Below are 72,089 nucleotides of genomic sequence, written 5' to 3'. Positions count from 1 at the left end.
AAAATTTTGATAGATGGAGTAGATAGACTTTACTTTTGAACACCCTGTCCAAATTTTTTGACAAATGGGGTGGATAGACTTTACTTTTGAACACCCTGTTCAAATTTTTTGACAAATGGGGTGGATAGAGTTTACTCTTGAACACCCGGTCCAAAGTTTTTAAGACCCAAATAGGGCCCAAGTTGAGCCTAAATGGGTGCAAAGGTGTGCCAACTGCATAATAGTTATTTATAATCTAGTTTAACACCCTAGACCATGAAATCAATTCTACAACCATGGAGACCAACATGATCTAGTCATGACCACCCTACATATGTAGCTTTTATAGACACTATTTGCTCTATGATTTCCACACCAACTCTTGTAGAGCCAGGGGCATCCTATCGGTTGTTGCTGACTCTAAATCAAAGTATTAATTTCCTTTCCCATTTCCTCCTATAGAAATCAACGATTGGACCATCTAGTTCCACACTTCTATTTCTTGATGTCAAAACAAACCGAAAATCTAGAAAGCAAACATCATTTTCTTTTCTTTAATCGATTTTAGATAATAGAACGCAGGTTTACTACCCATTCGATCTGTCCCTCAATTGGTGGATCGAATTCCCGATGGAGTACACATCCTATGCAATTAAATTATATCCTTGTCGTTGTTTTGGGTACATGGCAGTACCTAGCTTTACTAACAAACTTTTCAACTATGGACCTCAGAAAACCAACCGCGAAGCACATTTCCCAAGGTCCCCATGGAGGAAGGGACCACCCTCATATCAATTGTGCTCAAATGTCTTTTCTATTGAATTTTGGCTCAAATGTCTTTTCTACCAACAAGGGAACCCCGCAACCTGGAGTCATCACTATGAGTTTACTCCCTAGTCTCTATTAACATATAGCCTCTATCTTGGTATCTCCTAATCAACCATCAAAAATCCCTTCACAAGAGCACATGGGTGTGGGGTTTTGCCATCCATTGTATCACATCAGTTAAGACTTAGGGGATTATCCTCTTATAAAGTTATATCCTCTTACAAAAGACATAGGGGATTATCGTAAATCATGTGATCTATAGCAAAGTAAAGGCCATCCGTCTAGTTTCAAAAGAGTGTCATTCAAGCTGGTATTTGGTATTAGTACAATAAACCCTTTGAAATGTGGTGCAAAATTTCTATAGGATGTGTGAGCCAAAGAACAAATGACACACATGCTTGTTATGTGATTATGGATGCAAATTGCTTCAGCAAGTGAGAAGGATCAAGCCGCACAATTAGATTATATTATGCTAGAATAACTATTATGTTATTGTATGAAAATGTGATTGTTAAGTTTGGTTGTCTCATGGAAATGGTAAGTTGCGAAGGATCCCTTTTTATTAATTGGTATCGAAACTCAAGGTGGTTCATAGGAAATCAATAGCTTACCACTCTCAAGGAAATGGACAAGCTTAAGCTACAAATAAGGTTTAAATATGATTCTCACCAAGATTGTAAATGTAGAAAGATCAAATTGAGATCACAAATTCTATTTAAGTTTATAGGCTTTAATGATACCTCTTAACACTAGCACTTGTCAGGCCATTTCACTTAACTAACGAGTAATGCCAATGGTATTTATGATACCACGCACGAGGATAATTGTTAAGGAGAGAATGGATGAAGACGGATCCAACTCTTGAACATTCAAAGATCTTGAGAAGTTTGATAAAAGTAGCCCATGCTATGATGACTAAGAAGGCAAGAAGGAAGGCTTGCTTTGATTTCAAACTAAGGCAAATGATCTCAAAGATGGTGATTTTACCTTACTATACAACTCTAGAAAACATAAAGTTGAAGTACATGGGATTAAGGCCATAGGAAGTCAAACATATTACACTATTGGAAATAATGAAACTAGAGACTTACTAGTGAGAAAATATTATAACAATGATGGTAGTCTCTTTAATCTATATTACCCCCCAAAAAGGATAATATTTAAGAGGGAAAACCAACCCTTAAGGAACCTAATCTCAACTATGGAGAAACTCAATCAATTTTGAAAAAATGAACTATACCTCTAGCAAAGCCTAAAGCGGAGGAGGGGACCTTTGTGTACACATGAGAAATTGCCAAGAGTGCATTGAAGGAGAAGGCCAACTTAAGGAAAAAAATTTATATGTAACAAAACATACCTTGATGTCATAGGCATGTGATAGGTCATATGAAGGTCTCGTTGTAGATCACACGATGATGCGTAGACTTCTCACCTTGTGAAAGCCTTGTTTATTTGTGTGTGCTCATAGTGGAGAAGGTTGTCAAAATTAGTTCATAGATCTATTGACCTTAGCTTCAAAAAAGCCTCAAATTTGATAGACCATGCACTTGAAGCATCCAGATGTGTAAAGGCCTCAAATTTGATAGACCATGCACTTGAAGCATCCAGATCTGTAAAGGCCTGGCAACTGTCCGGACCGCTGTGTTTGGAACGAACGTCTCTCTCTCTCTCTCTCTCTCTCTCTCTCGTCGTCGTCGTCGTCGTCGCCTCTCTCTCACACACACACACACAATTGTACATGGATTGAAAGCTTGTAGGGCTTACTTTGATGCAAGCATGGCGAACTCGCCGCCGTGAAACCTTAAATCGTGTCCCACAGATTAAAAAGATGTGCAAAACGCAGCAGCTAGACGAAGCAGTGATGGCCATTGACACTACAGACCATTTAGAGTCTACCATGTGTTGGGACGCTGCTATGTCTCTTCTACACGACTGTACTGTAAAGAAGGACCATGCAGCAGGCAGACAACTGCATCATCTTTTTGTAAAGAATGGACTCGATTCCATCCCCTTTTGGGGAGACCACCTCATCCGCCTTTTCACCTCCTGTGAGAGCTTGCCAGAAGCAAAGCAAGCATTTTGCAGGGTTTCCAAACCTACTTTATACACATGGAATGCAATCATCTCGGCTCATGTCAAGCTCGGAGACAGTGACACTGCCTTTGCTTTGTATGATGCAATGCAGCAATGCCATATAAAACCGGACCGTGTCATGCTTTTGAGCCTGCTGAAAGCTTGCAGTGGTTCTGATGTGTGCAGAAGCAGGTTGCTGCACCATCAGATTGTCAGAAATGGGCTTGAATCAGATGCGATCATCGGGAGCATACTTGTTGACATGAATGCCAAATGTGGAGCTCTAAGGGAGGCACACAAACTGTTTAAAGAATTGCAGAACCGGGATGTTGTGTCATGGGGTGTCTTGATGACAGGATACATCCAGCATGGGTATTGCCTTCCTGCTCTTGAACTTTTTGAGAAGATGCAACTTGAAGGCATAAAGCCAGACAGAGTAACATTTTTATGCATCTTGAAAGCATGTAGTCATGTAGGAGCCATAGGGTCAGGAAGGTTGATACATGAAGAAGTGGTGAGAATTGGACTTGAAACAGACTTGGCTGTTGGAAATACACTTATTGACATGTATGCCAAATGCGGGAACGTAGAAGAGGCATACATAGTTCTCAGTCGGTTGCATAAGCGAGATGCAGTGTCATGGAGCGCCCTCATTACAGGTTATGTTCAGCATGGATATGATGCTTTGGCTTTTAGAGATTTTGAGAAAATGCAAGAAGAGGGTACCAAACCAAGCAAAGTAACATATCTTTGTGTTCTCAAAGCATGCATCAATCTAGCAGCCTTAGCTCAGGGGTGGTTGATACACGAGCAAATCATAAGAAGTGGACTTCAATCAGATTTGGAGGTCGGAAACTCCCTGGTTGACTTGTATGCCAAATGTGGGATGCCAGATGAGGCTCACAGTGTATTTGTTCAGCTGTCAAAACGAGACATAGTTTCCTGGGGTGCATTAGTGGCAGGATATGCCCAGGTTGGCAGCTGTACACTGGTATTGCATTTCCTTGAAGACATGGACAGTCAAGGATTGAAGCCAAACGATGTTGTTTTCACAAGTATACTTGCTGCCTGCAGTCGTGCCGGCCTAATACAGGAAGCACAACGATACTTCAAAGTAATGCTAGTGGATTATGGCATTACACCAAGCATTCAGCACTACAGCTGCTTGATTGATCTTTTTGGGCGCACAGGGTGCTTGGAGGAAGCTGAACGCTTTTTTGAAATCATGCCATTGCCACCAGACGCTGTTGCATGGAAGTCTCTACTGACCAGTTGCAGAACACATGGCAGCATAGACCTTGGACGTCATTGCTTTGAACAAGTTGTCCAGTTGGATCCTGAAGATGCAACCAACTATATGCTCATGTCATGCATGTATGCGGATGCTCATATGTGGGAGGATGTTAACAAACTACAAGGGATGAGGAGATTTGCACGTGCATGGAAAAAGCCTGGGAAGGCCTGGATAGAGGTCGAGAAGGAGGTGTTTGAATTTATCATGGGAGGTAGAGATCATGGGGAGAGTGATGAGATATATGGTAAGTTTCACAGATTAGGCAAGTCCTTGAAAGAGGATGGACATGTGCCACACTTGGATGCTGTAAAACAGGGAGAGGACAAGGAAGATTCCTTGTGTAACCCACATTCTCTTGGTTAGCACAATACTGAAGGTAACCTTGTTACTGTTGCACAACTTCTTTCCCGAAGTTGGGAAAGGGTCAACTGAATAGAAACCTTAGCTGGTCAATAGTTTCACATGAAGGTTTGAATGCTAAGGAAAGCGAGAAGATGCTTGCTATATCTGCACACCCTATGGCGTTTTCCATGTTGCATGTCAGTTCAGTTGCCTTTGGAATTCACTTTCTTGTATGCCAGAATCTGGTTTAACCTTCCTGTAATGCAAGGCCTCTTTGAAAGAAGTGGTGGTACTTTAGAAGATCCATTTTAAACAGGAGAAAGACAAGCTGGAGACACACAGGAAGTTTCTGGAGCACCTGGTTGCAACTGGAACAAAGAAATTAAGAGCTGCTTTGGAAAGAAGCTAAAGAAGACCAGCACTGCCAATGCAAGGAGGAATTGACCAAGTGGATTCACTGCCAAAGCAGAAGACAAGAATGGGGACCTAGCCAACTAACTCTTGAATGAATGGTTGGCTTGCTAGCTCATTTGGAGGCTCTACTAAGGTAAATTTTGAGGGGAAGCCTCACTTGTTGAGTTGTTTTTTTAGTTGAACCTGTTCGAGTATTACTTCAAGGTTGTGAAGACCAAAGAAAAGACTAGGGTGCTTCAGGTGTCCACATACTTGGATGGAAATGCAGACACCTGGTGGTGATAGTTTGAGGTGGACCCCTCACATGGGCCTGCAAATGTGATGCACAATTAACACAGATTTGCAGAGCGGCTTCAATACCATTTTTATCTGTTTCTTTAATTGAAGCAGTTAGAGACCAGAGTAGTGGAGAATCGAGATAGTTGAACAATTTTTCACAGATTTAAGTTGTTTGGAGTCCAACTATAGGAGTGAGGCTAGAAGTTTGAAGTCTCTGTCATTGGACCTGTGTGAGGGATCCAATTTTAGTGCAAGGTTTGACAAGTTATTGAACCAATTGTTTAGAAGAATGTAAGGAAGGGACAGGCTTCTCCATTCCAGCTGACCTCGTATCTGGAGTGAGGACAAACTTTGCAAACAATAGGCTAATTAAAATGACTCACTTTGTGAAAATTGTAGCACCTGTTCTCCCTGATCACAGTTTGCTTTGTGAACCAGATTCACAAAAGACGATGGCAATGGTGTATAAGATTTTGGATACTTGCATTAGCATCCTAAGGTGGAAGGACCAGCAAATGCTCAGAGGTTGTGTGTTTCATTGCGCTGGTTCCATTTTTTTCTCCGAGCATCTTGCCTTCCCTCATTCTTGCAAATGAAGATTATGTGTTTCGTGTTAGCTGGTTGAAGCTTTAAAGAACCTCTCTCCGTTGTCCATGATGAACAAGAACCAGACATAGTGGACGAAGCTGAAATTATGGTTCCAAGACAAATCCTCTTGCATCTTTTCAAGCATGGCACTGGTTGAAGAGAAAGAGAGTTCCTCATGAAGTTTCAAGACCGATGTGAATGGATGTAGCACGATGTGAATAGATGTGATTGGATATGGAATGATGTGAATAGATGTGAATGGATGTAGGACGATGTGAATGAATGGATGTGGAATGATACGATGTGAATTGATGTAGAAGAATGTGGAATAATCAGAAATAACGTGGAATAATGGGAGTTTGTTGGAAACTGTATTTGTATGTGAAATCTGTTTTCAAAGATTGTTTTATGTCAAGAATGTTAGGGAAGCATTTTGACTATCTTGTCAAATAAGGTCGTGAGTGATGAGGACCTAAGTGAAAAGGTTACAACAGTTAATGGAGAGTCAATGAAGGACGTCTCGCGTGGCAAGGTCTACCCAGGTCTTGACCAGCCTTGGTTCGATTAAAATGGTGAGCTTCTGGTATACAGTGGATGAGGGACCAAGGAAACGGCCTATGAGTGAAGCACTAGGTGACCTACGAAGAAGCCTAAAGGATGCTGACCATACGGTGTTCGGGCTGTCGGTCGCCCAGGATACCCACGCGTGCGTTGGAGAAGAAAATGAGTTGGAGTTATTTTCTGAACACGGGCATGGATCTGGTTGATTGGCCTTATTGGTCTTCAACAGAGGAGTTCATGGCTCTTTTACATGGATCTTGTTGTTTGATCTAGCTGATCCTCAATGGAGAGTTCATATAGATATTTTATGTGATTATATTCCTAGGTACTATGGGCTAGGGACTATTGAAAAGGCCTCTGTGTGAGCAGGTGGTGAGCATTCTAGTTCCCAATGATGCCATAGGTACGTCGAGGAAGAAATGATTGAAAATTGGATTGGGAAATCAAATATTGAGGATCTTGATGAGAAAAACTGTGGTTTCGTTCCAACTCTGTTTAAAGACAGCTGAATCTGTGAAAAAGGTAATTTTATATTGGGTGCGTAAGTGGTGTGTCTATTTTGTAATTTTCTTGAGTATCAGCTAGGGGGCCTGGGAACTCTTTTCCCTGGTACCCGGAACAAAACATAACCAAATTTTTATAATGGATCCTATCAATACAGTGGTTAGGCGGTTGGCTAACCCATGGGATTGGATGGGGTTAGGCTAGACTGATGGATTTCTATAATAATATTTAATTATGTTCGAGTTATGATAGTTGAAGTAAATCACAGATAATCCTTATTCTATGGAAAAGAATCAACGGGTGTGTCTCTTGACAGAGAAAAAAGTGTTGGTCTCTCTGATCCAAGTGCAAGCTCCTCCCTTGATCCGGTCATGTGACCCGCGGATTAGGTCGGAATGCAAAAGGGTAATTAAGGCTCTTGACTACGTTAGAATAAATTTTCCTGGAGGAATTACCTATGCCTTCTGGGTGAGGGAAGTTTTTTTCGGGTTCGATTTTGGAAGAACCGAGGGATTAGTCTCTTGTCCGGACATTCGTGTGACCTGATAAAGAATACCAAGCCATTTTCAATGGCTGAAGCAGTGCGGATGGCAAAGGATTTTGTCAAAGCCTTTGTTGTTAAGGTCTCCCGAAGCCAACACCATCATCTTTCAAAAGATTCCTAGCTTTGGAAGTTGATTTCAACTTTCCACCTCCTAAGAGAGACGATAAGGTTAAACTCGGGATATGAGAAATTCCAGAATGGAAAAAAGGTCTTTTTCTCACAACACAATCTCTTGGAATTCAACTTTAAAAGTTTCACCCTTGAACAAAGAAGTTAAATGCTTTAACTGCTAGGGATACGGTCATCGTAGTATGGATTGCCTAACTCCTTTTGGATCAAGGTTTTCGAGACAAAGAAGTGAGGCACCAAGATTCTAGATTCCAGCTCCTTCTGGATCAAGGTTTTCGGATCAAGGTTTTCGAGACAAGAAAGTGAGGGACCAAGATTCTAGATTCCAGCTCCTTCCTTCCAGAGTAATCAAGGTCCTTTCTGTCAAAATCAGGGAAACCCTAGAGGTAGACCTCCTAACTAACCCTCAGCTTCTTCAATGCAAAGTAATGCAAGACCTCAGTCTAAAAACTAGGGAAATCAAAGAGAGAAGTTCCCAAACCAGCTGTCCACTTCTAAGGGGCAGTAACGCTAGAAATAATAGAAGAAAGAGATAAAAGAGATAATCCTCCAATTGCGAGATGAGGACATCTCGCGTTTTTTAAGTGGGACAGAATGTAAGGTTCCTCCCTCCAGCTTTTGAGATGTAAAGGTGTAAAAACCTCCCTTTCAGCTTTTGTAATCATCTCCTATTTCAGAATGCAAGAAAATATTGTTTTCTCTTGTTTTTGGTCTAGAGAGAGAAAATTTTTTAGAGAGAGATAATATAAAAATGAGATATTTTTATCTCTCCTCTCTCTTCTTGCAAACTGGATCAAAAAGTGAGCCAAACTGATCCAAATCTTATCCAAACTGGATCAAACTGAAGCTGAAAATCTTATCCAAACTGGATCAAACTGAAGCTGGAAATCTCTAGAACTCAATTGGACTTGGTTAGTGGCCTCCCTCATCTATAAATAGACCCTCATTCCTTTGTATTTTCATCTTTGTGTATTTATATGCCAGTATTATCTTCATTTTAGTGTAATTTTATTATCCCTCTATTTTGCCTCTACTTTGGGAAGCTTTGGAGCTTCACAAATCTCCATTCTCTCTTGGAGATTACCCTCCCCATCTTGGTGACCAAGTTTGCCTTGTGGGCTTCACTTCTTTTTAAAATAATCAAGCCAAAAATCAAGGATCCATGGTGTTTTTCTAGCTTTCTCAATTGTAATCTTCTTCCCAATCCCTCTAATGCTTGGGAAGCTTTTTAATCAATGGTTTTTTCTTGAAATCAAGCTTTTTAATGATTCATAATATTTAAATGGTTTAATGCTAATCTTTATGCTTAATTATAATATTTTTTATTAGTAAATCTCTCATTTTGAAAGTTTAATCATCTTTATGGTTAGATCCTTGTTAGAAGAATGGATCTTAATGATAATCTCATTATCTTAATCAAAACTCTAGGCTTGATAAGTTAGAGAAGAAGATTAAATATTTATGATTTTAATCTAGTTAAAAATGATGATCAATTTTTTTAAGCTTGTTTATGATTAACAAAAATCATATTAATTCATTTTAAGATTAAAAGAGAGTTATGCTAATATTTTCGTAAGTATTTTCATATAGTAATGATGCATGGATATTTTAAGAATAATCAAAAGGTTTAAATATAATTATGTTTATAATTATGCTATGTATTTATAATAAAATTTCAGTTTAAAAGAGGAGTTCCTATCACATTTCAATTATGAGTATTTATTTAAGATTAAAAAATTGAACATTCTTTGAAATTGTAGCAAAGCTATGGTAAAATTTTTCAAAAAAAAAGATGAATCTTATTTTTATGCATAAATTTAATAATGTAAAAAGAGGAATTTCCATCATATTCTAGACATAAATATTTTTATGCTAAAATAATAATTTTTTGTTATATTTATGAAAATACTTTTATAGTATTTATGCATAATTGTTTAAATAGAGAAAAGAGAAATTTTTGTTATATTTATTTTTACATGCATAAAAATTTAGATGCAAAAAGAGAAATTTTCACGATATTCTAGGTACAAATATTTTGAATATTAAAAGATGAATTTTTGGCATATTTCAAAATATGGGTATTTTTATTTATTTAAAAGTAGAATTTTGAGTATTATCATTTCTTAGAAAATATGGGAAAGCTATGAAAAAATTTATATCATTAGAGAATGAATTTATGCATGATAAATTTTATGCTAAAAGTGAAGTTTTAAGCATTATTCAAAGGTTAGAAAAATAAAGAAGGTTATGCACAAATTTTCTAGAATTATTTAATTTATGAGAATTATGAAAATGATTCATTTAGATAAATGGATTAGTGTTTATACTGAAAGAGAAAATATGGGTATAATTGATTTTGTAAATCCCATGGACCTTTTATTCAAAAAGAAGAATATTGAGCATATTTTATCTTGAGAAAATTAAGAAAGAATGTGAAAATATTCATATGAATACATCAAGAAAACATGGATAATTCTTAATCAGAAAAAGGAATTTTGAACACATTTAACTTTTGGAATTTTATACGTCTAGATTCTTGAAAAAACAGAATCTTGGAGTACATTCTAAATGGAAAAAGGATTTTCCAGAAACATGCTTGGTTGGATAAACGTGAATGAATATGAATGGATGTAGGACGACGTGAATGAATATGAATGGATGTGGAATGATGCGACGTGAATTGATGTAGAAGAATGTGGAATAATCAGAAATGACGTGGAATAATGGGAGTTCGTTGGAAACTGTATTTGTATATGAAATCTATTTTTAAAGATTGTTTTATGTCAAGAATGCTGGGGAAGCATTTTGACTATCTTGTCGAATAAGGTCGTGTGTGAGGACCTTAGTGAAAACGGAGAGTCAATGAAGGACGTCTCACGTGGCAAGGTCGGTCGAGGTCTTGACCGGCCTTAGTTCGATTAAAATGGTGAGCTTCCGGTACAGTGGATGAGGGACCAAGGAAGCGGCCTATGAGTGAAGCGCTAGGTGACCTACGAAGGAGCCTAGAGGGTGCTGACCATACGCTGCTCGGGCTCTGGGTCGCCCAAGATACCCACGCATGCATTGGGGAAGAAAATGAGTTGGAGTTATTTTCTGAACACGGGCATGGATCTGGTTGATTGGCCTTGCTGGTCTTCACAGCGGAGGAGTTCATGGCTCTTTTACATGATCTTTTACATGGATCTTGTTGTTTGATCTAGCTGATCTTCAACGGAGAATCCATATAGATTTTATGTGATTATATTCCTAGGTACTATGGGCTAGGGACTATTGAAAAGGCCCCTGTGTATGCAGGTGGTGAGCGTTCTAGTTGTCAATGTGATGCCATAGGTACACCGAGGAAAACATGATTAGAAATTGGACTGGAAAATGAAATACTGAGGATCTTGATGGGAAACACTGTGGTTTCGTTCCAACTCTGTTTAAAGACAGCTGAAATCTATGAAATATTGAGGATCTTGATGGGAAACACTATGGTTTCGTTCCAACTCTGTTTAAAGACAGCTGAATCTGTGAAAAAAGCAATTTCATATTGGACTGGAAAATGAAATACTGAGGATCTTGATGGGAAACACTGTGGTTTCGTTCCAACTCCGTTTTAAAGACAGCTGAATCTGTGAAAAAAGCAATTTCATATTGGGTGCATAAGTGGTGTGTCTATTTTGTAATTTGCTTGAGTGCCGGCTAGGAGGCTTGGGAACTCTTTTCCCTGGTACTACCTGAGAAACACTGTGGTTTCGTTCCAACTCTGTTTTAAAGACAGTTGAATCTGTGAAAAAAGCAATTTCATATTGGGTGCATAAGTGGTGTGTCTATTTTGTAATTTGCTTGAGTGCCGGCTAGGGGGCTTGGGAACTCTTTTCCCTAGTACTACCTGGGACAAAACATAACCAAACTTTTATAATGGATCCTATCAATACAATGGTTGGGCGGTTGGCTAACCCATGGGATTGGATGGGGTTAGGCTGGACTAATGGATTTCTATAATAAAATTCAATTCTGTTCAAGTTACGATAGTTGAAGTAAATCATGGATAATCCTTATTCTATGGAAAAGAATCAATGCCATTGAGATTCTACCAACTTTGAATAATCTTCTAATGCAATCCTAGGCTTGTCTTTGCTAAATAGAGCTTTGGAAATTTGAAGAATCAAGTGGGGTAATAGCTAAGAAAATAAAGAACTAAAATTTAATGGAGTTAGGAGGAGGTCCTATAAGCTTTCTTGAGGATTTGGAAAGGCCCTACCTGGATATGAGGACTATTAGAGTTCTCATTTCTTGAGAGGATTAAAAAAAGATAACATTAATGCAAAAGAAGTTATCGTTTATCAATAGTTCAAAGATGTAACCCAAACCCTTCAATATACACCAAAATTAGCTACATAAAAAGGTCAAAATTAGCTACATTAAAAGAAGGGAGAGGGGCACTTGGGCGGCCCCTCTTCAAAAAGGCAAAAAAGGGGGTGGGGGAGCATATGGGCGCCCCCGCTCTTCCCAAAGGCACATTTGCCACAGCCACATTACTACATCACCTTGCCAAGTCTCTCCACCCACGTGCCACTCCATATCAAGGGCAATCCATCCCTCGTAAGCTTCGCCTCTGTCGCTGCACTCATCTAACCTCGTCTCTAAATCACACGGTGCATTTAAGAGGGGGTTCAAGTGGGATCGACGGCTGAGGGGGCCCGATTTTGGGCGGGGCCGATCCGGGCCGTCGGATCCCCGAAAGTAAACTAGGGCCGAAAAAAAACTTGGCCTGCGAAGTAAACTAGGGATCCTAGTTTACTTCGCAAGCCGAGTTTTTTTTTGTAGGATCCCTAGTTTACTTCGCAAGCCGAGTTTTTTTTTTTGTAGGATCCCTAGTTTACTTCGCAGGCCGAGTTTTTTTTGTCGGGGGCTTGCCAAATTGCCTAGTTTACTGCAGTTCCCGAGTTTGGACTTATAATTTTTTTGCCTAAGTCTCAAATTGCAAAAGAATGATTTGAACCCACGACGTGCCGCTAGAGAGGCCATAGTCTTACCATTAGGCTATAATTTTTGCTAGCTAGTGTGTTCGGCCTTTATTAATATATGTGCGCGGCAGCCCTAGTTTACTTTCGGACCCTAGTTTACTTTCGTCGGGGATCCGACGGCTCGGATCAACCCCGCCCAAAATCAGGCCCCCACAGCCATCGATCCCACTTGAACCCCCTCTTAAATGCACCGTGCCTTTTAGACACGAGGCTCATCTAAGCTGGCTCCATCGCCGTCAGTCCACAAAACACCCCCATCTCACTGGTACAAGCTGCTTCCCCTCAACAGCCCCGTCTCACTGCTTGCTATAAGCTGCTTCACCTCAACAAACAGCCGTAGCACCAGGTGAGATGGCTATATAGGATCATGATGAGGGCCTCCCAGATCGCCGTCTATAATGTCGGCAAGATGGATAGGATCATGAGGGCCTCCCACCAACTCGGCCCATGTGGAGGCCCTCATATTCCTATCCATCTCGCCTATGATGTAATAATACCATTAACTCTCTCTCCTTTTAGGCCATCTCATCGCCATTGTTAGTGAGAGTATCAAAGCCAAAACAAAAAAACCAAAAAAAACAAAACAAAACAACAAAAAAAGATCATGGCTTCCAATCTATGTCCTCCACCTATCATCGGCAAGCCAAGTATTCAAACTAGGGTCCAATCATCATTGTCTTTGAGATATTCCATAAGAACAAGCCCAATTAGCAAAGGCGAACCTAAACATCTTGCATAAAAAGAAGGTGAAGAAAATTTTAGTCATTTATCCTACGCTTACCCAAATAATCAACATATGAAGAAGAAAATGAAGTCCTTATCACAAGAAGTAGAAGGCAAAGATGTACCTAAAGAAAGTGTTGAAGCCCATTGAAGAAGGACAAGATGTAAGATAAAAATGAGGATTCAAAGTAAACTGTCTCAAACCATAAGAGACTTTTAACACATTCCTATATACCAAAAAAAAACATTTTTCTAGATAGTTTACTAGAAAAATGAACATACCTAGTAAAAGTCCGGATCTAGGAAAAGTGGAACACTTCCTCTTTCTTCATTCTAAGAAAACACTTGCTATGTCTAGCAAGAAATTGCTATATAGTAAACTATGTAGTAAAGAATTACTATATAGCAAAAGTCATGAAAGCATTCACTATATATACATAGTCCCTCAAGAAGTTTTTCCTCGTTCCTTCTCTGTCTCTCAACCCTAAACCCTCTTTCTCTCTCCCTCTCATCACTCCAACATGTCTGCCTCTAGCAGCACTATGACGAACATGAAAGAAGCCTTCACCAAGGTCTTGTCTAAACTATCAGAGAGAGAGAAGAGCCTGAACATGAAATATTTAAGCACATGCAACAAGGTCTAGAAGCGTAAAAGCTATGGAAAAAAATCAATGAAGATGGACTGTTTGAAGATGGAGATATATATCAATGGAATTTAAAATTGAGTAATACAATAGGGATTTGGATACATCACCAAGACAACAAAGAAACCATTCTTTGAGAGGAGCTTGGGAAGTTAGTGAAAGAGAAGGACACCTAGATCAGTAGTGGTGCAAGCAAACCATGTAGCGTTTCTCATTAATTAAATAAAGGAGAATAATCATGGCAACTAAAATATCTATATGTGTGGATTTGCTCTTTTTCGTTAGTTAGAGACCTCTCGTATGTATGTCTCGTTCGTATGGAGTTTTTCTTTACTAAGGAAAAATCCATTGTGTGTAAATGATTTTTTTTAAGAAAGTATGGTATCGTTTGTTGTTCTCCTTCAATATCTCTCCTCTCCTTAAATTTGTGAATTTGAATATGCATATAGAGAGGGAGATAGATAAATAGAGGAGCTTGGGAAGGTAGTGAAAGAGAAGGACACCTAGTTTAGTAGTGCTGGAAGTAGACCATGTAGTGTTGCCTATTAATTGAATAAAGGAGAGTAATCATGGCAAATAGAATATGTAAATGTGTGGATTTGCTCTTTTTGGTTAGTTAGAGAACTCTTGTTTATATGGAGTTTTTCTTAACTAAGAAATGTATTTTCCTTGGAAAACATTATTCATTGTGTACATGAATTAAATTGAACAAGTATGGTATTGTTTTTTTTTCCTTCAATATCACTCCTCTCCTTAAAGTAATGAATTAAGGAATTTTCATATAGAGAGATCGAAAGAGATAGAAAGAGATGTAGAGAGAAAGCGAGAGATAGAGAGACTAACCATAAGGAAGAGAGAGAGAGAGAGAGAGAGAGAGAGAGAGAGAGAGAGAGAGAGAGAGAGCATAAGGAAGAGGGAGAGAGTGAAAGACTTGGAAAACATTATTCATTCTGTACATGAATTTAATTGAGCAAGTATGGTATTATTTTTTTTCCTTCAATGTCACTCCTCTCCTTAAAGTAATGTATTAGGAATTTGCATATAGAGAGTCGAAAGAGATAGAACGAGATGTAGAGAGAAAGCGAGAGATAGAGAGACTAACCATAAGAGAGAGAGAGAGAGAGAGAGAGAGAGAGAGAGAGAGAGAGAGAGACTAAGCATAAGGAAGAGGGAGACAGTGAAAGATGGGGGAGGGATAAGAAAGTGGGAGAGATATTGGCAAGATTGATCCTTTTTCCCTCTCCCTCTCCCTCTCCCTCTCCCTCTCCCTCTCTCTCCCTCTCCCACTCTCTATGTACATAAATATAGAGAGGGAGAGAGGGAGGGCATAGAGAGAGAGAGAGAGAGAGAGAGAGAGAGAGAGAGAGAGAGAGAGGGAGAGGGATAGACAGAGGTGTGGAGACAGCCTCAGGGTGCGTGTTAAAGGATGAAGAGAAATAGAGATAGAGGTAGAGAGAGAGAGAGTGTGTGTGTGTGTGTGTGTGTGTGTGTGTGGAGGGAGAGGGAGAGGGAGAGGGAGAGTGTGTAGAGGGAGAGTGAGAAAGGGAGGGAGGGAGGGAGGGCATGGAGAGAGAGAGAGAGAGAGAGAGAGAGAGAGAGAGAGAGAGAGAGGGCTAGACAAGGGGAGAGAGCATATGGTGGCAATGAGAGAAAGAGGGAGTGGGATAGACAGAGGTGGAGAGAACATGAGGATGTGTGTTGAAGGAGGAAGAGAAAGAGGAGAGAGATAGTGTGTGTAGAGGGAGAAAGCGAAATAGGGAGAGAAGGAGGGAGAGGAATAGACAGAGGTGGAGAGACCATGAGGGTGCATGTTGAAGGAGGGTGAGAAAGAGAGGGAGAGAGATAGAGTGTGTAGAGGGAGAAAGAGAGAGAGGGAGAGAGGGAGGGTATGGGGAGGGACTAGGAGAGGGCTAGATAGACAGAGGTGGAGAGACCATGAGAGTGAGAAAGAGAGGGAGAGAGGGAGGGTATGGGGAGGGACTAGGAGAGGGCTAGATAGACAGAGGTGGAGAGACCATGAGAGTGAGAAAGAGAGGGAGAGAGATAGAGTGTGTAGAGGGAGAAAGAGAGAGAGGGAGAGAGGGAGGGTATGGGGAGGGACTGGGAGAGGGCTAGATAGGGGGAGAGAGAATATGGTGGCAATGAGAAAGAAAGGGATAGAGATAGATATGTTAACAATCCTAAAATGGGATTGATCATGGTGATAGACAAAGATTAAGCAGCATAATTAAGGTGAATTAAACCACACTAGAGAGAGAGAGAGATTGCACACTCAAGACACACAAGCTTTATATTACAATAAACCATACAATGATATAGGCTTTCTAGCCTTATCTCACTTTACATGTCATTATCCACCATAAGGCAACTCCTTTTCCACTCTTTTGGTCCACTCTCACACCATACAATATCACATGTGGCATTCTTATCTTACCACAACATCTTGCACCTCTAGGGTGCTTTCCCACACACACAACACCGCGATTACATCTCTCAAACAGTTCCACAACTCACCCATCACCCATATCAATGTAGCATTGCATAACCGTAATCGCTACCTCTCAACACTCCCCCCCCTCAATGATACATTGGAGTGTCCATCAAACAAGCATGTGTGCACGTGTCTACCATCTTTGACACCTAGTCCATTTTAAGCCGACTCGCTCACAGTAAAACCATTGAGTCTGATTTGAACATAGAAGTTCGGGTGGGAACCAACCCATGCGCATGCACCTCACACGTGCATCACTCATGCACACATCACAACAACCATTTTGAGCTTCTCGGAAAGCTCAAGCAAGGCAACCCTCATACCAATGGGTGATTACAAACCTTTCTTGTTTTGAGCACGCAGGCTCGGGCACGGTTGCCTATCATCAATTGTGGGTGAGAACATAAATTACAAATTATTTTGGCCAAAGTCGGTAGGGGACCGTGTGTGAACATCTTCTTGTGGGAAAAATACAACTCGGGTTTAACACCATATAAACAACTCTCAAAGATAGTGATATTTTGAGTGTAAAACCACCCTTATATATGGAGTGTGTACTAAAGGTCTTTTAGAACTTTAAGAAAATAAATTTCTACTTGGTGCGCTACAGTCTCTGCTGGGTGTTTTTATGAGCATCGAATGCTTTACGCGAGAGCCTGCTGCTTCGGACCCACCTCACACAAAGTCGCCTTCTTCATCCTTCCTCTCGACTTTTCTTTTGGTTCGACTCTCTACTATAGCTATCCGCCATAGTATGGCTTTAAGTCTTCCTCTCCACGGATCTGTACTCTTGGCCCATTTCTTGTGCTATTGCCTATTCTGCTTCATCCCTCTTCTTCTCATTCCGCTCTCACTGAGTTCTGTGCAAAAGCTCTTCTGAGCTTTTATGGGACCTTCGGCTCCACAATGTGCATGGCTCTCTCCCACTTCACCCGTCTGTGGGAGCGTTGTTTCTGCATCTCCTCTCAGGGCGGCTGTAATTCCTTGTGCTAGTTGTCTTCTGCACTCAAAGTTATCCAATTGTGCTGACTATGATGTCCACACTCATGTAGGACTATGCTCGTTCTTCTTCGCCATGGACTCCATCTGCTCAGTCACCTATTGATGCCTTGCTAAGTTGAACCATGCTGCGCACTCTAATTTTCTCAAGGCCCCTTGTCGACTATGACAAGAACTTCTTCACCCCAACCATAATGGCTTCAATACCTCTGTTGGGAGTAGTGCAGTCTACTTCTTTTGTCCCTTCACATGTCGAGAGATCTGCTCTCACAAATCTCTCCTCAAGAACCTCCGTGTGACAAGCCATCCGAGCTATAATTGCAACTCTCTTTGCTGCAAGAGGTATGGCAATCTCCAAAAATTACTACAATTACTAGCTACAATCTGCTGCACATCTTCTTCTCTAAAAATTTATATTTGTAGCCTTCTTCTTCGTTACCTTAAGCTTCAATTTTGTTGCAATTCTCGTCAACACTTCATTTGCCGATGCTTTTGCCTCATCAAACCTCTTGAATGAGCTTCACAATGACAACAATCATGGCCACATTAAGCTACCATATTGAGCGTGACCCATATGCATGCATCTACCTTGCATCTGGAAATCTTCAAGGGTGCTTTCTCTGAGTTTCTCCCTATGAGAAACCATAAGTGCATTCACATGTGAAAGTTTCCACGACTTCCACCACTCTCACTCATTTTCTATGAGTGAACACACGTGCATCCTCCTCTTGATGCACATACATGTGAACTCCATTGAGTCCACCATCTCACTTGCCATCATCTTGACAAGCATGCACCTCCACAAGAGCATTCTCTCATGCTCAATAACCAAACATTGAGATAAAACTCCACAAATTACCTCCACAAGCTTCTTGGCAGCTTCCTTGTTGACACCGAAGACTCCAAAGCCTTCATACTTGCTGAAATCTTCATTTTTAGCTTCCTTAATGATGAATAGGCTCTCCATGTTGCAAAACTCCCATTTGCAACTCTCTTGGTGGGCAGCTTCTATGCAACCTCCTTGTTGCAAATCTCCTCTCAAACTTAAGAATGGCAGCTCCAAATCTCTCTCAAATCCTCACAAATGCAAATCTAAATGATAATATGAGTGTGCCTATGAGAGAGAGAGAGAGAGAGAGAGAGATTGCACTCTCAAGACACAAGCTCTATATTGCATTCACAATGAACCATATAATGATATAGGCTTTCTAGCCTTATCCCACTTTACATGTCATCATCCATGTGGCAACTCCTTTTCCACTCTTTTAGTCAACACTCTCACACCATACAATATCACATGTGGCATTCTTATCTTACCACAATATCTTGCACCTCTAGGGTGCTTTCCCACATACACACAACACCACGATTACATCTCTCAACACCCCCTCTTAATCGAGGTGTTCCACAACTCACCCATCACCCATATCAATATAGCATTTCATAACCGCAAATCGCTACCTCTCAACAAGATAGATGTGGAGAGAGCATGAGGGTGCGTGTTGAAGGAGGAAGAGGAAGAGAGGAAGAGAGATAGAGATAGAGTGTGTAGACGGAGAGCGTGTTGGTTGCAGTGGGTTGGAGGAGGGGAGAGAGCATAAGGGTGTGTATTAAAGGAAGAAGACAAAGAGAGGGAGAGAGATAGAGATAGAGTGTGTAGAGGGAGAGCGTGTTGGTGCAGTGGGTTGGAGGGGGAGAGAGAGAGCATGAGGGGGGGGAGGGAGGAGGAGTTGGGCTGGGCTTGGGAGGTGGGGGGAGGAGGTGGGCTGGGAGTAAGCAGAAGGGGAGAAGAAAGAGAAGACATGGGTAGAGAGAGAGAGTGGTTGTTAAAAAAACCCGCTCGATGAAACCCACTCTGTGCACATCTCCCCAAAATTCCCTTCCTTATTTTCTACAAGTCTTATTATTCATATCAACTCAATCTCATAGGCAAAGCATTGATTCCTTCCATTTCATGGAATGCCTCACTAAAAACACTCACTAACTTTATCTCGTTATAACTTAGGGCCCACCCCAACATGGTCTATAACCTACCTTACACATGGCCTTTCTTGCCACAATACATGCATGTAAGAGCAATGTTACATTATATAAGACATTGATATTTGAAGTCAACTTGCAATTTTATTTCCAAGAGTCTTATAATTTTGCCCATGAAATTCAAATCTTCTATAATTAATGCATGCCCTCTTGAAACCCTACCCCTTCCCTCCTCATTCACAAGTTTTGGGAGCTCCAGCCTATTGCTGTTCATATTGTTTTCAAGAAATAACCATGATGATAATTTACTACATAACCTAATTTTCTGGAGAGATACTATGAGACACTTGTTTAGCTTGAAAGCTTTTGAGAACATAAGAGAAATTGATACCAAGAATTATATGCTACAATTACAACAAATGTTTGGTGAAAAGGGACTGCTCGCATATAGACTAGGACATTGGAATCTAAGTGTAATATCCTTACAATGCCCTTGTATTATTGTGGAGATGAATGAGCATCCAAGAAGCAGTTGCAAGGCACCCAAACAATTGGAAGATAGTGGTATAAGCCCATGGAGGAGTTGTGCTAGTCTTGCCCAAGGGCAAGCAATGAGAGTGGCATTGTACACTCGAGAAGGAAAACAACAAAATATATATGTGTACATGTAGAAATATATATATTCATGTATATAATATATAACCACACTTTAATGTGGGTGGAGAGTTGGGCACATTTCCTCTTCAAAAATCAGAAGACCTAAGAAACGTGCCCTTCCGTGGAAGAGTACAATGCTCGTGTGAAATCGAAGGCATTTACAACCTTGGCATCATAAACTAAGTACATAGCACTTTTTTCTCTCACAAATTATACTATATTTTTTCCAAGCCATGCTTAAATTAATGTATGCATGTGGTGAGCACTTAAGCTAGCGTATACATACCACTTTTTTTCTCTCACAAGCTGTACTATTTTTACCAAGCCGTGTTTAAATTAAGCTATACACATATGGCACAACCAAAGGCAATCATTTAAACTAATGTATGTATGTGTTTCGACCAAAACTCCCTCGCATGAAAATAATTTAGCACCAATTATTGAACATCATTCAAAATTTCATCAATTTTCTAGAACTTGAAAACAATACAATGATTGTTAAGAGCTAGTACCATGCAAAATGACATTTTAAATGTTGTTTTTTTCATATTTTATGTGTTGAAAATTAAAAAAGGCCAAACACAGAATATTGCAAAGAGGTGGTAGAGACCTTAAATAAATAATGTGTGTGAATTTGGGCATGTTCTTGGATTCATCTAGGTACATCCTTTTTAGAATTCTTTGAGTGTTAAAAAATTTTAAAAAATGACCATACACTAGGTATGGCAAAGAGGTGGTAGAGTCATTCATTTAAATAAATAATCATAGAGGAATGTGTCCTTCACCCAAGAGCAAAGTGGAGCTGATGAGAATTCTACATAGTAATAGAGTATGTACACTTTGAACATTTTGAAATGTTTAAGATGCTTGGTTATGACCAATTCCTTGTGAATCTCACAAGTGATCTCGTTTTAAACCTTCAAGAACAAAGCAAAATGCATAACTCACAACAAGGCCTCCCACTACAGATCCCGTGGGAAATCACTAAAATGTGGGGGATATTGAGGCTACGTGAACCTTAGTGTTTATGTACCTTTTAGTGCCCTTAATCCACTAATCGTTCCAAGCTTTCGTGCAAGGAAGACCTCATGGCGACCCAGCTTCCAACAATTATTTAATGATTATTGTGTTGATATTATAAAACACTATATTGAGATAACTATTTGATGTGTATTAATTAATGACGTTGACATGGCATTAATTAATACACATTAATATTATAACCTCTCCTCCCAATCTCTCTCTTCTCTCGCCCACCGTGGGGGGTAGAAATGGCTAGTAGAATTGCCCTTGGGTTGACATGAACCCGCCTGGGTTCAAGTCTCTCCATCGATTGGTCTCTCTAGATCAAAAAAGTCGACGTAAAGCGACTCTGTCTCTGGGTGTGTGTGTAAAAGAGGACCTTCTCACTACCTTTCTGCCACCCACTGTGGGGTAAAAATGGCTAGTAGAATTGCCCTTGGGATCACATGAACCCAACTAGGTTCAAGTCTCTCCGTCGTCGATTCGTCTCTCTAGATCAAAAAAGTCGACGTAAAACGACTCGGGGTGTGTGTAAAAAAGGACATTCTCACTACCTTTTTGCCACTCACTGGGGGGTAGAAATGGCTAGTGGAATTGCCCTTGGGATGACATGAACCCACTTGTTCAAGTCTCTCCGTCTCTCTTTTCTCGGTGCGCGTGCCTCTGTCTCTCTCTCTTCGCGTCCCACACAGTCGACGTAAAACGACTCAGTCTCCGTCTCTCTTTTCCCAGTGCGCGTGCCTCTGTCTCTCTCTCTTCGCGTCCCACACAGCTCTTCCCTACCTCTCTGCCTTGCGCACGTGCACCTCTCTCCTTACCCTTTTACTCCATCGCTAGGTGTTGAAGCCTTACAGCTACCCTGCCATTTTCAACACAGAACTACTCCCCTCCGCCGCTCCCCCTCTGCGTTTCGGGACCCTCAGCAGCGTTCTCTCGGGCGAGCTTGGATGATTTGCACGAAGGTCAAAAACAAAGAGACGTGCAGGGTTCTTTCTGTAAACGAGCTTAGACGATCTCCAATTTTTTTCGATGGAGAAGCCCCTATATGCAGCGTCGAGAACCATGCAGCAGAAGAGGGGAGAGAGACAAACACTTGTCCAACACAGGCATCAAAATCTACACGTTGCTAAATTAAAACCTTAATTTGATGCTCAAGTGAATACTTTGATTTTGACGTTGATATTTGAGGTTCTTCACTCGCAATTGTTTAATTAATAGACAAGAACGTTTTGGTGCCTTACTTATTTCACATAAAGTATTAATGTAGAGATGGACGTTTTCTTTTCGAAATATTTGTGCTAAGCAATATAATACATTGGACGTTTTCTTTGTCAAATATTTGATGGAGGAATATAAACAAAAGGATATGTAAGGACATTTTAAATTGAGACGTATTACACCAAGGAAAAAGGTAGGGTGTTCATGTAGAAGTGAAGGTGATTATGGGGTTGGAATGCGAGACTCCTCCAAAGCCTCTTTTCAAGTCAGCGTTCTCATCTGTATCATCTACATGGGTGTGATAATTTTCCTTTCATGGTCCTTAGCAATTTTATTTTTCTAGAGAAGCACTTCATTATGCATGATAATTATGAAATCTTCATTACCGCTTTTCACAATATTTATAAATTCACAATTCTTACTTTAAATGAAAATTAATTAATTATATATACATATTCAAATTTACTTGGGTCGAGTAGCCTGTAGGATAATAGTTGTTTAAGATGTAAGCTACCTTTGCCTACCACACCTACAAGGTGCAAAGTCTATATGGCATTTCTTTCAGTACCCTCTTAAAAGATGTGAGATGTGAGCTGAGGGTGTACGCTTCTTTCTTGCGAATAACATTGTTGTGCGTCATCCTGCATCGAACCTTCGGCAAAAGAGAAACTCTTACCGATCATGCCGCCCAAAAACCAACACGCACCAATGAATGGAGAATCTCTTGAGCACACCAATCAGGGCTCTCCCTAGCCCTTACCCTATAAGTCCTTGGCACTTCCTCTTCAAGCTTCGTCAAGCACTAAATGCTACCCATGGCAACCACACATGCCTTATGAACATAGACAAAGCAACTACATGCCCCTTGAATATAGACAAAGCAGATAAATCTATGAGGAATTGGATCTGCGGGCACCTTTTGTAAGGGTGCACATACAAGGTTTGTTGCCCTAGCTCCTCACATGGCTCAGGCTTGCCTACGTCAACAATGCCCTTTGGAGTGCTCCTCTAACAAGATTAATAGAATCTCTCAAATAGTGAGGAACCGTACCTTGGAACAATTCAGGGGGTCTTGGGTGTGATTAGCACCATGTGCATCCTCGCGTCCCAAATCATTGCCAACACTGCAAGCCGCTACGTATGCTCCTACCCACCCAGGCACGCCTTGCTTCTTGTGGTCATTATAAGATTATTATTTTTTCGCCATCCTCGCGTCCTGTCACGTGCAAAGAGCTCCACCCCTTTCTCTCTCGCAGTGCAAAGAGATGCCACCTCCTTCACCACCTCTCTCACATGCTCACCTTACCTAATCCCTCACACCCATTTTTCTCCGTAACTATTTGTACCCACCTACCCCCTCAAAAGTAGCCAACCACCCCATGACAAAACCTTTTAACTTGTAAAATTGTGTTTTTTTATGAAACGGAAGGTGCGTCTTGTAGAGACAATCAGGTGCGAAAGTTCCAATTTTTAATCAATGTATTACTATGGTGATAAATATCAAGGTTCATGTATAATTGTGTGAAGTACCATCCAATATTTCAAAATTGAGTCACAAAACTAGACCAATTGGCACATGTTTTTCAACTCAAAGTTTCTTGAAGAACCTAGCATAGAGCAACGTATATTTTTCTAACTCTAGCCTAAGTAATATTGATCGTACATCTAGAAAGGAGCCATTGGGAAGCCGTGATAATAGGGGGCATAACGAGTAAAAAATCGAAATCATTAATTAGGAAGATTCCAAAATTTTAAAAAAATACTAATGGTGGCTAATAATGGCTTTGATTGAAATATTAAACGATAGAATCCAATCGATGCAAAGATGGAAACTTGTCTGACGTCGGGCAATTATCTTCTCGTTATGGAGAAGGTTGAAAGAAGGGGTAATACGATTTTACCCCGGTTGGGCCTGAAAACCCCATTGGCATCGACATCGTTGTGATGATTAGAATCACTCTGCCCATCATACTCGGATCCCCTATTCGCTCTCTGTAAACGTGGATCCCCTCGGTGCCTACTTCATCGTCTCTAAAAGGGGGGTCTTCTCCATCGACTCCCTCATCGAGGGGTCTTCTCCATCGACTCCCTCATCCCCTGGACGCTTATTTATGCAAAACCTTCATTTACATGAGTAGCTAAGGCATAGCTCTCAATATCTGATAGCTATGAAAAATCTACAACCATAGGAAATTTTCTCGCATTGAGAAAAAAATACCTATGGAAGCAGATTATCAGTAGCACTAACGAATCGAAAGCTATGATTTTTTGCTAGTAGTAGAGGCATTAGTGGTAGGATAACTATAAACCAAACCAAAGGCATTCAGTCATGTTTTCTCCATATTTACAATAATTCAAAACCATGGGAGTTTTACCATGACATAGGTCCATCCATATCTACTGGGCCTATGACACAAATCTTTAGACGAAACATTCAACTTTAGGCATAAACCTGCTTACACTTCAAGTTACAAATCCTTTTCTACAAGCTTGACAGTAACAATGTCACAAAACCACGTTTGGCCTGTGTTGCCCAAAAGTCAAGAAGGCCATACGCCCCTAAAATGCCAGGAGAGCGCTAAGACCTACCTTCTTAGCAAATATTCTAAGCTTCCCAAGATAAGAAACTGGCATATTTTAAGAGTGTAAGCAGCAACAAGGGATCTCAGTTCAGATGTTAGTACTCTAACAAAAATCAACCACCACAAGCCTTGCAAAAGATTATTTACTTGATTACTTGAAATTACAGTGAGGGATCAAAGTGCCAGTGTTGCTCACATGACCCATGTCCCTGTTAGTATTTCTACTTCCTACCATACAATCTTCCCTAGTCAAAGGCACAGCTCTTGCTTTTCCATGCACAACTTAGATCTTCTCGTGATTAGCTACGATCTTCTCGTGATTAGCTACCATACTGAGCTGCTACAAATCAGACGCCTGCTTTTCCAGCACAACTTGATCTTACCTTGTGGTTAGCTACCATAGGATAACCCACCCACTTCTCGTGTGATTAGCGGCTACCATACTGAGCTGCTACAAATCTAACGACTGCTTTTCCAGCACAACTTGATCTTATCTTGTGGTTAGCTACCATAGGATAACCCTCAGCTGCTACTTTCATTGGCAAATCTGACGACATGCGTCTCTCTCTCTCTCTCTCTCTCTCTCTCTCTCTCTCAACATTAAGAGCTGCATAAAAAAAAGATGTTTACAGAAAAGAAGAGATTCCCACACTTTTGCAGGCACATCAATCCTCATCTTCACAGTCGTAGTCCTCTTCTGGCTGAAACACATTCTGATCCTGGTGTAGTTTTATGGGGACGACATCAGGGTCGAATCCTTGGAATCCAGTCCCCAACCATTGAGAATGATCTTCAGCCTCTTTCCCCACAGCTGCCACTTCACCATTCTCATCCAACTCCATGTTGAGATCGAAATCTTTTGGACACGGCATGCTTGCCACAGTATCCTTGATTGTGCAACTGGTTTCACCTTCATATATGTTTGTGTCATCAGCCGGCGACCTGGGACTAGCCTCACAGTCATCACTAAACTGCGGAGATGATGCCGCTTCATTGTCTCCAGGTTTGTCAGGCTCAGCAATCCTCATTTTTTCACTGTTGCTCTTCCTTCCTCGACCACGCCCTCGGCCCCGCCCCCTGCTAGGGACAGCCTGCATATCCTGGTAGCACAAAACCAATTAAGATAAAATATCCTAAAAGAAAAAATGCACAAATTAGTTTTTTATAAGTAACAAAACCTGTGTGGATGTGCATACGAATAATACTGTGAAAGCAAAGCATACAAATTAGTAATTGAGCAAATTGGAAACTTAGTTGATATGAACTATACCGATCTTGATCGTTTAGCATCCTCTTCACAGCTATCATCATTGTCACCTTCCACCGCTTTCCTGTGCATTAAAAAAAGGGGGTAAAAGATACAAGAGTGATCACAAAGTAAAAAACCAAAAACAGATATTCTGACTGTTATTACCTTCGACGCCCAGTGTCACCACTGGCAGCTTCTGCATCAAGATCAGGAACTCGAGAGACAGTCTCTCGCAAAAAATCAAAAACACTATGGCTACGAACGCACTCCTTTCTGTAAAAAATCAATAAAATCAAGTGCCATGAAGCAATTAAAAACAACTTCAAAATATTTAGAAACAACCATGGAAAAGCCAAAAAGAGGGAAAAGCGCCATGCTCACAGATGATGTGAATTCATAGTCTTTGCCCCCCTCTTCAATGTGATGCCATAGGTTCTATCGCACAAGTCTTGCAAGAATAGCTCCAATGCCTTGGCTAAAAGTCAACCAGAAAAACACCACAAAAAAAAGAAACAATGATCTATCTCTCTCTCTCTCTCTCTCTCTCTCTCTCTCTCCATTGTATGACCCTCTGGCACTACGCACCCAAGGGGTCTCTACAGAGAGGGGGCAGTCTCTCCAGACAGTCATACATCCCTATCCCAATCCCCGGAGACCTAGACCCTCCACCTACCAGCTGCAGATCCAGGAGATTCTTAAACGCCATAGAGATTTATAGCCACAGGAGGTGGACATCAATGCACTATATACCATTGAGGAGGGATGACACTGGATGAGCTTTGTAGTAAGTGGGCCGTTTTCTATGTAGATGTTTCATTTTCATGTTTCTGACATCCCGTTACTCATGAATCATATGTACTCATTCTTAGTCTCATAGACCCCTTGGGTCTTTCTTAGACATTTAATACAATCTTTCTTTCTCCCTCTCCCTCCCTCTCTCTCCCCACATCAGAGCCCATTGCCCACAAGGTCCGATCCTCCACCCTACAGTGGTCCTTGGGCACCAGCCAGGCGCGAACCCTGGAGTGGAATAGGAGCCTGTCGGCTGCAGCTACAGAGCTGGCCAACATGATATTCAGGTCGGGTGGAATATTTCTGCTGGCGACAGGTCGGCCAGCTGTCAAAACCCCAAGGTCACACCATAGAGCAATCCTACAAAACAAAGCCATAAACTGTGAAGGGGATGCAGGCCTGACTCACCACCCAACCATGACAAGCGTGGGCTTTGCCCACAAGTCCTGGCTGTCCCCACCGAGCCACGAGCGGAGCTAACTAGCTAGACACACTAACCAGCCTCTACCCCATGACGTCCCATACCGCCATGAGGCTACCCTCTTCCTCTAAAAGCTCACTCCTGAGCTCAGTAAAAACTCAAGATAATCCCTCTGAAGGGTAGGCAATGTCTCCCATGTAGCATCCTCCTCAACACAATCCTTCCACTTGATCTTGTATTCCGTGAGTAGCATATGCCGCAATCATCTTTCACGAAATCCAAGAATCTTTTCCGGTTCGTGTGGCACAAATGTCATGTCCTTGACATCTATGATTTCTTGAGGAGTAACTAGTTGGTCTACTCCACCCAGTACTTCCTTAAGTCTACTGACATGAAATACGGGATGAACTTTCACATGAGAAGACCAATCCAGCATTTAACCCAAAATGGTCCGCAGTATCTAGGGGATCATTTTGGAGATCGGCCCGTCCGTAAAGTCTCGGAATCTTTCAGAACTCGCAAATACATCATAGTTCCTTCAGAGAACTCTCTTGGTGAACGATGTCTATTAGAATAAAAATAAAATCTCTCTGTCTTGAGCGCTTCTAATAGATTCTTTCGCAACTTGTAACATTTCTTGCATGTCTTGCCAAAAAGTAAGCCCTGCATCATGCTGAAGTCCTAAAAATCCCACGCTAACGGGTGATCTAGGTTGAAACCCGAACATAAGCATAAAAGGACTAAAACCTGAACTTGTATGCTTAGTATTGTTGTATGCAAATTCTAACATAGGAAAATAATCCTCCCATGAACCCTGTCTTTTGGAGACATATGTACGAAGCATGTCCTCTAAAGTCTGATTCACCCTTTCAGTCTGGCCATCAGATTGAGGATGATCTGAGGAACTGAGATTCAAAGTTATTTCCAACTTCTCAAAAACAAGCCTCCAAAAGTCACTTGTAAACTTGAGTCCCTATCACTGACTATGAAAAAGACAAGAGAGAGAGTAGAAAGAGCTTGTGGACAAGATCACCTTTTCTATTACCTTGAAGCTTTACAATGGCAATAGGCCAGGAAGAGATTTTGAACTTGTGCAAGGGAAGTGGATAATTTAATGAATAATGGGAGAACTCCTTATATAGTCCATGTGTGAGTTGGCCGATTGGCACAAGACAAATAAATACGAGAAAATTACATAAAATACTCAATAATAGGTACAACCCCAAAACACTAAGATGCATAAATTCTAACACCCCCTCTGCAGCTCATAGTGTGTAAGAGTCGGAAGAACATAAGTCGATGAAGATGCAACCATGGACCCTCAAGCATCGCAAATACTGGAATCACCTCGAAGAGAGCATCCACCAACCTGTTTCCTCGAAACAAAATATCACCACGAACAACAAGGAACTTTGCTTGGCCACGAATTCCCACACAAGTGTGCAGTGAACTCCAGGAATAGATGATGAGCTGTTGGACATACCGCGCCCATAATCCCCAAGAGTGGACGGAACACATCACATTCCAAAAGCCTCGAACAATGAACTCGGAACAAATCCAGTTCATAATCTCTGCTACACAAAAGATAACCATGTCTTGCCATATGTCTACTGCTTGGAACTCCAAATCACGGTCCCCATGCATCAATAAGTGGAGTTGTAATCAGCCCCCTCTCCCGCCCACAAGCCTCCTCTGGCTAGAAGTACATGGAGGGAACTACATGTGTACTAGAGAAGTACACCATCTGGGTTCTCCTGAGCCGAGGAGCCCTAGAAGTGGTACTAGAATCTATATCACTATCCTGTGTTGTGTCTTTGCCTTTTCTCTGAGATGAAGCCTTGCCCTTGGTCTTGTCCTTCTTCTTGGACAAACAATCCTTGGACAAATGTCCTCTCTTCTCACAAGAGAAGCAGCGACTCCGACCTTTCTTCTGAACTGAGGAAAGTGCCTAGTCAGAACTGTTGACTGACACCTTCAACTTACCCTGTGAGATGAGAACGGACTCCTCCTCCAAAAGTAGGGAGCTAAGATCATCAAAATCCAACTGAGTGGAAGTGACCTGGCACCGCAAAGATCGAGAAATCACATCATAGTTCCGAGGAAGCTTGGTGAGGATAAGTGCAGCCAGCTGAGAAGAGGACAAAGCAGCACCCATGGCCAGTAACATGGATAACCTTGGCATTCATGAGGAACAACTGCATGAAACTGCCTTCAGGGAATAACAAACCGTAGAGCTGCCTTTGCAAGGTAACTGCTCTCATCGACGAATCTTGAGCAAAGAGATTCTCCAATTTAGACCATACATGATGAGGACTGGTGAGAGTTTGCACTACTGGTAAGACCTCCTCTGTGATGGCCTGCACAAGCACAGAATGCGCCTTCGAGTCCCAATTCTCCTAGTCTTGTAAAATCGGCAACAAATTCATCCTCCTAATCCTAAGTCCACATACTAGAGTTTTGAGGACGCTCGGGCTTCCTTTCAGTGCCCTGTGTGGATGAACCGGATCCACATCTGAAGCTTCCAATGGGCATAGTTGGGTCCTTTCAGCTTGTCATCCTTGTTCGTACAGGGGGGAGAGATATCCACAGCAACAAGAAACAAAGATCTCAGCTCTCAAAGACTTCTCTCAAGTGCTTTCCAATGAAGCGAGGCTCCAAAACCAATCAACCCCCTCTCAAACCTAAGAGAGGAGGAGGCTGGACAGCAGCAAAACAGTCCAAGAAACACCGGGAACCTCCTACCGGAAGGGCAGTGACCCGTGGAAAAAGGAGATGTACAGCCACTTGTTTGGCAACTCCACATGCAAGAAACTCACCAACAACTAATGCTAGAGCAGAATTTGCAGCCGAAAACTCCAACGCTTGTCTCTGTAGAAGAAAACGCAGCCAATAACTGGCCAGCTTGCCTCTGTAGCAAAAAACGCAGCCACCAAACTAGCCGACGGCAAGGGAAGGGCTGGCTGGACCAAAAAACGCGGTAGTGTAAGAAAATGCAGCCATTGTACGGGACTGATCTGTAGCCAGGAGGAACTAACGCAAGGTACAGATGAGAAGATGGACAGATTTGCAAAAGATGGAGCAGCCTAAACCTAAGCGAGTGATACCATGTTGGAGAATGCACAGGCGGAAGCATAAACAAGACGAGAGAGAGTAGAGAGAGCTTGCAGACAAGATCACCTTTTATATTAGCTTGAAGCTTTACAATGGCAATAGGCCAGCAAGAGATGTTGAACTTGTGCAAGGAAAGTGGATGACTTAGTGAATAATGGGGGAACATGTGTGAGCTAGCCGACTGCCTCTAGGGCTGGCCGACTGGCACGACAAATAAATATGAGAAAATTACATAAAATACCCAATAATAGGTACAACCACAAAACACTAAGATGCACAAATTCTAACAATCTTGCGGTAAACCGTACAGTCTAAACAATTGCTCGATAAACTGCCTTGTTAATTGCGTAGTTGTAACAGTCTTCTATGTAGGTAAAAATCTAGCCATCTTTGTCAAGCAATCTACCACAACCCAAATAGAATCGTGGCCTTGACATGTTCTTGGCAAGCCAATAATAAAATCCATGGAAATACTTTCCCACTTATTACCTGGGATTTGCAAAGGATGCAACATCCCAGCCTTTCTAAGCGTTCAGCTTTATTCACTTAACAAATCTGACACTTGAGGACATAATCTTCTACATATTCTTTCATCTTTGGCCAATAGAAAGTGTCTCTCACTAAAGCTCATGTCCTGTGTGCCCCGGGGGTCCAGCAAAAGGGGCGTCGTGACACTCCTTAAGAATCTTGGACCGAATGTCCAAGACCTGCGGTACACAAATTGTCATTATGGAACAGTAAACCATTCTAAATCATCCACTGGCCTCCTACAGCCTAAATCATAGACTACTCAGTCACCGAGTCTTAGTCAATCAATGAGCTCCCGTCCTAGATCCTCTGTCCATATGGACCAAACTAACTATCAGTCCTGCAAAGCCCTCACAATGACTGAAATAAGTCAGTGGAAATCTTGGTGAACGACAAAGTATTCACCTCTCTGATCCGACTAAGCGCATCTGCTACACTAGTCATGGACCCCTTGCGATAGCGCATTTCAAAATCAAAATCTTGCATTAACTCTGCCCATCTAGCTTTGTCCTCTCAAATCATCCGCATCACACACATACAATACCACAAACTTGGAGCCATATAAATAATGCCTCCAAACCTTGAGAGCATAAATGACAGCGTAAAGCTCCTTCTCAAGGGTTGACCAACAAGATTGAGTGTCGTCCAGCTTTCGACTCTCGAAAAAGCAACAGGTCTACCATCTTGGAATAGGGCAACCTTGATCGCATACTCACTCGTGTCGGTCTCAAGAACATAAGGCCGACTAGGATCGGGCAGTGCTAAGGTAGGTGCTTCCTTGACTTTATCTTTCAAAAGTCTAAAGGCCGTATCCAAATCGTTATTCCAAGGGATAGGCTGATTTGACTTACCTCCACGACCTTTCAACAAGTCGGTCATCGGTAGTGTGAGCTGAGAGTACTCTTGTACAGATTTCCGAAGAAAAACAACAAAACCAAGAAAAGAACAAAGTTGTCTCACCGTCTGCGGTATTGGCAAAGCCAAAGCCTTCTACACTCGGTCATAGTCAATGCTCAACCCGTCTTGTGTGATTTTGTGTCCCAAGTAAATGATTTCTGTCATTAAAAACTCACATTTACTAAGTTTATCAATCGTGAGGTGTCTAACATGATCCTCGAGATTACGACTGTAAACCAAAATATCGTCCAGGAATACCACAAACTTTCCCAAATGTTCACGAAAAAGAGATCGTTCATCATTTGTTGAAAAGTGGCTGGAGCATTGGTCAACCCAAAAGGTAATACATGTCACCATTTGGTCCATCTCCATTTCTGGAGCCACTTCTATGGGACTATCACTCCATAGAGCGTCCAGATTTGTACCATGTTCACATGTGACCACGCCAATGCTCCATGTGAAAGAGTCTGTCATTTTGTGTCACATGGACAGGAACCAGTTTTGTGCCACCCGTGTGACCAGTATTGTGCCATATGGACGGGAGCATGTTTGTTGCCACCCGTGTATGACCAGGATTGCGTCTTACCCATGGGAGTGTCACTCCATGGTAGGACTACTCCATAGGAAGGCCCGTGCCAGGATATGTGTTTTGCCTATGGGACTGTCACTCCATAGGAAAACTAGCACTTCCCATTTCTGTCGCGCCAGTTTTGTGCCCAACAAGAAATCCTTGTAGAAGTTTCATGAAAGGGAGATTTCATCCATTACATGTACACATTCATTCATGTTTGCATGCATAAACTTGTTTTCGCATGACTTGTTTTCGTGTGTTTGCCTGCTATGACGTGCTAGTGCACTGGACGGGGACGCCTCCCAGTGTACCATGGGTGTGCTGTTTGCTAACGAGTTGGTGTGGCGTGTGAACAGGTGGTAAGTATTGCCCTTTTTGGCCTTTTCCAATGTAAAATCCATAAAGTAATGTAAACCTTGATGTTTATAAGGTTGGGTGTTCACACACATTTAAAACATTAGCTAGACACTTTTATTGTGGGTGCCTAAGAATTAACTTTTGATTAAGACCCAATCCCAATTAAGATTAAGGATTGCATGTGAAGCCTCATCCCCTCCACACGTGGGTGGTGTGGGGTGGTTGATGGAAAAAGAAGTCGACTGTCTGGCTACTGCCCTGGAACCTGCTTTCACACACTGGTTGGTTGCTTCCCTAAATTCATCTCCTCCAACCTGCCTGTGTGCTGCAATTACAGTACCCGCCTTCAGCTCAATACCCGATTGGCTGCTCCTGGTACCCGCCTCCAACTGAACTGGTGCTGCTGCTCAGTATCCGATTGGCAGCTCTGTACCCGCCTGCAACCCTGTACTTGTTGTCTTGTACCCACCTATACCTACTAGAGCACCCGCCTGTACCTGCTGGAGTACTTGCATGTACTTGCTGGAGAATCTGCCTGTACCTGCTGTTTGCACCAACTAAGAGTATATTAAAAGGAGATGATCTTCTCTCTTGAGACCTGAATTGAAATCTTTTGTCAGGTACTTGTTTCTATATTTTTCAAATTCAGATAAAATTAAAATTAAATGTTGTTTTACAAGTTTTGTGTAGGCAAGCAACACCCCCAGTTGCCTTCACCATGAAAGGCCACCGAGATGGTGATTTTTCCCGTAGGAATCTTGATCTACATGACGATCACCAAGCCAAATTTGAGCTATGCTGTTACCCTGACCGCGCCCTCACATTTAGAGGAGCCAGTGAAGGTCATTGGGATACGAGAAAAAACTAGGAGCAAAGCTTACTGTGAAGCACCAGGTATCACTCCCTCCGCGATGCTTCACCTTGCCAGGCATTAGTACAAGCGTCCTGTTGGTGCACGATACCGAAAGACTAGTGAGAGCACATGTTCACCCAGTGAAGGTGGGAGACTACCACAAGTTGAGCACCAAGGACTAGATCAATACGATGATCCACTGCCCTTTCAGATGGTAAACTCGATGACAGGTTCTTAGGAAATACATCTTGAAACGAGTCAAGTAACTTCTTAAATTCTTTGCTTCCAAACACACTTAATTCATTAACATCCATAGCAAGTACAATAAATGAAGAAAGTGGAATCAACACAATGGAAAGCAGTATAAAAAGAAGAATCCATTATATTTCCAAAATTAACTGTATTTACAAGAGGTTCTTCAGAGGGATGTATACAATCACCTTGAATGCAAAACTGGGTGTTCCTATGTTCAAAAGAAAAAGAATGACTAAACCAATGTATCTGGACCATAAGGATCTTAAACCACTTAATCCCCAATAGCAAGGCTACATGCTCTAGGTGCATAACATAGCACTCCATAATATCGTTGTAGTCCTGAATCCGGATTGGTAGTTTCTCCACCTTTCAATCCCACACTTGCTGACCTGCAGGTAGGCGTACCTCGTAGATATGCTCACTAGGCGTCGTGTCCAAACCCAGTTTCTACACAAGTTTGTAATTGACAACAATTACAAAGTTGTATGAGCTTCGAGGGTCCAAAAGAATGTGTATCCTATGGCAGTTCACTTCTCCATAAACTCGGAGTTGATCATACAAGCCGAAAACCTTAGAGTTGAACAGACAATCAGAACATGAACTAGGGTGAGAAAGTACATTGACTAAAGTACCTGTCAAAGACAATTGGTTGGCTCCCTTCGTCTTGGGTCCTGCGTTGGTCTTAGCACCCTTCTTCTTCAGGCACTCGTTACGCATGTGTCCTTTTTCTTCGCAGATGAAGCAACGTCTCTCCTTGAGCTCCAAAGCCTTGAGGAAACGGCCTTTTTTCGCTAGAATCGAATTAGAATTTTTCAAAGGTTGGTCCGAAGACTTTCCTTCTGTCATGCTAGTCATCAGCGCGAAGAAATTCCTTTTGTGCTTGTTCCCCTGCTCGGTTACGGTCTTGGTTTTGAAAGAGACCATCGTATCATCAATCTGATAGCCATGCTTCATACGTAACTCTTCCCACGTTGCATATTCAATATACAGCATCTCCTGCCTCAAACTCTTCAAGACGCACCGCAGATGTTTGACGTGCTCCTCTAGAGTACAATTGTATACCACCATATCGTCCAAAAAATATGGTCTGTGTCACGACCCTGTGTTTTTCTCTGGACAGTATGCAGGTGTGCACGGGGACATGGTGGACAGTGTGAATGGATTGGAGTTTAAAAAAAGTAACCCATGTGTGGACAACCCCAAGTGTGAAGGGGGCAAAGAGATTTTAACTTAAAAGGTTTTAAAAACCTTTAAAATCTTTATAATGCCCTTTATGAAAGTAAACGTCGCCCATATGCTATTTTTGGGGCCACGTGTGTGCTTTTGTCGAAAGGGGGGCTGGCGAGCAGTTTTCAGGGTCTCTCTCTGTTGGTATACATGCGCTAGGGTTTTCTCTCACACTTTTTGAAAAGGAAGCGAGCTGATGGCATGGCTGCTTACAGGCGCCTTTTGATGGGAGAAAAAGCGCATGGCTGCAGGCGCTTCTCTATATTTTTGGTGCAAAAGCGGAGGACTGGACTGCTCATGCGCTGGCTTCCTCTTGTGCACCAGCCCACGTGTGCTCCCCTGTCCAGCAGCCGGTTCTCTTTTGCAAGGACAGTAGGCTCTGCAGGCTCTTGATGGTTGCAGAAGGGAAGGTGTTAGGTCGCTGCTGGACTGGCTGCAGGTGGACTGAACAGCCACTGCAGGTACGGGTGTCAGCACGTCATGTTTTCTCTCTCTTTCTCTTGGCAAACGAGCGGCTACAGGCAGCGCTGGACAGACAGTGCGTGCTCTTCTCCTGGGTGGACAGGGGCTGGTTTCTCTGGACATAAAGGCGGACAGGGGCTGGTTTTTCATGAACATAGACATCATGTCGATGGCGTTGAACTGATGGAACTTTCAGCTTCTCTTTGCTTTGGTTCGGGACTGTTTTGAGATCAGTTCGAGGACTGTTTATGGGTTGTTTTTGGTTGGCTGCAAATTCAGCTATGTGCTTGGGTTTCCGGCTGCTGCAAGTGTTTCTTGGCATGGGAGTGATGCAAGCTCGCATGGCTGCGTGCTCATGGAGCAGATTGTTTTCTTCCTGCTAGAAAGGAACAGAGGGACCTACAGTTATGGGCATCTCTATGTTTCCAGATGTTTCATGAGGGAACAGGTAACTAGATGTATGCCGTTGTTGGCGCCATGAATGGTTTTGTATGAAAACAAGACAGAAGTTTCAAAGGGAAACAGGCCTAAGGGTTTCATGTGGAAACAGGTCATAGGTTTCTCGAGGAAACATGTATTTGGGTTTCTCCAAGAGATAGATCACATGCAGGCAGAAGGTACAGGAATGGACACATGTTTGGTACAGCCTTGCTACTGATTGGGCAGGGGACAGGGAATCCATGACAGAGATGGATAGTACCCTTGGAAGGTAGAAAGGGTTGGTACAGGTGTGTCGACTGTATGGTATGCTGTGCTGTGATACGAGTTCTCTTTTGAGAGATAGTTTGGGAGTCTGTGTTGTGATGCAGAAGCACTGGATGTGTCAGGGTGTGATGCTGTCATAGTCACAGGGGACAGAGGGGACGACAGCTTGGAACGCCGGGACGGGGACGGACGGGGACGAACGGACGTCCCCCCCCCACGTCACGTTTCTCACAGGGGACGGCGCAGAGACGACAGTGTGCGGGACGGTAGAGAGCCGTTGCTCGCCGTTTTTTGCCGTTGCGCTTGCCGTTTTTGGCCATTGCGCCTGCCCGTTTCTAGCCGTTTATGGCTGTTGGCTCTTTGAGGCTTGGCCCTCTCTCTCTCTCTCTTGCCCTTGAGGCTTTCCTCTCTCTCTCTCTCTTGCCTATCTATATAAGAACAAGCCTCTACAAGGCTACAAGAACACACAAGTTCACAACTCTCAAGGCTCAAGCTTCTTCTCTCTTCCAACTTCCAAGTTCCAAGCTCTAGGCTCTCACACAAGGCCCACGGGCCACCGCCCTACTATCTAGATTCTAGAATCTAGACTCTCTCTCTCGCTCTCTCTCTCACCTCTCCCTCAAGCCTTTTGAGTCTTGACTCTTCCAACTTCCAAGCCTCTAGGCTCTCTCTCTCTCTCTCTCTCTCTCTCTCTCTCTCTCTCATTCCTCAAGGTTCAAGAGTCAAGCCATCTTCAACCATGGCATCCTCCTCACGTGCCGGGGCTTCTCGTAGAAGGACAACGGGATGGACATGGTGGGAGGAGGTTAACTACACCACATCCGTTCATGGAGGCGGTTCTCGGCCATGGGTATGCAAGCTTTGCCCGTACCGGTGAACGGGCTTTTCCTTAGCGACGAGTTTGTCGCCATGCAAGAGTCCCATACAAACACTGGCCAAGAGTGTAGGCTACGGGCGGACGACACCTCTTGGTGGGAGCGTGTGAAGACCACAGATGCTATGGTGAGGCCCATAGTCCACCTATTGAGGATTGTAGATGCTATGCAACCATGCATAGGCAAGGTCTACGAGGCCATGGATCGCATGATAGAGAAGTTGAAAGACTTCGTGCCTGACGAAGACAGATATGAGGAGATCCATGCCTTGTGTCTAGGAAGGTGGAATTCCTACTACTCTCCATTGCATGCAGCAGCTTATGTGGTGGACCCAGAATTCCAAGGCAACAAGCAGGAGAGCGACCGGGAGGTGAGCGCTCGATGGAGGATCATCTTGGATCGTCTTGTGCCTGATGCATCGGTTAGGCGCAAGATCAGGGACCAGCTTTCGATGTACAGGTCATTTCATGGCTCCTATGGCTGTCATGATGGGGAGCCCAAGCGTGATCAGCCCGCCAGAGAGAAAGCACCCATGTGTAGTTGCAGTCCACCCCTCAAAGTTGGTGCCGCTCTATGGTGGGAGGACTTTGGTTCAGATGGACCGGAGCTGCAGCAGCTTGCCATCCGCATACTTAGCCAGGCCGTCAGCTCCTCTTGCTTGGAGCAACTTTGGAGTACCTACAGCCACATTGCCTCTAGGAAGAGAAACCGACTCGGGTTCCTTCACCGAGTGGGAGATGAGTCAACAAGAAGAGCAACAAGAGGATGAGGTGCAGGAGCAGCATGCCGGTGAGGATGAGACTGAGGATGAGCTTGATGCTTCTTTGGCACAAGCTACCCATGACCATGAGGAGAGCACTTCACGTGGATGATCATTCATGGATCATGATTCATGGGCCTTACTACTTAGCTCTAGCCTCTAGCCTCTAGTCTTCAGCACTTTTTTGTCATTGACTCATTTGAGTCCGTCCATGTATTCTGCCTCCTTAAGGCTTAGTCCTGACTCCTGAGTCCTGACTCTTGAGTCATGACTCATTTTGTATCTACTTAATTATTAATATGACTCAAAAGCTTACCATTTTAGTGTAAATTTGTGCTCATTTTGATGTACTTCCAAAGTAGAGTAAGTGTAGAGTAGAAAAATTTTTTAAAAAAAATATTTTTTGAGTACCGTTCCCTCCCCCGTCCCCGTTCCCTACTTATGGCCGTCCCCCGTCCCTTGTGACTATGGATGCTGTTCATAGGGTGAGAGGCTATGGATGGTTGTGGCAGCCCTGATCATGGGAGAAGACTTCTGTATGCATGACTCAATGTGTGTGAGTCTTTTGATGTGAACAATGGCTGGACTTGTTTGTGGATGCCGAGTGGATATGAAGCCATGACGCAGGGTATTTGCAGGCTTCAGGAGTTCTACTGTGACAGCTGAGTTCCCAGCCTTATTGTAATCAAAGCTCTTATAATCAATTAAAGAAATACCGCAAGGGACGCCATTGCGTTTTGGGGCCAATCGGTGTCCGTGTACTGTTTGCAGGAGCACTCTAGCTCCCCCTGTTTGTTTTCCTTTTCTAGGTCCTCAATGGTGTTGAAGTGTTTTGTGTGCAAGTTTGTTTTTGCACCGCCCTTTGGTTTTGTCTGAAGACCGAGGCCGGTTTACAGTCTGCATGACAAGGTCATCGACCGTCACCCCATCAACCTGATGATCGTCACCATGTTGAAAGATCTCATCCAACTGACGATCGTCGTGCTCTCTACCGGCCATGGTCAACCCCGAGAAAGTAGTTGCTGCCGAGGAAAATCTCGCATGTAAGGGTGACAAGGTCATCGACCATCACCCCATCAACCTGATGATCGTCACCATGTTGAACGATCTCATCCAACTGACGATCGTCGTGCTCTCTACCGGCCATGGTCAACCCCGAGAAAGCCGTTGCTGCCCAGGGAAATCTCGCATGTAGTGGAGTACCATGGTGTCCTATCCGTCCATGAAGAAGTAAAGACCTCTAATATCTTTAGATAACTCTCAAGCTCTGCCTGTGGAGAACTAAAGCCTAAGACCCCTTTTTATACTTAAAAAGGCCTACTGTTGAGTTCTTTAAAAAAATCAATTACTTTCAGCTTTTTTTTCAAAAAACTCATGTGCTTTGTTTTTTTTCTAATGTGTGTAAATATTTGAGTTTCCTTTTTGTTTAAAAAGACTCTCCCATGCCTTCTTTTAAAAAAACAATGTCCAGCTTTGTTCAAAAAATCATACCATGCTTTTTATATGAAAAACATCATGCTTTTTTTTTGGTGAGAAACCAACGCTCAGTTTTTTTTATAGAACATTCTGTTTTTTCTTTAAAAAAAACTGATATACGCTGTTTTTGGACTACTGCCGCCTCTTCCGCACAGCTATCCGTACACTGTACGGACTGTTCAGAGGCTGTCGTGCAGGTATGACGCTGCTTTTACTGCACTCCAGTCCATACATATGTACAGCTGCGCATGCTGTGCTCGTACGATCCCTGTACCACAAGTACGGCCTGTCCAGGCCCCTCTGCTATACCTGTGCACAGGCCCGTACAGCCTTGTACGGCTGCCATGTGGCTTGTACGGCCTGCTACGACCTCTGTAGAGCCACCTGCCCCTAGGGTAGCAAGCATGGCCTAGCATGAGACTCTTCAAAAGAGGGGTCACTCCACACACAAACCACCGTGATCTCTTCTCCCCTCTCTCACACGGCTAGACATGCTTTTTCCCTACGCCAACCACAATCTCCATGCAACATAGAGCAACGACTTGATAGCAAAAGCAACGATTCATAGGAAGAGAACGATGAGAAGCATACCCAAGTCTCTTGTTACCCGTAGAGCAATCCTGCAACAAAACCCAAAACCTGCAAAACAAAGCCATAAATTGTCAAGGAGGGGTTGCAGGCCTGAGTCACCACCCAACAATGATAGCCGTGGTTGCCCACAAGCCCTGGCTGTCCCCATTGAGCCACGAGCTGAGCTAACTAGCTAGACGTACCGACCAACCTCTACCCCATGACGTCCCATACCGCCATGAGGCTACCCTCATGGGCCTGGAGACTGTTGCCGGCCCCGGCTGCATGAAGCAGGTGCACGTCTACACTAGATCCAGGCTCCTGACCACATAACTCTCGCATAGCCTCCTGAGACACTGACTAACTCCCTTTTATAGGCTCTTGGCTAGTCACCGGGCATCCACACATGGGCGTCCGCCCGTCAATCCATCCCTAGCCCAGCTCGCCAATTTGCCTACCTAGCTCCAAGCTACCCCAAGCCTCAAAGCTAGTCTTGTGTGCGTGTTGCACACAGTAGATACACTCTGTGCACATGACACCAGCTCTCTTGTACCAAAGAGCCTATAAAAGGCTATGCCAAGGAAAAGTGTAGATCATCCAGTCCTCCATGGACTGAGTCATAGATTAGGTGTTTCCACCTTTTGAGGGACAGCCAAGAATGTACCCTTTTTGTACCATATGAACATACTGAAACTCAGCTATCTCTCTCTCTCTCTCTTCTCTATCTTCTGTATGCGTTTTGCATCAAGCATGTTCCAAGATGGTGTTCAAGGCTGAAAGAAGACTCGCATGTGACATTGGTATCAGAGCATTAGGCTCAGCAAGGCTAAACATTGATTCAATCCCAGATGAAGGTGCACAGTCCAAGGAGAGTAACACAAGTCAGGTACCACTTGGGGAATACCAAGAAAGGCTTTCAGGCAACGGTTCCAGGAGAGGATGATCCTCCCAAGGGATGGAGTGAGAGTGCCAGACTCAATACTCGGGAAAAGAAGACTAGAGAAAGTGTTCAGGAACAGGGCATGAAGGGAAAGGGGACAAGATGGAACAGATGCACATATCTTCAGCAGATTTGGAGTTGCATTTGGAGACTGGGTTTCATTGAAAAGGTTGCCAAGAAGGGAAACATGCTCCAATCGTCCAGACTGCACCCATAGTGAACCATTACAGTTCCATACTGCCATGTGTATCTCTGTCAGTGGCCTGGTCTGTGTCCCATAGGGACCAAACGGCTAATCCATGGGCCGGCCATCAATGATGACCCGAACATCTCAATAGAAGGCCTTCTTGCCTTCTCTCCTTGCGTGTAAGACTCGTGGCATGCAAGCTCTCCTATGCTCTAGTTGCATCCTTGTGAGATCATCATCCAAGAAAATAGGAGCTCCCTCTAAGCCTCGTAGTATGACCCTCTTCCTCATGAAGGTGACCCTCTCCGTCTCTCCTGCAAACTGTAAGATGAGGGCTCGCTTGCGTGTTGAGTCTTTCTCGGCTCTCCATGCTTTGGTGAAGGGGAGAGGGTCCTCTTCCCTGTAGCCTAGCTTCATGCATAGAAGTTGTCCGTCTTTCTCGCGAGTGGAGTTGGGTGTCTCGGTTATACCTGTGACTCGAATGTTGAGGCGACGGGCATGCCTCGTCTTCTCCTCCTCAATGGTGGTGTGAATGATTTGATGTTCTTCCCTTTGAGTCTCCTCCCTCACTTCTTTACGGATGTTCTTCTTCACCCATCCCGACTGCTTGGCTTCGAGTTTTCCCTCCATGTCCTTTGTGATCTCCTTGGAGATCTCTTCTTTGATAGCCGTGAGAGTGTTGTCATTGATCTCCCCTTCTTCCTTCTCGGTGTTAGGTCTATGAGACCAAATCTAGATCCTACTATGCTAGGTATAGGGTACAGTAGGTGATGATGGGATATGAAAGAGCTGAATAAAAACAGTCAATCAACCCTGTATGTCCATACAAGAAGGCTAGAGATGTCGATAGTCTACTGTGAGGATGAGGTTGCTTGACAGCGGGCCACGATCTCCTAAATCCACGGCTAATGAGCTAGGGGTGATCGGGGTCCAACAAGACAAGGGCGTCTAGCTCTCTAGAGTGTGCATGCCCGATTTGATGAGACTCTCATGAGCCTGCTACGAGGGGACACTCTGGTATAGGCTCCCATATCCACTGTGATGGGCTCTGGTGCCTCCCTATCCACCCCTCTAGGCTGGAGAAAACTGGTGATGGTAAGCTGAGAGGAGGGCTATTGGGGGCGACGATCTCTGAGTAGTCTGTGTCAGCTGAGCTCCAATAGGAAGAGTCCATGCATTCATGCACAAGTCTTTGAAAAATATAATCAGGCACTACAGGCTACTTGCTTAACGACCACTTGCAGCTTGACAAGCAACCCGGAATGTTCATTCTCTTGGGTCACAGAGCGAGAAAAATCCCAAGCAAAGTGTGGGGGCCTTTGAAAAATACAGATATCGACAACTAGTGTGACACTCGATGTAAAGTTCAAGCACCTAAAAAAAGGTGATCAGTGAGATCACATGACCATTTTTATTGCAAGGGACAAGAAAATACTTTAAGAAGAATTAAAGAAAGCTCCATGTTTGACTGCATATCCCCAAAAAAATCCTGATGAAAAACCCAAAAATGTCAACTCTCCTATTGCGTGAAGATGTACATCTCTGTCAGACACAAATCTAACATATGAAAACAACATCTAGGAAAAAGAGGATCAAGTACCCATGTGGTAAAACTCTTGAAACCCAAGTTGGACGATCAAATGCAATATTTGTAAAACATCAACAGGCTACTTTGAAAAATGGTCAGACTAAATTGACAACTTATCACACCAAAACCTGATACAGTTACCTACTCGTGATACAACTGAAAGATATTTCTCAAAGGAATAACAAACCACTTTATGGGCATGCACCACTTCATCGACACAACTTACAGATTAAAACAGGAGTTGCCATTGCAATTTTTCCCACTTCCTCATCAGCTTGCATAATCTTTTTTATCCTGGCCTGCAATGTCAAGAAGAGCTCATCATCAACAAGGATGAACACACCAAGCACAGGTAAGCATAACATATGCTCAAACAGCCACAGAAAATTTCATGTGCAAAGACAAGTCAGCATTTTCTTTTGTTTCTCCCCTTTTTTGAGTATATTTATATAATAAATAATAGGACACAGTTAATAACTTCTCAGAGTCCGAGAAAAAACCCCAGTCAGCAAGGAGTCCAGACAGAACCAAATCCAAATCTGTAAAACCTGAAACGACCGAATATACAGGTCCAATTACAAAGATGATAAGACCACATATGTTAGTATTACAAATTATCATTTTCTGTTAGTGGTGTATTATAAACACATTACGGTTTTAACCTGCTGCTGGGCAAGGAACAGTGTAAGGGACCTGTTTCCCCACTATCATTTTGCATGTCACCTCAATAGTTTGTCTTTTTCTTGTAAATCAAAACTCCTACCGAAAAGACCATTTAACTTTGAATCTTCTCGGCAAATGGTGTATTCCTAGAGTTTAGTAAACAAGTTCATATTTCAAATTCACGCCTTAAGGTCATTTCAAATTCACGCCTTAAGGTCTCACGCCCAACAAAAAAAAACGGACGTTTTACGTGTTAAGATCTCATGCCTTAAGTGAAGAGTGGAAAAGACCTCTTCAAGATGACTCAATGCTAGTTCATGTTCTGATTGTCTGTTCAACTCTAAAGTTTTTGGCTTGCATGATCTTCTCCGAGTTTATGGAGAAAGAATGGCCATAGAATCCACATTCTTCTAGACCTTGGCAGCTCACACAATTTTGTTAATTACAAACTTGTGCAGAAATTGGGTCTTGACACAACACCTAGCCATCATACCTATGAGGTACGCCTACCTGCGGGTCGGCCAGTATGGGATCGAAAGGTGGAGACGCTACCGATCCGGGTTCAGGACTACGAAGATACTCTGGAGTTGCTATATTATGCATCTAGAGCATGTAGACTTGTTATTAGAGATTGAGTGGTTTAAGACTCTTCAAGTCTAGATAGATTGGTCTAGTCATACTTTTGCTTTTGAACATAGGAACACCCAGTATAGTATCTTAGGTTATTGTATACATCCCTCTCAGGGACCTCTTGTACATCCAGTTGATTTTGAAAATATAATGGATTCTTCCTTGTATACTGCTTTCCATTATGTCTTGATTCCACTTTCTTCATTTCTCATACCTACTATAGATGTCAATGAATTAAGTGTGTTTGAAAGCAAAGAATTAAAGAAGATACTCGATTTGTTTCAAGATGTATTTCCTAAGGAACTGCCATCAGGCTTACCACCTTATAGGGCATTTGATCATCGTATTGACCTGGTCCTTGGTGCTGACCCTGTTAGTATTCCACCTTACAGGATGAGCCAAGCTGAGGAAGATGAGTTGGCCAAACAACTCAAAAGATTATTTGAGAATGGGCTAGATCCGTCCAAGTAAATCACCTTGGGGTGCACCTGTGTTACTCAAGAGAAAGAAGGACAACACCTAGAGAATGTGTATAGATTACAAGAGATTGAACAAGCTGACAATTAAGAACCATTATCCTCTCCCTAGATCAAATGACTTGATTGACCGGTTAGCCGGAGCGAAGTATTTCACAAAGATAGATTTACGTACTGGCTATCACCCGATACGTATTCATGAAAGGCATGTCGAAAGAACTGCCTTTCGAGCTAGGTATGGCCATTACAAGTTTCTCGTATTAATTTTTGGGTTAACCAATGCTCCGGCCACTTTCCAGCAAATGATGAACGATCTTTTTCGTGAACATTTGAAAAAATTTGTAATTGTGTTCCTGGATGATATTTTGATATATAGTTGTACTCTTGAGGATCACGTTAGACACCTCACGATTGTCTTAACTATTTTAAGACGGAATCGACTATATGCTAAATTAAGTAAATGTGAGTTTTTCATAACCGACATCATTTACTTGGGACACAAGATCACTAGAGATGGATTGAGCATTGACTATGACCAAGTTCAGAAGGTTCTGGCCTGGCCTGTACCGCAGACAGTGAAACAACTTCGTTCTTTTCTCGGGTTTGTTGTTTTTCTTCTCATGTGAAAGTTCATCTTGTATTTCATGTCAGTAGACTTAAGGAAGTACTGGGTGGAATAGACCAGTTAGCTACTCCTCAAGAAATTATAGATGTCGAGGATATGACATACGTTCCACACGAACCTGAAAAGATTCTTGGATTTCATGAAAGAAGATTGCGTAATACGCTTATCACGGAATACAAGATCAAGTGGAAGGATCATGTTGAGGAGGATGCTACATGGAGACATTGACTGGCTTTTTAGTAAGCTCAGGAGTGAGCTCTTGAGGAAGGAGAGTATGTCATGTGCACAGTGTGTATCTACCGCCGTGTGCTACACGCACACAAGACTAGCTTCAAGGTTTGGGGAAGCTTGGAGCTAGGCAAGCTGATTGGCGAGCTGAGTTAGGGATAGACTAACGGGCGGACACCCATGTATGGACGGGCAGGCGCCCAAGTGTGAACACTCGATGACCGGCCAAGAGCCTATAAAAGGGTGGCCAAGGTTAGTCATTAGTTCATATAGAGTATCACGTGTCTTTGTGAGAGCTCTATGGTCAAGAGCCTGGATCTAGTGCAGACGTGCACTTGCTTTATGCAGCCGAGGGCGACAACAGTCTTGAGGCCCAGCTTCGTGGCGGTATGGGACGTCACGAGGTAGAGATTGGTCAGTACGTCCATCTGGTTAGCTCAGCTAGTGGCTCGGTGGGGACAGCCAAGACTTGTGGGCTTGCCCATGGCTGTCAAGGTTGGGAGGTAAGTCAGGCCTGCACCCCCTTCACGTTTGTTTGGTTTGTTTGCAGGTTTCGAGTCTTGTACCAAGAACGTTCTACGAGGAGATCCTATGGGGATTTAACAGGGAGTGGGCGTGTGCGCGGCGTGATTAGATGGGATTATAACACCGTATGAAGACCCCCTGAAGGGAGATGAAAACCTGATTGTTGACTGGTGGGAGTTACATCTATTGATTTGGCTATCAATTGCGTATACTTTCTTCTATATAATATTTAAAACACAATTCCGCCCCTAAAAAAATAACATTGTAAGCCCGCATATTGATAAGAGGATATGAGAGGGTGCATTGGGGATATTGCATTGCTAAGGATAAAGATGTTGAGCGATGCCACATTAAACCACAGCCTTAGGGTTAGGTGTTGTGAGCAAGGCTATGTAGCTTGTACTGAAACATGGCTATAGCATTGGAGCAAAGAGAGCGAGCGAGAGAGAGAAGAGAGAGAAAGACAATGCACAAATAAAGAGAGATTTGCAAGAGTCAAATGGCGTGACTTATGTAGTATTTCTCCAATCAAGTACAATGTCTTTATAGGCTTAGAGCCTCTCCTGTATGACGTGACTGCTTAGGTCAGATTGGTATAACATCTAGATATTTAGGTGCACCACTCTAAGAGTGGGTTCACAAACATACATACATGTGTTGCCCTTTAGAGGCTGTTCACACACACTTATCCTTTTGTACTTGAATAAGGCGTGTTCTCCAACATGCCAGTGGCACATGCATCACTCCTCCCAACATGCCTGAGCAGGCTGCCATGTTCACATTTTGGCATCCGTCACTGGCTGGTCCTGATGTGGGTGCTGCCAGCACCTAGGGCCATCAGCCTCCTTTGCTGGTCAGCTTGTTGGCTGGCTACCAGACCTACTGCCAACCGATCAGAGAGCACATGTGATGCACCTGCATATTAGCAGCAATGGGGAGTCAAACACACCTCCCCTTCCCTCTTCAGTCATCAATCAATTCACCTCCTGCTCAACGGTCAAGCAATTTAACAGAGCTCTCAAGCATGCATTTAAAGGCAGGAGTCAGCACAGTGTTATGCACCTGGCACTAATCCAGAAAGATTAGGGACCAATCCAGCAGGGTTAGGGAGCCCCAGGATTAGGGTCTCGTAGGCGGGCAAGCGGCTAGGGCGATAATTATAGGTTTAATAGCTATTTATAGCACGTTAGCTATAACAGGATTTAGCACTATAAAAAGTGTGGCTTGGGGTTATTATCGGTATCAGTTGTGCGGATGCACCTCTAGTGGTCTAGCCTGGACCGAGAGGACACTCTCCTGCCACGTGCACAATGTGGATGCAGTCTCTTGCCGAAGGCCTCGTGAGGGCACGTGCCGTTGGTATGGGACACCGATGCTGACAAGCATGGATCTCTAGAGAGGAACTCTAGCCCCTGGCTCGGGGGTGGTTTGAACGACAGAACCTATGGTTGGGTGGTGAGTTGGCTTGCTACTCCACGATTTGGTTTGGACTAACCATGTTTTATGCAGCTGTGATTAGAGAAGATCTGGACAGGACTCTACAGTTGGTATCACAGCAACTCTAACCGCGGGAAAGCTGTGGGGTATGCATGTCTTTTGGCAAGGATGTCGTATCTCAGGTATTTCTCATTGTTCTTTTTCCACAAAGAAGGTGCTCTGCTGTAATCTGTGGCCTTAGAGTTACTGTCCGAGGGGTTTTACACGTGTGAAAGCCTTCAAAAGGCGGAAAAGAGATGAAGCAAGCAAAGTGTTTTTCCTACGTTTGGGTCAATGATAGAAAGGCGCTGCCGAGCCTGAGCAGGTCAGCCAAGAATAAACACGCAAGCCAGCAAGGCACATACACAACAGGCTTGGAGTGTTTAGCAAAAGAAAACAAGGTTATTTTTAACATCGATGTTTTTTTTATAGGTAACCTTTATTTTGAGGGGAAAAAGAACCATGGGCCAAAGAAAACATAAGCAAAAGCATTTTAAAGAAAAAGACTTTTAAGCAAGTCACCTTTTTTGTGTATAAAAAGGGGGTTTCGCCCACTAGTTCTCCACAGAAAAAAAAAACTCAGTGGAGTACTGAGTTTTTTTTTGGAAAAGAGTTGTAGCACTACTCCATCTCAAGGAAGCCTACATGCAGGATTTTTTTGAAGGGGCAGTAACGGATACCTATCATGGCCAGTGAATTAAATTTTAACAATGATATCAACGATAATCCATCGACGGACGATTGCCATGCTAGACTTCGGCATAGAATAGGGTTTTCTACCTTTTCATGAAGGCAACCTATGGCTATAAAGATTGTACTATCTTTTTGTACATTATGAATATACTAAATACTCAGCTATATCTCTCTCTCTCTCTCTCTTTTCTCTCTTCTGCATGCGTTTTGATTCAGCATGTTCCATGATGGTGTTTAGAGCTGAAAGAAGACTTCGGCATAGAATAGGGTTTACTACCTTTTCATGAAGGCAGCCTATGGCTGTAAAGATTTGTACTACCTTTTTGTACATTAGAATATACTGAATACTCAGCTAGCTAGCTCTCTCTCTCTCTCTCTCTCTCTCTCTCTCTCTCTCTCTCTCTTTTGTATGCGTTTTGCATCAACATGTTGCGGGATGGTGTTTAGGGCTGAAAGAAGACTCTCAGAGCCTCCGCATGTAACATTGGACCTGCATATGGTTTGAGCCAACATCGTGCATGGTCAATCTCGGAGGGTAACTTCAACTTCATCGATACCTCGTTGCATGGTCAATCGTGCATGGTCAATCTCGGAGGGTAACTTCAACTTCATCAACACCCCGTTGATCTTTCTGTGGATAGGAAATGGTCCAAAGCTTCTTAAATCTAGATAACTTTGGGCATCACTTGCCCACCTGTTTCAGCCATTGCTTCATTATCCGAAGCTATACCCAATCTCCTTCCGAGAATTTCACATCCCTTCTATCTTTATTGGCCTGTCGAGTGCAGGCCTCCTGCATTTTAGCCAGCCTGTCTTTGACTCATTCCAAGATTTCTTGGTAAGACTCCGTCAATCTGTTCACTTCAGGGCTTGAAGACTAGATTCTAGTCAATAGCAATTGGAATGGTCTTCCAAATGCTGCTTCATGAGGAGTCTTGCCAATAGCTGAAGAAAACGAATCATTCAAAACCAATTGAGCTAAAGGCAAATAAGATTCCCACTTATCTTGCTGATTGTGGACATAACACTTCAGCACATCAAAGGCCAACTAGTTGTAAATTTCTGTATGGCCGTCTGTCTGTAGGTGAAATGCAATGAACAAGTTCAATTTAGTCCCAAAATTGTCAAACAACGCCCCCCAAAAATGACTAGTAAACTTGGCATCACGGTCTGATACTATGGTCCTAGGAAGCCCACCAATCGGGTACCAATGTCGTATGAACAAGTCCTCGGCGGTCACATTGGCCCTACATGGAATAAGTATATAATAAATTTGCTAAATTTATCAACAATAGTCAAACATTGCGTGTTACACTTACCCGGACTGGAAGGCAAATTTGTCACAAAATTCATAGATATATCTTGGAAAGGTCCCTCACGAACAGGCAATGGTTGAGGCAACCCTGCTTTCTTCCGATGAGACGCTTTCACTTTCTGACAAATCTCATAGTGTTGCACCTGAGTGAACACGTCTTGTCCCATTCTTGGCCAATAAAACTGCCGCTCTAACTTCTCCAAAGTTGAGTTCATGCCCCTGTGACCACCAATGATGCATCATGCATAGTTGTTTCTCGTACCAATACGAACCTATTCGTACAGCACGATTCATACAAGGTGATCCTGTTGGTCTTGTAAGCCTTGCTCGGATCAATATGTGTATGCCAAGGCAGCAAGGCTTTCCAAGCAATACATCACAACCATTCAAAGGCGCCACAAGAAAATCCTCATGATCCACATAGCCTTGAATGTGTATGCGCAACTTGCCAAAACTAGGCATGACCTGCACTTCTCTACCAGCAAAGGCAGCCCCTGCTTCGATTTGATGACCCATGTCCTCCACTTCAATACCCAAAGCAGCTGCCATCTATGTGGATATGAAATTCTGAGATGCACAATCATCAAACATGAATAAAGCGGACTGATCCTTGAGCTGTCCCCAAGCTTTACATACAACCCTGTGCTATCATGTGAAGTGTTGCCCTGCACATCCAGAACCATATGCACATTAGACTTTGATGCATTTGCATTATCACGCTGCTTCTTATTTGGGCATGCTTTTGCAATATGCTCGGTGCTACCACAAGTAAAGCATTTTCCCTCGCTCATATATTGCTTTTTCTGCTCCGGAGTGAGACCGTAGTCTCTCAGTTTGAAGGGACGCTTCTTGGTAGTGTTGTTTTCAGCCTTTGGACCATTTTTATCTTGGTTTTGGTCCTTTTTAGGAGGCTGTCCATTATTTTACAGGTTTTGGACAGTCCTCTCTTTGCCTTGAAATGAGGGTTTAGCCTTATTGGATCGACTCAATTTGAGTTCCAATTGCTCGATGGCAGTGGCGGCTACGATTAATTGGTGTAAGGTGTGACCAGGATACATTTGTAGTCCCGCTTTGTACACGGGTTGTAATCCCGATTAAAACCTTCTCTTCCTTTCCGCATGGTTAGTTAGTACGAAAGGTACGATACGGTACGGTACGATAAAATACGGTACTAATTGGTACCTTAAAATTTTTTGAGGTACGGTACGATATTAGTACGTTTTTTTTTTTAAAAAATACTTCCTAAACTTAAAAATTGTAGACAAGAAGTTACAAAATAGTAGAACCATGAACATAATGTCATCATGCCATTAGAGTACAAAATTGCTACAAAAGGATAGGCCAAAAACTCATGGCATGGGCGACCGCCAACATGCGTACATACATGATACTACATACTACAATACATCATTGATGGACTAGAAGGAGATAGATGCCCAATGCCTAGAGAGCTATAACATATCAAAAGTCTACATCATCACCAACATCTGCATGATCATCAACATGATCACCACTAGAGTGTCCATCAAGAGAGTTCTCTGAAGAGGACTCATCGAAGGTGGACGAGACACTCTCGGGATCATTCTCGCTAAGTAGGTTGCCATCATCATCAAACAAGGGCTCTCTAGGCAGTGGGGTATCATCATGAGGGGGTAATGGAATATCATCATGAGAAGGGGATTGGAGCTCGAGGATCCCCGCCTCACATATGTGCGAAGGCCACCCTTTGCCGATGTCGAAGGCGGAGGCCTATGAACTCCAACTGCTCGGCCCCGTCCATGCTGACTCCTGGTGCTGCGAGTATCTGCTGCCACAAGCTCACTATAGAGCTCCATGAAGATTGCCTCCTCCTCCTCCTCATCAGGCAATATGATCGCTTGTCTAATATGGCAATGGCAAGTGCACACGCTCCTGACAAACAGCTCCCTATAGGCTGCAAAGGGCGATGCATGGCTCTCCGGAAGACTGAAATTGCTCCACGCAAACACACCCAAACAAACAAACAAACCCCCCCCCCCCAAAAAAAAAAAAAAACTCATTTTCGTACGGTATCGTACGAATCCGTACGGTACGACAGGTACGTACGATTTCACTCATACGACGTACAGAATCAACTATGCCTTTCCGCCTCTGTGACATGCATAAATGGAGACACCTCCAAAAAGTACTTTCCAAAACTTTTGTGCATATGCATTCATTGATTCCCCCAATCCCACTTCATTGTTATCTCATTCAATGCACTGGGAGGCAAGAATTGAGCATAGAACCTCTCCTTGAACTCTTCCCATGATCTCACAGGATTCGATGAGAGCTTCTCTCTGAGCCACCAATGGGCAACAGTGCCTTTCATAAACATGCTTACATGCCGGATCATGGATTTCTCAGTGAAATCCTCATCACCGAAAGCAATATCAAACTGGGCAATAAAAGCAAGTGCCTTTGTTGCATCATATTCTCCATGATATGCATCAAACTTCACAGATTTGTCTCCGGCTTTGAAGTCACGAGACTTTGATGCATATGCCTGCATCTCAACATGTTTTCCTCCATGTTTGTCCATTGGGACAGTCTCTGTGACTCGCATCATTTTAGGACCAAAAGGCGATGCATAAGGCATAGATACATGTGCCCTATAAGCATGAGGCATGGCTGGCCCCTCAACATGCATTGATACATTTTCAGCCATAGCTTCTCCCTCACGAGCACACTCGAAGACATGAGTGGCATGAGAGACACGCGGAATACCTGCATCAACAGAAAATTGCAACCCATGTTGCATGTGTTGTGCATGCACATTTTAAGCCGACAATGGTATTTGACATACATTTTGACCACTACCATAAACATTGTATCCTTCACGGTATTCCTGCGTGGCGTGAAGTCAATGATTGTTCCTCTCCCATAGCATGGAGATTCATCCTCTTAGACATAAGTTCTTGTTCGGGCACCTGTGGGGATTCCAAGACATGTGGGATGGTTGCCTTTTTTGCATAGGCATCCTCGGTACGAACCAAGTATGCACGTGCTGCATCCCTCGGTTGCATGTGCAACTCTTGAGCAATCATTGCCATTGCATGATCCATATAAGATTCAGCTTTCTTGGCCTTCAAACGGTCATGTACCAATGGATCCTCACGGCGGTAGAGATTCAATTCTTCTTGCCGTGCATGGAGAAGAGCCTGCATACGAGTAAGTTCAGCCCTCAAGACTATGAACTCTTCTTCCTGCATCTTCTCTTTGCCACGGGACGACTGTCCCAGATATTCATGTTCCCTATTGTGCACCACATGAGTTTGCTCATCTTGTAAAGCATTGGAGGCATGCATTTCATTGTCCCTCTTGTGTTAGCATCTCCAACATTCATTGTATGGCTGTCCATAATGTTCTAAGTGTAGAGATAGCTAGTGTTTACGGTGATCGTCTCTCACGATAGAAGTGAAAGAGAACCGTATGCTCTGATACCAATGTGACTTGGTTGAACACAATGCTAATCAATACACTTAAATACACTGAGATTTGATGGACACTTTCTCAAATACAAGAAGTAATTTGCTGAATTGACAAGAGACACAATGAGCCGGAACGGCCAACCCCTCCCTCAAATAAAGTATATTGATCTTGGGAGAACCAGATTTCCATACCAATGCATATGAATATAGTATTGCAAACAAGTGGTTGTCGATGTAGACTTGCAACCCACACTACCCTCCCAAATGCCCATGTTCCCTACCATCTGCTCTCTATTGTTCCACCAACACATGGTAGCAACAATCTGCAAGAGAGCACGTAGTACAAGAGAACACTACACAGGGTATGTGATCTTGTAATCCGCTTTCTCCCTCCTGCTACTTGCTTCCATATTTAACCATAAAAGCTTACCAACTGCAAGTAGAGTCGATGACAGCGGAAGTCTTCGCAACGGAAGTCCTTGGAGTGATGAGATCTTCGATTTGTCGCATTTCTTCGCGACAAAAGTCTTCAAGAGGATGAAAGGAACCTTGGGAAAGCTTCATGGTTCAACTTGAGAAAGGAGGACTGAAATTAGGGTTTTCAACAAAAAGACCAGAAATTACAGCAATAAAGAGAGCTGTTTTGCTGAATTTCAGTCATTGGGAGCGTGTAGGAGAGTGTGGGAGTGTGTAGGAGAGTGATTAGCACCCGGCAACACTCTTGGAAGCTTGAGAAACACCTTAGCAAGCTTGGAAATGGAGTTGGAAAGGAGAAAGTGCAGAAAATGCAGCCCAACAACCCTCATGAAGGCGGCGCCAATCTCTAGAGAGAGTAGTGAGGTGGTGAGTTGTCCAGTGTAGGTGGCAGGTAGGTGCTTTGTGGAGCAAGCTAGAGTGGACACATGGCTGGTTACTCCCTTTGTACAAAGGGGATAAGGTCTAGGTGTCCACCTCGGGACATCAGTGTGTGTGAACACTGAGCTGGTCATAATTTATAAGTGAGTTTTGGTCGCCCAAAACTTAATGAAGTGTGTACACACTCACTTATAAATTAGTGCTAACTCCTAAGGCTAGGTTTATGACCAATACTTACCACTTGTCACATGCCACATAACCATGTCAACAGACAGTTTCACACGCATGGTTCGCGGGCGGACGTCCCCTTACCCGAAACTACACATTGGTCAAGCAAGCATGAAAACAACATGCAATTTCAATTGCAAGCAAGCACATAAAGATGCTATGCAATGCAGCATTGGTATGGACAATCCCCGTTCATGAGACTATACCAAAATAGACGTACTCCACGCAAGTACACGAGATACCAGACCCAATGGAACACCAATCCACCAAGCACTTCCGGGCATGTACACAGAGGCACAAGTCCCAACGGAAAGCTAAGTCCACAGTATCACATGAGTGGCATCAATCCCCAGCATATACAATTGCCATGGACACCAGTCCAATGTACATACATGATGAGAAAGCACGGGTGGACCAATTGGGTGGCCAAATGGTGACAGCAGCCTATGATCTGCCTTGGATTGTGGCCTTCTCCACCCTCTGCATTACCACAGGACAGCAGCCCTCTCTGCTCCTTCAGAGTCTCACCCTGAGCTCTTGTACTGGATTTCATCATATATACACTCACTCATTTCATGCTGTGTTGTTTTGCTCTGATCTCTCATACATTTGGTCCGTTTGTCCTTTTGCCCTCGTCACGTCCACTCTACCACTTACACTCCATGTTAGTACTCTGACCCCACACCTGGACTCAAGTTCACTCTTACCACTTACGCTCCATGTTTGTACTCGTTGGAGGAGAGGTAGGCTCAAGTGTGTAACCATTGATGCCAATCTATTCAACCATTGAAAACGTTTCCCTAAAACAACTCAAGACAAACAATTCACCCTTCTCCTTGTATACACATACAAAGATAAGCACTTATCCAAAATTCGTATTTGCTAAACACAAAACAAACAAGTTCGTTATGAGTCCAGAAGAGATTGCTATGGGCTTCAATAGAATAACCCAAATACCAATAAACAAGTCCACGCACAAAAGCAAAGTCGCGAACTGTGAACCGAATGTTGGGATCCAATCCACAAATGAATTGCTCCATCATGGCCTGCACAAATAGCCCTAACTGCTGTCCTAAAGTAATAACCTATCCGAAAAACTGAAGCATTGGAGACCCGTTCTGTCTGAGTCCATAGAGCTCATCTGCCAGACCGGTCATATACTGGAGCGGGAGAAATCTGGTCTTCAGGTCATGAACAAACGTATCCCAGCTAAAAGTTATGACACGAAGATTAGACCACTGCTGCCACCAAGTGACTGCCTCACCTGTAAGGTGGGGAGCCGCCACGTGGATTCTACCCTTAGGATCTGTGATCCTAGCTAATAAAAAATGAGCAGTAAATTGATGAATAAACTGATTAACTGCTAAATGATCACACTTGCCATCATACTTACTAAAATTTGGTTGACTTAGAATGACGGTAGTTGATGCTGTAGACTGCTGGCTAGTGGCACCTGAGGCTAGGGAAGCTGAAGAGAGGTGCTGGTATCTAAGATGCATGGCCTCCTTTTCTCTTTGGTGCTCGAGTAACATACGTTCTCGATCAAGCTCTTGTTGGTGTTCCCGGACGGCAAGTTCAGCCTGACGTCCATCTTCTTCGATCCTACGTCGGTCTTCTTCGATCCTACGTTGGGCTTCCTCAGAGTCCCGTCTTTCTGCTTTTTCTTGCTTCTGATTTTGCTTTTTCTTCTCTCCGTCTGGCCTCGTCTTCTCTTCTTTGTTGTTCCATCTGAAAGAAGAGGGAGATGTAGTCGAGGGCTGCTGGAGGCGGAGGAGGAGGTGCTACTATTGTCTCCAAGAGTTGGAGACGCTCCATCAGAAGCTAGTTCTGAGCTCTAAGTAGAGCTATGGTGTCTCCTATAGTCGGAAGAGCAAGGTCTCCTTCGGGGGAGACTTCTTGGCTGATGGGTACTCTCCTCTGTAGACATGATGCTGAAGTCGGTGGTCGTGCCGGAACGCAATCTGACCATCCAAGGATGCCCTCATGCTAGGATACAGTGTGTGTGGACAAGCTGAATATGATACAAATGTAACATGCAGCGGAAGTATTCGTAATTGAGAATCATGTCACACAAATGCTCACACCATCTTCTATATCCTGAGTTTCGCGAGTTTAGCAATCCACTTTAAGACTTCAAACTTTAAGAGATTAAGAGAGTGGAAACTGTGCACCGTATGGGGTCCCGAATTACCCACTGAAGGGCCCCCTCCTATCCCGTTACCGGAATAGTATGCTTTATTACTTTGAAGAGACTGACGGTGGACTGACGATAAGCCAAACGCAAGATCTAGGAAGACCAAGGGTCAAGCTGAACTGTACACGGCTGTAGAAACACCAATGATGTCCAATCTCGAGCCTATGCACTCTTCCCAATGGAATGAGGAAGAGCTGCAAATCTGAGGCTGAGATAGGGGCTGTTTGGGACTGTTCTAGGCTATGTATGAATGCTGTAAATGAATATGAATGCTGAGTTTTACCTTCACCAAATGGCTATAGCAAAACGATGAAGAGATGAATGATGAAAACTGTATGTATGCAAAAAACGCAAGGTTTACTAATGGCTGAATGCTGAAAACTGCTGCGTTTTGATGATGGATGCTGAAAGCACATGCGTTGATGCTCCTAGTGGCTGAAGGATGAAACGCTGGCTGAAAATGCTGAAGGCTGAAGTGCTATGGGTGTTGAATCTTCAATCGTTGATGCTCCTTAGGCTGAGGCTCCAACGCTTGAGACTTGTTTGCTGAATTTTGATATGATATGAATGAATGAGCAAAGCACTCCTATTTATACTACACTGAGGCTGGTCACTTGGCACTAGATGCTGACCGACTGAATAATAGATGCTACACAACTTGTAGATGATGGATAGATAGTATTAAATGCTGAAAATTATGGAAAAAATGCCAGATAAATCCTAATAAATATTTAAGGCTGTCAGATGCTATTTCAAGGCTTCTGCAATGATCTATATGCAATGGATGAATGATATGCAATATGCAGAGTGCTTTCTAATGCAAACCTTAAGGTTTCCACTGACTCTACATGCATGAATGCGTCTCTTCAAGTGGGTTAAGGGACTTGGACAGATTGACTAACTGTCTAAGGCTAAGAATGACCTACGTAGCTCGTGCCTGACTTATCCTGGACTGAGGATTACAATGGTGTCACGGCATACGACAAATATCATCCTAAAAGGAACTAATACTGTACAATGTTTCACTGCTGATGATGAGCCAGCTTGTCACCATGCACTACAGTGCAGAGTGCATGTGACATTATTGACAAACTACGTGGAGGCTTTGCAGCTTCCGTCAAGTTAATAAAGAAGAGGATGTCACATGCATCCTACACTTGGACATTTCTATACAACAAGTGCAAGGCCTGCCACGTGGCATTAAAAAAAGGGCCCAAAAAATGCAACTTTTGTCGCTGGCTAGCATAAAAAACCAAAAAATGCAACGTTCGGTGGCTCGTTAAAAAAAACGTTCGCTGGCATTAAAAAACACATTCGCTCGACACTGGCCCATTAAAAAAAACGCCACGTTGCGTTGCTATCAGCCCAAAACAAATAAAAAACATTTTTTGCTTCCTACCCGTTGCGCTACCTGCAGTACTCGTTGCATCCACAACGGCTAGGTTGGGCCTTTGCATCCACAACGGCTACGTTCACCATATAAGCCTGTACTAGTGTTTGTTTGTACAATGTACTTACACCATAAGTTCCTAGAGCAGAGATTCAAATCCCAAAGCTCAAGCACTTACCTCTCTCTCTCTCTCCCCTCCCCTCTTTCCATGCGGAGCAAGGCCGAAGCATTCACTTCTCATCTTGGTCCTCCAAAGTCAATAAAGTTTAAACAGGAAGTGTTTTTTAAAAAAATTTGTAAATGGACCTTATTTTTCTTAAATGACCATTGACGTTTTTTAAATGACCATTGAAGCAAGGGAGCAAGCCACTTTACCGCCTGACCGGATAGCTAGTTTGGGCGAAGCAAGGGATTACGGCTCCAACGACTTCCTAGATAATGATGATCTAGGCTCAGATGATGTGCATCTCTCATAAGTTTGAGTCTCTCTTGAGTTCCAAACTTAGCTAATGTATTTGCATTGTACTTTCTATTCTAAATTCAACAAGAAATTGACTTGATCTTGAGGTTGTCCTTTATACAAATTTGAGAACGTCTCGTTGTTGAGTTTGTAATTACTAGTTTTTGGTTCTGTAATTTAATTTATCAAGTATATGTGCCATTTCCTAGCCATTTTCGTTTCCTGGTGGTTGTCGTTTCCATTTTCGAGGGAGTGTCGTTTCTGTTCCCGTTTCTCGTTTCTAGTGACTATGCTTATAGGACATAGGCCAACCCTTGGAGGGCTTGGGCCACAGTCGGCCAACTCTAGTAGGCATGAGCCAAAGTCAGCCAAGCGTAGGGGCATTCAATAGCAAGGAGGCCAACTTCTAGGCAGCTAGACACCAGTCAACCAACCACCAGCATGCAGACAGCAGGCCTAATGGCCCACTTGTGAAAGGCACCTTGTTTATAAGAATGAAATTCAGGTCATAGCGCTATATGAGCAAGCTAACAGCCTTTTAAGCCAACCGACCACAGCAGCTTTTTGTCCTATATAAACAAAGTCTTGTCAAAGGTCAAACCATCTCATTCTTCACAAAGTGTTAACGGACTCCAAGAGCCAGGACAATCAAAGGGAGCCTAAACCTGAAGGTCAGAATTAGGTCATCTTCACGCTACAGATTCACAACCAAGGAAGATCTCCAAGAAGTCAATCTTTTTCATCATTCAATAGAGCAAATACAACGGGACCCTTCAAAGCGTATTTGGACCCAATCAAGTGTACTTGTCTTTGTTCTTCTTCTTCTTCTTCTTCTTCTTCTTCTTCTTCTCTCTCTCTCTCTCTCTCTCTCTCCCCCTCTCTCCCTCTCCGTTACATTGTGCGATCATCAAGAACCAAGGTGCTGAATATTTTGTAAGCTTCTACATGTTACACTTGACCATTAGTGTAATTAAACACTTAAATTGGCCATAGGCTTTAACATTCCACAAAACTGTAAAAGAGAGATATGCACATCTGATACCACCTAGAGGCCGGAATAGACTGACCCCTCCCTTGGAGTATTTTATTTACCAGGGAGAAAAATATCATGTACAAGCTTCGGGGCTCCCACATACAACCATAAATAATTCATTTACACGAGTTGTCATATCAAAAAGCTCCATGAATATATATATTCTATGTAGATATCCGCCAACATAGCTTATCGAATAGCCCAAATAGCTCACCATAAGTCCATATGGTAAAATCATAAGGCCATAAACCATCCATATTGCTAGATCATAAGCCCATAAAGCTGTCCATGAACCCATGTGGCTAAGATACAATAATACCCCATGGCAATAGCAAGTGCCCAATGGCTCAAATACATGCCCAATTGCTATATCAAGTACCCCATGTATAACCAACCAAATAAAAAGACAAATGCCCGATTATTGTGGCAAGTGCCCAATGGTTGTCCATATATAACCAATTAAAAACAACACAAATACCCAATGGCTGAAAATCATAATATAATGATCAAATACCCTTGCCTTCAAGATTTCTACGATGGAAACCTTCAAAACAATCCCCAGCACTCAATATACTTCATGAGCAACCTTGCAAAGAGAGAGAAAGAGAGCCATAACCTTGGAGTAGAGAACCACCAAGAATAGAGAAAGACTTGCCACCATGGTAGAGACTAGTTTGCAACTATACAGCCTGCTCAAATGAAGGGAGAGGGCAAATTATCGATTTGGGGGTCTCATGAGCTAGAATGCCAAGTAAAAGCTATCATGACAAGTGGAGAGCTCAGGTGACATGTCACCAACCTGGACATTTCCCAGTATGAAAGGGGTCTGGTGGACTCCAGGATGTCTAAATCCTAAAATTTAGGAGAGTTGCTATTTTTGGCCTGACTTCCATGGAAATTTTGTTCGCGTCATTACATCTGGAACTGAGCAGATACCAAGAGTTGGCAAAGTGCCTGTGAGACAGAATGTCTACCAATTGGGATATTTTTAGAGATAAAGTTTATGGAAGGACCCATCTCTTAGATTGGGACATGTGGCAAGAAAGTGGATCAAAACGAGACAAGTGGCCTCACACTTGTCAGAAAGTGGATCAAAGTGAGACAAGTGGCCTCACACTTGTCACTCCAGCTATTGTGTGGCCCTCCACTTGATATTTTTAGAGATAAAGTTTATGGAAGGACCCATCTCTTAGATTGGGACATGTGGCAAGAAAGTGGATCAAAGTGAGACCAGTGGCCTCACGCTTGTCACTCCAGTTATTGTGTGGCTCTCCACTTGTCATCATAGCCTTCTCTTTCCATTTTCACTCATGGGAGCCCCAAATCTATAAATTGGAGCCCTCTCTCTTCATTAATAGAGGCTCTCTTGCTGCACACTAGCCTCTACCACCGTTACAGGCTGCCCTAATGATGGCTACTCTCTTTCTCTCTCTCTTGAAGGCTGCCCATGAAGAATACCGGCTGTTGGGGACTGTTTTGGAGGCTTCCATCCCGAAAAAATACTGAAGGCAAGGGTATTTAATCATTTATTATGATTTCTAGCCATTGTACTTGTTTTACCAGCCCTTGTATGCTGTACCAGCCACTGTACTGGTTGTACCAATCCTTGTACTTGTTGTACCTACTATACAAACCATTGTACCGACTGTACCAACCACTATACCAACTGTACTAGCCACTGTACCTGCTGTACCAACCACTGTACCTATTGTAATAGCCACTGTACCTGCTGTACCAACCACTGTACCTATTGTAATAGCCACTGTACCGGTTGTACCAACCATTGTACCTATTATACCAACCATTGTACTTGTTGTACCGACTGAATGGAGAGTTGTACTTGCTGTACCAGCTCTATTGCATGAAGACCCGTGGTTTTTGGGGAAGAATCAGTACCCACACGGAGGTATATGGATTATATTGTTGGTTCGGCATTTCTAAAGCCTGTGTTCCGGCTTGGTAGCCTCATGTTGGGCTGTGTTATGGCATTTGTATATAGATAATCCGGCATTTCCCGTGGGGAGAGTAAGGCCCTCAAAGCTTGTACATGATATTATTCTCCTTGGGTAATAAAATACTCCAAGGGGGGGGTTGGCCCATTCCGGACTCTATGTGGTGTCACATGTGCAAGCTCCATTTTTAGCATTTGTGGATGTTTTGTCCAGCTTTATGTTTCATGCAAAGTGATGATGGATATGTGTTAAGGCTGTGGCCATGTTTTAATGTTTTAATATGCATTGATGGTATCAACAAGTGTGCCAAAGGCCCTAGTCCCCCGGGCGCCGCGAGTTACATTGGTATCAGAGCATAGGCTTCCTTGGAAGCGGAGGCTTCCTTCTATCAATAAGGAAGAGAAAAGATCTCAAGTGGGGACCACACTTACCATCATTGCTATTAAGCATGGCCAACCACTTCAGAGCCTATGAAGCAAGAGCATGAGTAATAGACAGCTTGGTCTAAGGATTTATGAATTCACAAAATTTATCTTGGAAGTATGGAGTTGGCTTTATGTGCACACGTTTAGCACTCTTTCCATATGGATATTGTGGATTATATTATCAAGCTTACAGGCAAGCTATATGGAGATATATCTGGGGATATCCTAAGGATATGGTGAGGAGATATTTCTTTTGGCTTCATGACCAACCTGGCAAAGAAAAGCTAGGTATACTTTGAGTTTGCAAAGTTGGTGCTTTTGCTATTTACTATGAAGTGTTTTTGATGTTCACTAACCCTTGTATAGCCATGCAAGGAGAAAGGTGGTGTTGTTTGCCTTGACATGGTTTCAGGAAAACATTGTTTATGGCTCCCTTTACTGGGATGGATTATATCTATGGAGATTTCTTTCTTGGACGAGATTTATATAGATATTGGGCTTCACAAGCAATTTCTATGGACGAATCTGTCTGAGTTTATAGAGAAGAAATCTTTGGATATCTCATGGATATGATGCTTTTATGGATAAAGTCCACCTCTACTCCAAGGTGTGTGGTTAGCACGGAGTATGTGGTAAGAGTTATGGTATACAAGGATTATGGTATACAAGTCTATGGATTCCTGGACTTCTTTTCTAGGGATTTGGATCTATCCTCAGGTTTATGGCTTATTCTTTTTGGCTCCCTTTATTTGGGATGCATTGGACTTATGAAACTCATGGTTCACATACCCTGTGTAGTGTTCTCTTGTCCTACGTGCTCTCTTGAAGATTGTTTCTATCATGTGTGGGTGGAACAATAGAGAGCAGATGGAAGGGAACATGGACACTTCAGAGGGTAGTGTCGAGCACAACATACCGTGTGTAGTGTTCTCTTGTCCTACGTGCTCTCTTGAAGATTATTTCTACCATATCTGGGTGGAACAATAGAGAGCAGATGGAAGGGAACTTGGGCACCGAAATGCCTACAAACAATTGGTGGCCGAAATGCCTATAAACTATGTGTAACAGAAATGCTTATGGAACACCAGGCTATCCATGCCTACGAGTGATTGTTTTATCTTGTTACTTGAGCCCATCTCTTATCCAAGGTGTGTGGTCAGAGTACCAACACGGAGTGTAAGTGGTAAAGTGGACATGACGCCTGGTTGGCACGGGACTTATGTCTATGCCAAGGGTCATGTGGACCGATGCCTTGTTGGCAGGAGACTTGTTTTGTCTCGCCCATTTACTTGGAACATGGATTATGATATTTGGACTTATAGGACTGATTTGTCTCGCCCATTTACGTGGGACATGGATTATGATATCTGGACTTTTGGGACTAATTTGTGTCACCCATTTACTTGGGACATGATTATGATATCTGGACTTATGGGGCTGTTTTGTCTTGCCTATTTATTTGGGACATGGATTTATTTATTTTTAAGCCATATTAGAATCACTATCTCCCCATAAAGAGGCCAAGAGGTTCATTGTTCATCTCACCATGCATGTGGATTCATGTTGGGATTGTGAGAGGGCAATTCAATGAACACTCCACCATACACGTGGATTCGTGTTGTGATTGTGGAGTGAGTGTTTCATTGTTTCCACACCATGCTTGTTGATCAAAGTTGGGATTGTATGGGAGAACATGGAAACTGTTGAGATTGGGAGAAAGGATTGCCAGAACTATGGAGAACCAACTTTTCTGTCACCATGGTTTGTGCTCTTGAATGGCACCAGTTTGTGTACATAGCACATGTTTCTGTGCGAGACACTAGTTTCTTGTACATGGCACTTATTTATGTGTCTTAGCACCTGGTTAGTGATTTTCATTGACATATGATTATCTCATTGATATTGGTGATTGAGACACAATTGGCTCTTGTGTCTGTGTCTAGCATATCTTCCATGGAATTCTCGCCCATTTATTTTGGGACATGATTTTGATATTGGTATTACGGAGACTTATTTAGTCTCACCCATTTCTTTGGCACATGGATTCTTCAATTATATTAGACTTTTGAGACTGTCTCGTCTCGCGCACTTGATGGGACATGATTATATATCTTGAATATATGGCTTGAAGCTTAAAGTTGTGGACAACTTTTAAGAAGCTGGGGAGGATGTCACCAGCCTGGACATTTCCCAATATGAAATGAGTCTAATGGACTCTAGGATGTCTAAATATTTGGAAAGTACAAGCTTTGGGAATGGCGGATTATCCTAGAATACAAAGGACCACACTCCTAAAATTTAGGAGAGTTGCTATTTTTGGCCCGATGGAAATTTTGTTCGCATCATTACATCTGGAATTGAGCAGATACCAAGAGTTGGCAAAGTGTCTATGACAAAATGTCTACCAATTGGGATATTTTTAGAGATAAAGTTTATGGAAGGACCCATCTCTTAGATTGGAACATGTGGCAAGAAAGTGAATCAAAGTGAGCCAAGTGGCCTCACACTTGTCAAAAAGTGGATCAATGTGAGACAAGTGGCCTCACACTTGTCACTCGAGCTATTGTGTGGCTCTCCACTTGTCATCATAGCCTTCTCTTTCCATTTTCACTCATGGGAGCCCCAAATCTATAAATTAAAGCCCCCTCTCTTCATTAATAGAGGCTCTCTTGCTGCACACTAGCCTCTACCACCGTTACAGGCTGCCCTAATGATGGCTACTCTCTTTCTCTCTCTCTTGAAGGCTACCCATGAAGAATACCGACTATTGGGGACTGTTTTAGAGGCTTCCATCGCGAAGAAATACTGATTAATCATTTATTATGATTTCTAGCCATTGCACTTGTTGTACCAGCCCTTGTACCTACTGTACCAATCCTTGTACTTGTTGTGCCTACTGTACCAACCATTGTACCTGTTGTACTAGCCATTGTACCTGTTGTACTAGCCACTATACCAGTTGTACCAACCATTGTACTTGCTGTCCCAACTATTGTACTTGTACCGGCTGAATGGAGAGTTGTACTTGCTGTACCAGCTCTATTGCATGAAGACCCGTGATTTTTGGGGAAGAATCAGTACCCACACGGAGGTATATGGATTATATTGTTGGTTCGGCATTTCTACAGCATGTGTTCCGACTTGGTAGCCTCGTGTTGGACTGTGTTATGGCATTTGTATATGGATAATCCAGCATCTCCCGTGGGGAGAGTAAGGCCCTCAAAGCTTGTACATGATATTATTCTCCTTGGGTAATAAAATACTCCAAGGGGGGGTCGGCCCATTCCGGCCTCTATGTGGTGTCACATGTGCAAGCTTCATTTTCAGCATTTGTGGATGTTTTGTCCAACTTTATGTTTTATGGAAAGTGATGATGGATATGTGTTAAGGCTGTGGCCATGTTCAAATGTTTTAATATGCATTGATGGTATCAACAAGTGTGCCAAAGGCCCTAGTCCCCCAGGCGCCGCGAGTTACATGACAAGTGTGAGGCCACTTGTCTCGCTTTGATCCATTGTCATGCCACATGTCCCAATTTAAGAGATGGTTCCTCCCATAAACTTCATCTCTAAAAATATAGACATTCTATCAAAGGTGCTTCAGCAAGTCCCCCCATTCGCCTAGCTCGCAGACGTAATGACGCGAACCGAATTTCCATTGGGAGTTATCCGAAAATAGTAACCCTTCTTTATTTTAGGAGTGTGGTCCTTTGTATTCCACCTTATTAGAAATATATACGAGCACCATGCAGAACCATGTTTCAATACTAGATCTCTCCCAAATCCTCAGGAGCTCGTCATACATGCTTTCCACTTGACAGTTGAGCTCCAATGCCTATTTATGTGTCCAAGAAAACATCTCAAGCGCCTAGACCAAGCTTCAGGTGCTAGATCTTTTGTATTGGATAATCCCCCATTCCCAAAGCTTATACTTTCCAAATATTTAGACATCCTAGAGTCCACCAAACCCCTTTCATACTAGGAAATGTCTGGGCTGGTGACATCGGTGTCAAGTTTTCAAGTTTTGCATGCAGTTTAAGTAGATAAGTATAGTGCCTTTAATTTAAGTGTTTAATGTAATTAATAGTCATGTGTGAAAACCGCCGCTCTAGTTACAACAAGCAAGACCTCTGCAGGGAACTCTTAACACACATGCACATACTACCTCCTCAAGAATTGGCTAGTCATCAAAGATGAAATATCATCCGCCACCAACACAGACACCTCCACCTCCTCGGGATTTTCCACTGATCTACACTCCTTATTGGAGGAAACTCTCTAAATGCACTTCTAGTCTTGAACACTCTCTTATAATCCTTGGAAATTTCCTTGTCATGAAGTTCAATCTCTGGTGAATTCTCCACTTTCATGCCTTTGTCCTTGGTCTCTATGTTTGTCTCTACCACAACTCTTGCTTGGATCTCTCTTTAGCATTCAGCCAACTTATACTCGCACATCTTCCATTGATCTCCATGTCGTTGGACTCCTTACCGCTCAAATTGTTCCACTATGAAGAACGTATTTTTGATTGTCCACTCCCAAGCCTCTAGCAAACACTAGATGTGTTGTCATATGCTGCCAATGGGTCCTACACTTGACCAATGTGTACTTGTACAGGTTATAACACACCTAGTGTACAATAGCTTTCAATTGTGTGCATTGGGTGTGTCACAAGCATGTGCCAAACGACATCCAAGTCATCTTTGCCCCTATGGGAAAAAGGACATATGCAATAACCAGGCTCCAGCCCTCGGCCATCTATAACTTGAGGGCAGGTCCCAAACCTAATGTACTTATTATATATGAGTTGAAAAATGAATGTAAGCTTCTATTAAGCTTTGGAAGAGACCACATCCAGGCCATACTGCATTGTGCAGTTATAGCTTTCTGATGCTTATACTTAGCTAGTCCCAGCAGAAGATGATACAGTCAATAGATGAAGTTATCAAAGGAAGCTCTAGCAAATTCAAGCATGGCCATGGCGATTCTAAACTGAAGCTGTCCTTGAGAACAGACAGGTTAATACTGAAGCCAAATGTAATAAAAATTCTACAAATTTCACACCTCGTTACACACAACATGAAAACAGCAAAGCTTGTGCTACAAAGGAAGGAAGTAACTCATGTAAATCACAATGCACTAAAAAGTGAAGGACGAAATGGCATGATTTTACCGCCGGAAAGCGCGTGTCTAGCTTTTTCCTCATCGTGCTGGAGTAGAAATGCACCCTACGGATGCGATTCTTCTGGAATAAAATAAAGGACCCTGATTGTCAAATTTTTCCGAGCTCTAGAAGTACACACAGTCGAACCCTAGGATCTTGTCGTTGGAGAACAGTGCCCCTGCTGAAACTCATCTGTCTCTATTTTGACCGCAATCTGAGCCAGTGAGCTGTGTCATGTCCAGCATCACCGGATTAACACATTCTCGAAATCTCAGCTTGTCCGCTGCAACATAAAATTGCACGTTTACAATTTGTAGAGTTTGCTGTGACGAATTGAACCAAAATCACCAAGAAAATAAGGATTAAGAGACGTGAAAGTTTGGAGCCGAGTGCAGCGAGAAAGGGGGGAACCCTAAAAACTGTTTTAAAAAAGATGAAAAGAAAGGCAGAAATCAGAGAAATAGAGGAAGAAAATAGACGCAGGAAAACGAGTGGAAATAAAAAACAGGAAAGGGGAGGGGGGGGCATACCTGGACATGGCGATGGAGAGGCAAAAAACCGTGCGTCTCTTCTGCTGCAGAGGTGGAGCTGCAGGGAAAACCCTTCGTTGTTTGTACGAAAAGGGGACAGAAATAATTGTGAAGATGGTGCGGATGATGGAACCAACGACGGGGCGTAGAAAAAACAGGCCAAGAAAGAGCAAAGAGAAAACACAGTAGCAGTGTGCAGTAGTAGTCGTTGTGAAGTAAGGCAAAGGCAAACGCTTAAAATGTAATAAAAAGCATTTAAACTTCCTAATGGCAAATCCTCTCTCCTTGCTATATTTGTATCACCTGATGCCTGCTTTAGCCGGGTCCTTTTTATATCGAGCTGCTTTTTATGGCTTTTCTAGGCTCTAAGTGTGTCCCTCCATTGACTCCACAGCATATGGATCTTGTAGTGGGTAGTGACCATGATGGTGTGAAAAGGTCACTGCCTTATTCCTCTTAGCATCCACAGCACATGTGAATGTACAAAAGCGTGTGTACGTTGGAAGTGGATGTGCAATGTTTCTTGCTTTTCTGTGTGTGAATTTGACTCTAGAGACAATAAACGAGTGCATCTAGTGGGCATGATGGTGTGAAAAGGCGAAGGACCTCAACCTCCTCCGCTCCTCCTCTATGATGGCGTGACCTAGACTAAAACATCCCCAAGGACATGGACCACAAACACTCTCGCATGTCACAATTGCCGGCCCGCCCCTTCTAGAGATTCCTTACAAGCCTTGATCAAAATAAATTAAAGAGAGAGAACACTTCAAACTTCTAACCAACTCTTGTCAAAGTTTTCAATGATCACGGGGTGAGAGGCCTATACTAAAGGGGTGAGAGGCCTATACTAAAGGGGTAAATAAGTGTAGCGATGTAGGCATAGTATAAGTATCATTAGCGGGATGAAGGTTACTTTTAAAACTAGCCTAAGTGTTTTAAATCCTTGGGTATGCTTTTGATTTACCCATTTTGAAAATCAAATCGCCTTTTAGAGAGGATGTTATGTTAGAGGTAGACAATAAAATATTTAGCTCAGTCTATGAAAATTACCATCAATTCTCCTCTTGCTAGATAGAGAAACATATTACAAGCATAGGTTCACATGATGCTTAGTGTCTAAGGAGACCTAAAACAACACTACTTGGTCAAATCATGAGCTTACACGCACTTGGTTATTAATAAGAATCTCATTGTTCTGAGTTTATACAATTAAAATACTTTGTGAAAATGAATGACTTAATGCATGTGTGGTAGAAAAAAAGAAGCGAAATTAAGTAGTGGTGTGGCCTTATCTGTATTTATTCTATTGGTCAATGCCTTATACGATGATGTGGTGTCCAAGGGTTAGGCAATAAAGGAGTGATGTGTCATTGATTGGTGAAGTCAAATTGATAGTGTGTAAGTGAACCTTCTATTGTTGCCATGAGGATAAAGAGGAAGTGATATTTTTTGTTAAAATAATAATTCAAGGGCATAAAGTCATAGTCATATCAAGTTAATTAAAGATATATTTTTTTCTTATGCTACTAGGGCTAGCTAGATTAGGGTAAGGTATTACTTAATTTATGCTTGATTGTATATCTTAGTATATAAGAGGGCTAGTTTAGGTAAGAGGGGTAAGTGTAGGTAATATGAGCTTAAAAGATAATGCTCTATGATAGCCCCTGACTAAACCTCTATTGTTGCTCTCTTCTTTATGTGCTTGGGTAGCGCTCTTAAGCCTGCATGTGTGATTAACACTAGTTTGGTAACATAACCTAACAAAAAGTTTTACAAAAATGTTCATTTCATTTGGTAACATGACATAAAAGTTTTACAAAAAGTTCCATTTTGTTGAGCCTTTCTCCTATGCAAATTTTCTCTAAGATATGTAATATATCTGAGTAAAAGAACATGGGAAAAATATTGGCACAAAAGAAAAGGCTCAATAAGGCATCTTTTTCTTTCCACTCAACATCTACAAAAAAAACAAAAAAAAAAAGCTTCCACACTAAATTTTTTTCCCCAGTCATTACTATCATAGAAAACAAAAGTTAGTGGACTTGGAGGTACTAAAAATCATTGAAGTCCCAAAATGACTCAATACGTACGCCTTCTAAATCTACATTTTTATACACAAGAGGAAATTCCAAAGTCAAATAAGCCTAGTCAAATGCATATACCTTCTAAATCTACATTTTTATACACATGAGGAAATTCCAAAGTCCCATGATGTTATCTATAATTATTGAAATAAAGATGTTTGCATACATATACATAAACTATGGTAAGAGTTCAAAAAAGCTCGTAGAGCAAGCCTAGAAAGTAACTAGGTACCAAAGAAAACAATCATAGCACATCTAATGGATAATGGACTTTAAGTCCACAAGACTTTTTAACTATTCAAAAATATTTTCAACACATGCAGAAAACCTAATATAAAGTAAAAGGGAAGATAAAAGTATAACCATCATGACATGAAATGGCAACAATCCAATGACCATTTCAAAGTTGAGGGATTACATACCTAGTATAATTGTAAAAGTCAGTCCTAATAAATTCCACTCCAAATGCCAAGGTGACCTCTACTAAAAGAAGTTTTTACATAAAAACACTAAATAGTACACTAAATAACCGCATACATTGGGAAGAGAAACCAAACTACATTCTAATTCAATCACCTCTAAGTTAGACATGACTAGAGGTAATAATGGATGCTTTATGCTTGGATAGGCCTCTCAAGCTTGGATATGGCTACAAGTCTATCGAATAAACCTTTTACAACTTTGTATCTCCTTGGAATTAAACCCCAAACTTCATTAAGTGTGTACAAAAGTCCAAAATTGTACTTTTATGCTAATACAATTTTCCAAGAGCTCACATGCTCTTGGAAAATTGTACAAGAGCTCACATGCTCCTAATATCCCTAGGTTTGTCCAAAACACATTGCTCAAATAATCTCCAATGCGTGACTACGGCTTTGAAAAACCCACTACAACTTTAGACACAAAGAGAGAGTATGCTATATTACTTTAATGAGGGTGTAGGTAGCAAGATAAAGAGACTTAGGATGGAGGTCACTAATAGGGCCTTGTTTTTGTTACTAAGAATGTAGGTTATAGAGTTTTTCTCTAGAAATCAAATCTAGCATACTGCAATCTTGTGATAAAACTCATGTCATAAGAAAGAAGACAAAAGTAGCATGTGAAAATTTATCATAGATGACTTGTGAATTCCTCAAAGATTACAAATTAAGAGAACATAGTTACCAACTTGTATTAAATGAATGTATCATGCCTAATTGCCTATGGCTAGGTTTAATCTTCCCTCCATCATTCCAAAATATCACCCCTTCAGTCCTTCCTCCATGCCTAATTGCCTATGGCTAGGTTTAATCTTCCCTCCATTATTCCAAAATATCACCCCTTCAGTCATTCCTCTGCAAATTGTAAATAGAGTGTTATGAAGTCCACTCTATGGTTCATTGGGGATGCTTGAGATACCATTATACCATGCTAGTAGTTGGTATTGTGAATGCAACATCTTAGTCAGCGCCATTGCACTGCTCATCACGTGTCTCATTAATGTCAACTATATCAATAAAAATAATTAATTAGAATCCACACAATCAATCTTGACATGACAATATAAAATAGACACAAACACATACACCAATAATACACTAGCTAAGTATGTAACACAATGATCATTTTGCAATACTAATAATGCTCGCATGGCCCCAAATGCATAAACCAATAACACTAGCCCATTATTATTAATGTGTTATCACGATGATGGTTTATAGATAGCGCGTAAACACTTACAATGTCAAACATAGTATTATTTTTAAGTTGGTCGCATGCCAGTCATAGTAGTTGGTTTGGTTTCATGCCTTATTTTGGCTTTAATCGGGTGTTGTATTTGTATAAGTAATGTGTATCTATAGGCCATGCCTTATTTTGGCTTTAACCAGGTGTTGTATTTGTATAAGTAATGTGTATCTATAGGCCATGTGTATTGGCTCATATTTATTTTTAAGTTCTTAAGCAAGTGTGCTTGGCACTAAGGTTATTTTGAAATTTTTAGCTATTATTGGCTCCAAGGGGATTAAATTTAGAATTGTAGAATCTTTTTTTCTTAATAGGTAGTTGTAGGTAGTAAATGCATTGGGCTTGAATTCATCACATATCAATGAGTAACAAATGCCCCAATGTGACTGTAAAGTTCATAGGAAACAAGTTTAATAGTTGATGATTCATCTCACACAATGGGCTATTAGAAGGATGCCATAAAATAGTAAGGTTAAATGATTAAGTTGGATGACCTTTGTACATTAAGGTGTACAAAGGAGGACAAAGTGCAATTGAACCTTTCAAAATTTCTCAATGGGTGTGTTCGTCCCTTTCATTGACAAAATCCATCAAGGATCAAAAGGCAAGAAGCAAAATCTGCTGTGATTTACAATGATAATGTCACACACTTGTGATGTGGCCACACACTCATAGCACCCTAATCATAGAGAATCTCTCCACAATACAATTACTACTCTCTATTTGGACCATTCAAGAAGACTCAAACTTGTCACAAGAAGAGGTAAATAATTTGGTTCTTGCTCAATTCAAGCTCTTAACAAAGGATGGTCTAACATAAGGTACTAATTTGGTGCATCTTCAAGGGAGAAATGATGTTAAGGTCCAAACCCCTACAAAATTGAAGTGAGCATGCAACAACCCAAAGAAGTGGAGTCGGCATCAAAGTGGAGAATATGAATTTCTAGAGAAGTTGAGAAGAGAGAATCTATAGCACAAACAAACAAATGCATGAATAATTCTTGAAAAGGCCATGAGACAATTTTAACATGAGGCCTTTGAGAAAGAAATTGATAGATCTACAACAAATAATGCATGTTTTGAGGTCCACATATCATCCCAACCTTTATGCACCTGCCCTATTTTTAGAAAACGGTTAGGGGGGAAAGTCTTATATTGCATGCAAGCACATCTACTTTATATTCCTACAAGTCATGGGTCTACTGGCTAGAATTATTGGCTAGCAAAGAGGCTTAAATCCTTGCCTCCATCCACCAAGGATCCATACGTGCTTGGAGATTCA

General features: G+C 42.5%; 2 protein-coding genes across 2 annotated transcripts; one reads left to right on the top strand and one right to left on the bottom strand.

The window, feature by feature from the left end:
- Positions 1 to 2,414: 2,414 nt before the first annotated feature.
- On the top strand, positions 2,415 to 5,611 carry LOC147627806 (pentatricopeptide repeat-containing protein DOT4, chloroplastic-like). The gene has a single exon (XM_086814777.1). The coding sequence runs from the start codon at positions 2,576 to 2,578 to the stop codon at positions 4,535 to 4,537; it is 1,962 nt and encodes a 653-aa protein (XP_086670903.1). The 5' UTR covers positions 2,415 to 2,575; the 3' UTR covers positions 4,538 to 5,611.
- A 19,865-nt stretch (positions 5,612 to 25,476) lies between these two features.
- Positions 25,477 to 67,264, bottom strand: LOC147627805 (uncharacterized). The gene is made up of 7 exons (XM_086814776.1): positions 66,999 to 67,264; positions 66,478 to 66,751; positions 42,915 to 42,987; positions 26,495 to 26,588; positions 26,279 to 26,386; positions 26,135 to 26,195; positions 25,477 to 25,964 (listed from the first exon to the last, which is right to left on the bottom strand). Exons 2-7 carry the CDS (start codon positions 66,508 to 66,510, stop codon positions 25,530 to 25,532), a joined length of 804 nt encoding a protein of 267 aa, XP_086670902.1. The 5' UTR covers positions 66,511 to 66,751; positions 66,999 to 67,264; the 3' UTR covers positions 25,477 to 25,529.
- Positions 67,265 to 72,089: the final 4,825 nt, after the last annotated feature.

Source organism: Cibotium barometz, chromosome 20, assembly GCF_041138505.1.
Source record: "Cibotium barometz isolate CiBa-2024 chromosome 20, ASM4113850v1, whole genome shotgun sequence".
Classification (NCBI taxonomy): Eukaryota; Viridiplantae; Streptophyta; class Polypodiopsida; order Cyatheales; family Cibotiaceae; genus Cibotium; species Cibotium barometz.
Note: the sequence above shows the minus strand (reverse complement) of the source record. Positions and strands in the feature narration are given on the sequence as shown.

What these genes read in the sequence shown, in the direction of transcription:
- LOC147627806 (XM_086814777.1), top strand. Translation starts at nt 2,576, where the DNA reads ATGCAAGCATGGCGAACTCGCCGCCGTGAAACCTTAAATCGTGTCCCA.
- LOC147627805 (XM_086814776.1), bottom strand. Translation starts at nt 66,510, where the DNA reads ATGAGGAAAAAGCTAGACACGCGCTTTCCGGCG. An exon ending in GGTGACACTGGGCGTCGAAG is followed by an intron (nt 26,196 to 26,278) that starts GTAATAACAGTC and finishes TTTAATGCACAG; the next exon opens with GAAAGCGGTGGAAGGTGACA. An exon ending in ATGCTAAACGATCAAGATCG is followed by an intron (nt 25,965 to 26,134) that starts GTATAGTTCATA and finishes TTGTGCTACCAG; the next exon opens with GATATGCAGGCTGTCCCTAG.